Source organism: Cervus elaphus, chromosome 25 (assembly GCF_910594005.1).
Source record: "Cervus elaphus chromosome 25, mCerEla1.1, whole genome shotgun sequence".
In the NCBI taxonomy this organism is placed as follows: Eukaryota; Metazoa; Chordata; class Mammalia; order Artiodactyla; family Cervidae; genus Cervus; species Cervus elaphus.
The window spans coordinates 29,818,781-29,890,869 of record NC_057839.1 but is presented as its reverse complement, the minus strand read 5'-3'; positions in this window follow the sequence as shown (position 1 = coordinate 29,890,869).

Here is a 72,089-nt window from a genome sequence, read left to right as displayed (position 1 = left end):
CCTTTTGCCATCAATCTTTTCCAGCATCATTGTTTTTCCCAATGAGTCGACTCTTCATATCAGGCGGCCAACGTTTTGGATCTTCAGCTTCAGCATCAATCCTTCTAATGAATATTCAGGGTTGATTTCTTTTAGGATTAACTGGTTTGGTCTTCTTGCAGTCCAAGGGATTCTCAAGAGTTTTCTCCAGCACCACAATTCAAAACCATCTATTATTCAGTGTGTGGCCTCCCTTATGGTCCAACTCTCACATCTGCACATGACTACTGGAAAAATCATAGCTTTGAGTAGAAAGACTTTTGACAACAAAATGACGTCCCTGCTTTTTAATGTGCTGTCTAGGTATGTTATAGCCTTCCAAGGAGCAACTGTCTTTTCATTTCATGGCTGCAGTTGTTGTCCGCAATGATTTTGGAGCTCGAGAAAATAAAGTTTGTCACTGTTTCCACTCTCCGGCTTCTGTTTGCCATGAATAATATGATTATATCCTATGAAATTCTTAAAAATCGATAAGTGCCTTAAAATATGCAAGAATGTTGAATATTAGATGCTTAAAGTTTAAGAGGATTTTCTATGTGCCAGTAATAATCAGTTTTTAAAATCATGAGAAAAAGAAAACTATACTTTGAAAGCAACAAAGAACAGAAATATGTGGAACCCATATGTAAAATATACAGAACAAAAATGTTATCTATGTATCTATAAATCAAGAGGTGAGATATCTTGGAGGGGTTGTACAAGGATTCTTGAGAAAATGGAAAGCAAACACAAATTTCCTACATTCAGAAGCAACTTAGTAGCTAAAACTGAAAAAAGAAACACAATTTCTTACTCTTCAGTTCAGAGGTGTTGAATGACCTGAGATAATGCTAGAGAGGCAGGTAATGGTTGTAATGAAAACTTTGTATTTTTTCCATGAGCAGCAGATTTCATTTAGAATTTAAAGGAGGAGCAACATGGATCGATTTTTAATTTTTAAAAGGATCACTGCCTGCTGAATAAAGAATTCATTGAGAGGCAGAGTGGTCAATTAGGATACTCCTCCAATTGTTAAAGAGAAAAATGATAGGAATTTGGACCAGAGATCAGCCATGAAAAATGAGAAAAGAAAGTATTTAGAACGTACTTAGATAGTAGAACATATAGAAATTGGCGGTTGCTTAGTGAGAAATAGGGAATTGATGGGAATGTCTCCCATTATTCTGGCTTAAGCATTTGGGAGTATATGTCTCTGATGAAACAAGAAACACTGAAATGGAAAATTTGAGGGAGAAAAAAAAATCGATTCAATTTTAGATGCACTGTGTTTGGAATGTTTGTGAAGTGTTAGGGGAAAAATTGAGTAAGAAATTAGATATATTTATTTTGGTAATCCGACCTAAAATATAGATTCCAGACTTGATAGCAACAGACAATATTTGAATTTTACTTATAATTACAATGAAGAAAAGTTTACCAATTATCCAATTCTGAGCTGCTCTATTTGGAAGATAGTAAAATAAGCCAGAAAGAGAGCCCCAGAATGGAGAACCAATGAGGAAGTAGGAAAACCAAAAATACATTGTTAGCCTCACAGAAGCTAAGAGTTGAAAATACTTCAGAAAGAAGAAAGGGATCGATTATGAAGGATATTGCTGAATTATCAAGTATAGTAAAATTATGAAATAAAACAGTACATTTCATATAGTCAGCTGGAAATCATTGATATAGTTATTGAAAAGAACAGCTTTGGTGGAATCCTAGGAATAAAAATCAAATTTAAGTGGTTTGAGGTAGAAGTAGGTTGTAAGAAAATTAATAGACAACTCTTGAGAAAATAAAGAAGGATCATTTTTACATAGTAGAATTTAAGAGATGTGGTGAGCCAACATTTTTGAAAAAAGAAGATGTTAAAGAGTGTTTATGATTGTAATAGTAGTAGCATCTGGAGTCCCCAAAGAGAAAGTCTTAGCTATGATGACTATCATGAGAAAAATTTATAATATATTGAAACACAGTATGAAATTATAACGAAAGTTGTGTGATGCAGAGATTCCTGTTAGATTTTCTTGAAAAATCTTTTCTTGAAAAATACCCTAGTACCCTACTACATAAAATAATTTAAAACATGCTAAAAGAAACAATACGTACCAATGAAAAAGTGCACGTGTCATACTTTCAGGAAATATTGATTTACCTCCTACTGTGTGCTAGGCAGCCTTATAAGAGCTGAGAATATAGTAGTTAGCCAACCTGGGAATGCACTAGTGTAGCTTATACTCTAGTTCAGGGAGATAGCTTTATCAACAGGATTCATAAGTAAAGTATATCATTTGTTATGATATGGAGAAAAATAAAGCAAAAAAAAAAAAAAAAAAAGATGAGAATTGGAGGAGGGCAGATTTTGAAGAAAAATGGCCAGTGAAAGCCTTTAAAACAAAGGTGAAATTTGAGAAACAATTAAAAGGATTCCGAGAAATGAGCCATGAACGTATCTGAAAATGATCAAAAAAACAAAAGCAAAAAGCCACTCTTCCTAATATACAACCATCTCTGGAGTGTGTGAAGAAAATAAGACCAGTGTATCTGGAATGGGGCTTCCCAGGTGGTGCTAGTCATAAAGAATCCACCTGCCAATGCAGGAGATGTAAAAGACACGGCTTCAATCCCTGGGTCAGGAAAACCCCCGGGGTAGGAAATGGCAACCTTCTCCAGTATTCTTGCCTTGAAAATTCCATGGGCAGAGGAGCCTGGTGGGCTACCGTCCAAGGAGCTGCAGAGAGTTGGACATGCCTTAGCAACTAAGTACAACAACAACATCTGCCATAGAATGAGCAAGGGGAGAGGGTCGGTGTTGAGGTCAGAGGAAACGAGAGCAAGCGGGTTAGGTGTATGGAGATTATGCAGGGCTACCTTAGACCATTGTAATTACCTCAACTGTCCCCAGTAACAGGGAACGTGTGAGAAAGTGATCAGATTCTGAGTATACGTACAAATTTCAAAGTGGAGCTAGCAGGATTTGCTGAGTGATTTCATTAAAGAGTTAGGGACTTCCCTGGTGGCTCAGAATGTAAAGAATCTGCCTGCAATGCAGGAGACCTGGATTCAATCCCTTTGCCAGGAAGATTCCCCTGGAGAAGGGAATGGCAACCTACTCCAGTCTTTTTGCCTGGAGAATTCCATGGAGAGAGGATCCTGGTGGGCTACAATCCATGGGCTCGTAAAGAGTCAGACATGATTGAGTGACTAACACCTCACCTCACCGTCACCTAAAGGGTTAGGATGAGTGAAAGAGGATTCCCAGTTTCGAGGCCAGAAAGCATGAGTGTGGCATGGGGCCGTGGTTAAGATCATAGTCTCAGGAGGCAGACTGTCAGGATATGTAATTCTTGCTCAAGCATTGTTATGGCCTTGGATGTAGGTTATTTATCTCTTACCTCCTCAATTACTTCACATGTGAAATTGGGGCATAATCGTACTTATCTCAAAGAATTGTTATGAAGCTTAAGTGGATTCATAGTTTCCAAATACTTACATCAGAGTGTGACCCACAATAACAACTTGGGCAAGACTCTGGAAAAAGTATTTTGGGGGTTGATTAGAAGGTAAGTTCTGGGTTCTTTACATTAGACTTACTAGGTATATACATGGAGATGTCAAGGTAGTTAGATGTGTAAGTATACAGATTTGGAGTACAAAAGAAATATCCAAACTAGAAAATTTGTGAGGCATCAGTATAGAGATGGAATTTAAGTCACAATTTGGAGAAAGAAAAAATGCATCAACAGACAGAGACCTTAATATTCACAGGACTGGAAGATGAGAAAGAAATGGGAAAATGGCACAATCAAGCACAAAGAACATCCAGAAGTGTAGAGTGCCCTGAGTTATCAGCAGAATTAAATGTTCCTGATGATCAAGTAAAACAAGAACAAAAAAATTATATGCATTGGGTTTAGCAATGCATTCATCATTAATGTTCTAGTTAAAAGCTGCCAAAATATCATGGTGGAAACAAAACAAGATTGGAGTAGCCTTAAAGAAGAATAGGAGTGGAGAAACTGAAGATACTCTAATGAATATAGGCTTTTAAAAAATATTTCCTGTAAAGAGAAGGCAAATACAGGCAGTAACTAGAGAATGTCACAAGACAGTGTCTTTTGGTTTTTGTTTTTAGAATGAGGTCTATAACAGCAACTTTGTGGGTTTGTAGGAAGTTTTTTCCATAAAAAGGAAAAAAAAATGGATTATGCAAGAAAGAGAAGAGACATTTTCTAGAGCAAGGTCCTTAAGAAGAAAGAAGGGATGAGATTTAATGGCAGGTTTGGCTTTCCTTAGGCTCATGGATAATTCATCCTTGATAATAGGAAAGAAGATAGAAGCAAGTGAGTAGGTAGATAATACTAGAAGCATGTGGAAAATAACTTCTAATTGATTCAATTTCCCAAGTGAATTGAGAAACAAGGAAAGAGCATGAGAAAGAAGGAGAAGGCAGAAAGATTGAAGATAGAAGCTATAAAGGTGGATGCTGATAACGGCAGGGTAGAAGATTTAAAATTGAGATTATATGGGATTTACAGTTACTGGCAATTAATTCTAGAAATGTATTATGGGAATAAGTGGGTGAAGTAGAATTGAGAACAAAAATTATGGACAAGTGACAGACTTTATTTTAGTGGGCTCCAAAGCCATTGCAGATGGTGATGGCAACCATGATATTAATAGATGCTTGCTCCTTGGAAGAAAAGCTATGACCAACCTAGATGGCATATTAAAAAGCAGAAGCATTATGTTGCTGATAAAGGTCCATGTAGTCAAAGCTATGGTTTTTCTAGTAGTCATCAAATGGACCATAAGGAAAGCTGAGCACCAAAGAATTGCTGCTTTTGAACTGTGGTGTTGGAGAAGACTCTTGAGATCAAACCAGTCTATCCTAAAGGAAATCAGTCCTGCATGTTCATTGGAAGGACTGGTACTGAAGCTGAAACTTCAATACTTCGGCCACCTGATGTGAAGAGCTGACTCATTGGAAAAGACCCTGATGCTGGGAAAGATTGAAGGCAGGAGGAGAAGGGAACGACAGAGGATGAGATGGTAGGGTGGATGAGATTGTAGGACTCAATGAACGTGAGTTTGAGCAACATCCGGGAGATGATGAAGAACAGGGAAGCCTAGCATGCTGCAGTCCATGGGGTTGCAAAGATTCAGACTCAACAGTAACAAGAGACCAAGAAACTGAAAGGCCATGGTATTAGAAGCATCATCTATATGGGTGGTAGAATTAGCAAGAATTAAGACAGAAGTAGAGTTGGAGAGAATGATAGTGAAACAAGTGTTAAATCTTCAGATGATAAAGGGAAGTGATCAGAATTCTGTAGGGATTTGCAGAAGAGAGGGCTATGGGTGAAGTACAGTGATGACATAAGGTTCAGGTTGGATGTTTTTATGGAGGGAGGAAGAGAATTATTTGAAAACAGCATTAAGGATCAAGATTGCCCATGTTACCTGAGATGTTTGAGAAATAAACATTTACCACTGGATAGGTTTCAGAAGAAACTGTGTCTCCAGGGGGCTAATACATTGCTTTTAGAGAAAAATGGTCAAAGGCCTTTTATAAAAGAGGCTGAGTGGCTATTTAATTAAAAGTTAGGAAACTTTAATAGTTTAAAAAAATGGTTAAATATCTGCTTTTACCATACAGGTAAGTCAACTCCACAAAAATAAAATCTTTGGCTGAAAAATCCAATATTTGGATGAATATTCAAGACATTTTTAAATGAGTAAGATCTTTTCTAGCACAAAAGCAGTGAAAATTACCACATAGAAAAGATTCATAGTATAATTCCCTAGAAAAACTGGAACTAATATTTACCATAGATACAACAATAGCTTTATAGCCTTAATAAATATGACTCTTTAAAATTATTAAGAAAAAAAGCTGTAATGGAAAATTATATGCATAAAGTTCAAAGAATTTTCCACAGATGACTGTATCTTTCTGTTTTGTTTGGTTTTCTGTTTTGTTTTACTGTTGTTGTCATGCGTTCTGGGAAACAAACTCACTCAGAAGGACAATGCAGAAAGTGGAGTGCAGTTTATTACACCGGCGGGCCCAAGGCAGAGTCTCCTCTTAGCCAAGGACCCTGACCAGTTTTTCTGAAAACCTTATATATCCTAAGTGTACATGCCCAAACCCACCTCCCCAGATTCCCTGAAACTAGTCTGAACAAAGGAAAAGAAAGATACAATCAAAGTTAACCCGTGATTCATATGCCTTAAGCCTAGGTAGTTAACAGTGGACAATTATCAATAGGCCTGTGGTCATACCCCAATAAGCATAATAGAATTTATGATTCTATTCAGTTACACAGATAATTAGGGTATTCTTTTAGGCAATAGAGAGTCTAGGTATGAGCCCTGGGGCTCTTCCATCCAGGGGGTCTGGTTTTCCAGTTGGTATGTCGTTTCCATAGATACTGGGCATATAGATCAAAGGCCACAGTCCAACCCAAGATGGAGTCCTGCTTTCAAGATGGAGCCTGTTCTGTCTGTTTCCTCCTTCAGCACCATGATGGTATGGCGGTTAAGAGCTTAGTTTTAGAATCAAAACAGTTGTGGGAACAAGTTCCAATTCTGCCATTTATCTGCTGAGTGACCTTGGGCAACTCTTATAACTTCTTTAAACTCTAACTTGCAGAAAAAGGAATGGCTACCCCACTCAAGGATTCTGGAGAATTCCATGAAGAGAGAGCCTGGCAGACTATAGTCCAAAGGATCACAAACTGTTGGACAAGGCTGAGCAACTAACACTTTCCCTTTTCAAGCTACAACTACTTCATTGTAAAAAAAAAAATAAATAAATAATACTATACTACTTGCTTCATTTGAATGGGCTATGTTTAAATAAGCTAAAGGCACAGTGCTTAACACAAAGAAAGCATTTATTAAGTATTAATTATGGTTCTTACAATAGTGGTTGCTATTATTAAAAGTAGCATTGATATTAGATATCTATGTATCCTACTCATCTTCTGTCCTTATAAAATGCTTTACAAATGTAGTCAACCAGTAAGGTTTTGCTAATTGAATAAGTTGGTACTCAATCCAGTCACCAAGTACATATATTAAACATCATCATTATCAAATTCTATTCATTGCTTACTCAGAGATTGATGGGCTTTAACCTAGTTTTGTGTCATTGTACCTGATGTGCTGTGGAATGAAGGTTTCTGATGGGTTCAACCTAAAATTGACAGTGTAAGCCATACAAAGTGAAGCCAATAGAACAATTATACACTAACCACATTGTAGTCATACAAAATAGAAATCAATTAGAAACATAACATCTTGGATGTCTGTTAGTTAAATTTCCCACAAAACACAGAAATTTTCCAGAATTACTTCTACAAAAATCTTTAAGAAAGGATGACTTATGAATGTGAAAAGAATTAGGGAGACAAGAGGTCCCAGATTGGCAATGGAAAGAAGCCACCCTCAGTCTCATTACTGAGGGAACAAGGAAGGAAAATGGTGACCTCAGAGCCCGGTGAAAGGTGAGCCCTAGAGGAGTACCATCAAACAGGAGATGTGGTCACTGGTGGACCACGGGCAGAGTCACAGCACTGGGACAGGCAAGCAGTGAGGAAGAAAGACCCGAACCCCTTTCTCCTCCAGCTCCCCACTGTTTGTCAGTACTTCCCACTGGCTGAACTTAAATGGAGGTCAGCCTTCAAGGTTAGTCTCCCTGGGCACAGGATAGGATGGCAACAGACAAAGAATGGATTTGGGAGTATGAACGTGTGGGGTTTTAACACAGTGTGGAAAGAAGCATAGCAGACACGCAATGCCTAGTAAATACTGTTTCTCTACAGTTCTCCATTTTTCCTCATAATTTTTATTTGTACAACTGCCACAGGGTATGGTTAGCATTTTGTTATTCTGAAATTGTGAAGACTGTTGAGCTGAAATATCAGTAAATCGTGACATTGGCCACAATGAGTGGAACTTATACAAAGTTCTCATTTATTTCACATTTGAAGAGACTGGACTTTTATTGACCTTGTTTTTTAGGCTCTCGAATAGTAATTTTGAATCCAGTCATGGTCAATAATAATATATTCCTGTCTGACATGGAAAACTCTTTCTGTCAGCCGTATCACTTCAGTTTCTAATCATCTCAAATGCATCTAAAGTGTTAGCATTCATAGAAAACAAACATCAGACTCAATAACCTTTATACTTAGACATATTCTAAGCAAATTATAGAGAAGTTTTTTCTGCCTCTAATTTCCTAGAGTAGGCAATAAAGACTGGACACGGAGTCTGAGTATTTCTACCAGTACTTTATTCTCTTGGAATATATGTAGGTAAATCAACTCAGAATGATAAAGATTCTGGGTCTGTCTGAAAGAGAACAAGTGAGCACTGTGTGTGTTTTTAAATGTTTTCTATTTTATATTCTTAGCTATATTCAAGGATATTTTATATTCTTGACTAAAGTGGGTAATGACTATACAATCCACACACCACTGTCTAATATATGTTTAATTAATATTGCATAAAAGGCTTGCTGTGGCTTTTTATGCAAATAGGACTATAAGTATATCTGTAGGTTTTCTTTTCTTTCCTACTTCTCTCTTTTAGAGTTTTGCTCTCCTGAGGTACAAAACTGAGCAACAAAATTACCTTAAAGAGGGTTTATGAATCACAAAGGAGAATTCTTTATGTACCTTGTTTCCATATGAAAGTGGCAACATTTGTGCATAAATGGCTTGCATCATTTTTTTATGAATTGGGCCTTAAGTGCTCATGATTGTCCTTGGTATTCAGTTTTTAGTCATTAAGTAGCGCTGAAACAACAGGAGAAGAAAAAAGGAAACATTTTGTACCTGTGGTACACACTTGGACAACACAGCTTTAGTAAAATAGCTACACTCTTATCCTTTTATATGTATAAATTATGCAGGGACAAAGACAAGTGTGAATTGATGAAAAGGCAAATAATATATTTCTGAAGCATTAATAGTTGAAGCCTTACTCAGGATAGAAAAAACTGCATTGATTTTCTTATTTGATTCGTGCGCACTTTCATATTTTGCCAATCTGTATGGCTCCGTTGACAGAATTAAGTTGCTCTGGATGAAGAAAGGAGTAAATCTTTTCCTAACTGTAGGGTAATATGTCACTTCTCTTATCACATTATCTAATAGTCACCCCCAATGTCTGCGGAAGAGGGGCGTGACATATACATTAAAAAAAATATTTTAGTGCTTTTTTATCTTATATTGCAAAGGTGAGAGGTTTGTGGCAAGAAAAATCTTTCTTTAGGACATCTGAAAAATACATAAGAAAAGAATCTCAAGATTTCTCTGTTTCTCTATGTGTTATGTGCTGAACTGTATTCCCCCTCACCCCACCAAACACATACTGCTCGAATCCCTAGTACTTTAGAATGTGATTGTGTTTGGAGACAAAGCCTTTAAAGAGGTAATTAAAATTAAGTGAGAGCATATGGGTGGGCCCTAATCCAAAGCAGTTGGTATTCTCTTAAGCAGAGATTAGGGCATACATAGAAGGAAGATGAGCTCAGAAGAAACCAACTCTGCCAACATCTTGTCCTCAGATTTCTAGTTACTGGAATTTTGAGACAACTAATTTCTACTGTTTAAGCTACCCAGTCTCTGGTATTTGCTATGTCAACCCTACCAAACTAATATGGTCTCCAATTCCAGATTATAAGGATGCTAGATATAGATGAGAATAACTTTTGCTCTCCATTGAGGTGATGGAGGGGAATGAACTGTCATTGTTGGAGCGGAAATTTCTACCACTAGTATCTATCTAAGACTAAACACAATTCTTTCTAACACTTCCTGAACTTTCAGCTCAAACATTGTAGATTCATGAAGCACTTTCTTGTTTTTCGAACTATTATCACTAATAATCTTATTTAGATTTATTGTGTAAGATAGGCTTTATTTCTATTTTTAGGTGGTAAAGCAAAGATGCAAATATACTATCTGGCTACTGAATTTTAATAAGAATGTGATTAAAATTCAATAAGACTCATCAGAAAAGGGTGAATTTTCACCTTTTCAGAGATTTTGGAATTTCAAGGCTTGAGAAATAAAAAACAATGAAAGTAAGACAATAACTTGGATGTAGCAAAAATTGTTTACTCAAAGATGGCAGTTAAGATTCCACAACACATCTTTTCTACATGTCTAAGTAATAGCTCATGTGTGGGCACTGAGTTTTAGTGATCTTTTATGAAATAATCAGAAATAATGTTTCGGCTTTAGCTTACAACTGATATCAATTATATAATATTTTCATTATCTTTATTTTGCAATCACAATCTGGTTTTGTTGAATGCTAAATTGAATATCAATTTCTCACACTAATTTTATACTTTCAGTGGGATCTGAGTCCAGAGCAATAATAATAGTGGCAATCACAAAAAGAATAAAAACAGAAAACAGTAATAGCTTACCTGAACAGAGAATTTACCATGGGGCTAGGGCTACACCAACCCCTCTGAATGCATTATCTCTTTTCACTGTCCTAAATTCTGTTATTATCTTACTTTATGTATGAGCATAACTAAGGATTATATAAGAATTTCTCAGAGTTACACAACCAATTAGAAGCAGAACCATGATTTGAACTACACTATTTAACTCCAGATATAATGCATTCTCTCATTTCATAAAATGAGGCAATAGAAAGGTTTGGAGAACAGCAGTATGTGGCAAAAGCATTAGCTTATAAAATTAATGAAATAAAATAGTCATAACATTGATAACAATACTAGTGAATGGATCCAAATGCTCTGTGTAATTAGCTGATGAAGACTGAGGGCCTCTGCTGAATTTCCCACACCTCATGTTACTATCGAATTCAGTTCCATTTTGCTCTTTTAAGTTGACAACAAATAGATCTGCTGCACTTCAAACAATAATTGTTTTAGGAAGAGTCTTTTTTCATAGATAATTTTAATTGATATGCTTTCTATTAAAATGTCAATTAAACTTGATTTTTATCCTTTATTATTTAAAATAGGTACTGAATAAATTTTGTGGCAGATACAGAACTGCAAACCTTTAATGAGGTAAATTGCTTATGGAGTTCCTGCTTAATTAGTTCAGTCACTATCCGTCACTCCTAATTTGATAACTAAATTTCCTGCATTTGTAAAATATTGCATCTGGTATGAATTTAACACAGTCACTAGTTTAATATCTCATGGCTACATTTGTGAATTCACTTATGAAAACTTGGCTCTGTAAATATTAATTTCACCCACATTTTAACTTCCATATGTACCACATTACCATTTTTCTGTCAATTTACAGTTTATTCAAAAATTACCTTTTGATATTTAATTTTTAGCTAAATAAAGTTACTGATTTTATTATTCAGTTTGCTATTTTGATCTTTATCTTGCAGTCCAAAATCTTACAAAAACCTCTTATACTTTTTTTCTGGAAACTGTCTGAGATGTTCACAACATCCTTGCTAAGCCCAACCTATTCTGATTTCTATTCAACATGACCTCACGCATTCTTCATGTTTTCATAAGCTAGATTCAAATCTAAGCCTATAGACTCTTTTATTACACTAACTCAATTCCTTTCTCTAGTTCAGTTTAGCTTTGCTGTTTAATGGGGCAACAAGCTTACACTCTAGGTCTAAAATGTAGAAGACCTACATTAGGTTAAAAGCAATCCATATTAAGAAATGTAGAATTATTATCTCATGGTTTTTTTCTTTGGGAATTTCATTGTCAGTATAGGGAATAAATAAAAAGCAGAGACATTACTTTGCCAACAAAGGTCTGTCTAGTCAAGGCTATGGTTTTCCCAGTGGTCATGTATGGATGTGAGAGTTGGACTGTGGTGAAAGCTGAGTGCCGAAAAATTGATGCTTTTGAACTGTGATGTTGGATAAGACTCTTGAGAGTCCCTTGGACTGCAAGGAGATCCAACCAGTCCACCCCAAAGGAGATCAGTCCTGGGTGTTCATTGGAAGGACTGATGCTGAAGCTGAAACTCCAATACTTTGGCCACCTGATGCAAAGAGCTGACTCATTGGAAAAGACCCTGATGCTGGGAGGGATTGGCGGCAGGAGGAGAAGGGGACGACAGAGGGTGAGATGGCTGGATGGCATCACCGACTAGATGGATATGAGTTTGAGTAAACTCTGGGAGTTGGTGATGGACAGGGAGGCTTGGCGTGCATGGGGTCACAAAGAGTCAGACATGAATGAGCAACTGAAATGAACTGAACTGAACTGATAGGGAATAAAAAGATTATTTTTCAAATTTTAAAGTGAGTTTGTTCTTTTTGAAAAGTCAAATAAGAGCTTAAGGGTAATACCTTGACTTTTTAAAGACATAATTAAAAGTTCTAAAGGCATTCTCTTTAACAAAAACCAAATATAATTCTATTATTCATCCTCCTTCTCAAAAAAGAATTAGAATCATGTAATACATATTTGAAATTTGAGTAATTAAATTATTACTTAAAGAGAAAGTTCTTGGATAATATTACTTGTGGCAAAGAATGTGGATTTGAATGGAACATATTATAATGGGATAGATTCTTAATTAGAATTAAAATTGCCAAAAGATGTTACAATGGTCCATATAGAATAAAAATACTGAAATCTAAATAAACTGGCACGTACCATACTGTCTTGATGACTGTGGCTTTGTAGTAGAGTCTGTAGTCAGGCAGGTTGATTCCTCCAGTTCCATTCTTCTTTCTCAAGATTACTTTGGCTATTCGAGGTTTTTTGTATTTCCATACAAATTGTGAAATTCTTTGGTCTAGTTCTGTGAAAAATACCGTTGGTAGCTTGATAGGGATTGCATTGAATCTATAGACTGCTTTGGGTAGAATAGCCATTTTGACAATATTGATTCTTCCAATCCATGAACACGGTATGTTTCTCCATCTGTTTGTGTCCTCTTTGATTTCTTTCATCAGTGTTTTATAGTTTTCTATGTATAGGTCTTTTGTTTCTTTAGGTAGATATACTCCTAAGTATTTTATTCTTTTTGTTGCAATGGTGAATGGTATTGTTTCCTTAATTTCTCTTTCTGTTTTTTCATTGTTAGTATATAGGAATGCAAGGGATTTCTGTGTGTTAATTTTATATCCTGCAACTTTACTATATTCATTGATTAGCTCTAGTAATTTTCTGGTAGAGGGTGGGATATTTCAAAAGAACAGCATGTATACTATCTATGGTGAAACAGATCACCAGCCCAGGTGGGATGCATGAGACAAGTGCTCCGGCCTGGTGCACTGGGAAGACCCAGAGGAATCGGGTGGAGAGGGAGGTGGGAGGGGGGATCGGGATTGGGAATACATGTAAATCCATGGCTGAATCATATCAATGTATGACAAACCCACTGGAAAAAAAAAATAATAAATAAATAAATAAACTGGCACAATTATATTTATTTATAGCTTCCTAAAGGTGCATAGGTTGGGCAACTTCATGATACTGAAGTATATGTTGAGTAACATTCAAAGGTTATAGACAAAAGAAATGATCAGGACTATAGTTTTGGCAGATTCTGGAAGTGCTCACCAGCATCTACTTTTCCTCTGGGTATGTGACCAGACTACATTTCCCATTTGCCCTGGAGTTTAAGAGAAGCCAAATGGCTACTCCATGTTAACGGGATAAGGGTAGTGATGGATATCATTTCAGGTTATGTGGTTAAGATTCTTATTCTCTCTCCTCATCTAAGGGTCTGAAGCACAAGTCTCAGTAAATATCCATGACATTTTTTAGAGGATGGCAGAGGCACCACAAAAGATTGTTTCTGCCCAACTGTATAATGCAAAAAATGAACTCCCTCCCAACCCAACCCCCACCCACCCCCACTTCTAGTGATCTGCCTTGATTGTGCTATGAGTGAGAAAAAGTTTGTGAAAGTTATTTGTTGTAGCATTTAGCTTACAGTGGCAAAATTCTCTCAAGAGGATTTCAAAGACCAGTCAGTGACAAACAGACCATAAAAAGTGAGTATGAAAAAAAAACAAAAAACCCACAGCTGAGATTAAAGGAAGCAACTATATAGAAATGCAAAAAGCAAAACAAAAGATGAAAATAGATACCACAGACTATGGAAATACAAAGACATTACCAGTGTAACCAATGTATGCTGTCACTGGAAAAACATTTGCAGACAGTAACATGGAGCTAATGCTAAAAGCTAAAGTCAGTTATATTATAAATACGCTCTAAAATTTACTGTAAAAATTGCATGTTTAAGGAGCTAACATAAAAGCGAATATAGAAATTCTATGTATTTTTCTTTTCTTTTCCCAATAATTTTGTATATAAACACTTCAGAGCTTCAAGAAACTGAGAACACTTAAGTTTAGATTACAGTAAAAAATAGTTTTTATTGCTACTCGCCTACCTGCCGCCTCTCCTTTCCTTCATCCACTTCCCAGATAAAGAAAAAAAGTTTGTGGTTAAAAACTTAAGATATTGTAAGAAAAACAGAGCTGTAACAATATAGGAAAAAGTGTTTTTAAGCAATAGTTTCACATTCAGAAAAATAAAAGAAGATCACACTTTAAGTATTGCCACCAGCATATTTGCAAAACTGAGTTTAGGACTAATCAGTGTGTGACGGTTTTCACTTACCTTTCTCTTCAGGTTCTTCCTCTCCACAGTCCAAAGAGATCCTGTGAATGTGTTTGCCTTGTTTTGTTACCACTGTTAGGGGGGGATATTCACTCGTTTTTCTGCTTTTTTTAAAAAAAATATTTTTTTAATTTCTGTTCTATTCTCTGTAAAGATGATCAATGCCCTTCTAATTATTGGACACTTGCTTGCAACCTGCTTGTCTTGATTACCATTTCCCACTAGGGCCCAAGAACACAGTGTAACTTAAATGTTTGAGATGGAGTGAGAGAATCAGGCACCATTGTTGGTAGTTTTCATTACTAAACCCCATTCCATCAAACCCAGGGTTTAACTTAGTCTATATAACTGTGTGCTTCCCTTCCTTCTTATAGAGTACCTTAAAACAGAGATTGAAAGCCCAGACTTTCTTTTCTCCATCTTCCATTAAGTATTCCAAGGATATTTGCTTTGCTTAATGTTTCTCTTAACTTCTAGACTTAAGCTCTTGATTCTTAATCCTCATAATTTTTAAAATGAAAAATTTAAGACTGATTGAAGAATGAAACATATATGGGAATGAGTTCCAATGTGCTAGCATATACAGTGTCAAAACTGGAAATAATCATAGACTAGGAAATCAACAATGAATGTTCATTGCAAGGACTGATGTTGAAGCTGAAGCTCCAATACATTTACCACCTGATGCAAAGAGCTGAGTCATTGGAATAGATGCTGACTCTGGGAAAGTCTGAGGGCAGGAGAAGAAGGGAGCAACAGAGGATGAGACAGTTGGATGATATCACCAACTCAATGAACATGAGTTTGAGTGAACTCCATGAGATGGTAAAAGATAAGGAAGCCTGATGTGCTGCTGTCCATGGGGTAGCAAAGAGTCAGACACGACTTTGTAACTGAACAACAAGTCAGTGTTTATTCTAAAGACATGCTGGATTAGTGTATGAATGCTTTTTATTATTTTTTGGATGTTTTTAAATTACAGAAATAGTTTGTTATAATTTAAGACAAATCATATGTCATTAAGGAAGACTCTTCTTATAAAAATTATGAACAATTAATAAAATGCTATTTAGTTTGATATTTTGCTCATGCCCTGTGTGTTAGGATTCACCTACAAAATGTGGATATACCTTTAAAATTGAAGCAGAAAATTTGTACCTAGAAAATTTGGTTCAAAATTATATTTACAACTGGCAGTCAAAGCTATAGGAATAATATATGGTAGAATACTTTATTTGACCAATTTGAACAAAGACAAAATTGAAATAATTGGATTCATCATAGTTGTGAAATAGCTAGTTGATGTACAAAAACAAAACACAAAGAGACTATTCTTTCTGGCCATCATCTGACCTGTCTTGGAAATGCTATTCCTATTCACTCTAACATTAAAAGAAATGCAGGGTATAATTACTTAATTTTCCATTTTGATTATATGTCAATTATCTATCCACAAAAACAAAAGTATGCTCATCTCACATTGGTATAGAGGTATAACGGAGAATGGACAATATTTGCAACATGGGTTGTCATGACTATTTTATAAGTTATATAGTAAATTTTATTTAATTATGGTAAATGAGCCTTTCACGTTCAGATTGCACAGTATCCTTACCTAATCTGTTTGAGAGAAGAGCATAGTAATGTTTTCTTTCAGGGTTAGGGGTGAAGTTTCCAGAGGAAGAAATCTTATATAGTCTTATATTTCACACTCTCTAATATCATAATAACTAAAATCCATGTGTAACTATTATTACACCAAACTAAGAAAAAGGAGGAAGAAAATATAATACAAATCCTGATTAGGTAATTAAATATTCAGACAATTAAAGCAAAGATGTCTTTCCTCCTGAAAGAGTTTAGTTGCTTATTTACTTCACCTTTCACTTGCCTTTTAAAGTAAATACTGAAATAGTTCTAATATAATATAAATTTGTGTCATTTATTTTTCTCAGTCTAATTCCACACTGAGGGGAATTTTCAAAACTACTTGGCATGCACTGTTTGTAAAGAAGATGCAGAACATCAAAACCAGAATTCAACTCTGATTTTTCTTATAAAGCAGTCTTTCACAATCTTTGCATATTGCATTTGTTCCTGACTACTTCATTCTTAACAATCAATCCTTCCGTGATAATGTCTTCCTTCTGCAATCACATCAAGGTGACCACCCTCTACTACCTCTGAAATGCCTTTAGACTCAGAAAGATAGATTGTGCCAGGAAATATATTCACCATGCTCATGTCAATCATTAGTGAAAGAGAAAAGACTAGCATCTCTAACTTATAAACATCATAAAATCATGAAGGTAAATGTAAAAATTTTACATCATAAAATCAATGCATGTATCTAGGTATTCAGTTATAAATCTCCCCAAAATATTAAATAATAAAAATCGGGATTATTATTAAGCATACAAGTAGAGATATTAATTATATTATCAAACTGACTATTTCATGGACAACATTGCCACCATGTCATAGTAATAGAAAAAAAGGAAAATACTATAAATGTGATTAAAGGAAAGAGATTTTGATTACATCCTTAACAGTATTTGCCTTAGGAGAAGAGTTTAAGATTTAAAAGAAATAATGAAAACATGACTAACAATTCTTAGCCTTTCACATATTATCTTTGTGGTAACATTTACTTTGAAAGTTATGTGTGAAGCAACCACAATTTGGTATGACCACTGTTTGTCAGAATCTGTTCCAAGATCAGCCAATAATACTTGGTTTTCATAAGAGAAAAACAGACTCATTTTGGGTATTTCTTCCTGCAAGTATTGTGTTTCTTTTTCTGAGGGATATATCTCCTCAGTCAGAAGGCTGATTTTATTGAAACAATGAGTATTCAATGGACCTCATATTTTAATGCAAATATTAGAAACACAAAATGTACATTACAAAGATTTAAAACCATCTAATGATGATTTTAAAGTCAAATTTCTTTGAGAACTAAACAAAGACCTAGAATTTTTTTAAAGTAATTATCACAATTATAAATTCTTCACATTTCTGTATGATTATTTTCTCAAGAAAGCTCCCAGATTTATGAAATCTATGTGCAAAAGCAATAGCACCAGGCTATGTGATTTACATAAAAACACCTACACAATTTACACCAAAATACTTAAGGTATTTTTTTAAGTTAATTCTAGTGTAAACAATTGTTAGCTTAATACACAAAATGAACAAAATTAAGTCATAATATACTAGTATCAGATGTTTGGTTAAGTTCTCAACTGGATGAATATTATCAACATGCTTCCAACCTCCAAAGGCCATATAGAATTAAAGTGCTACAAATATAGCATAGAGTTCAGTTCAGTTCAGTCTCTCAGTCGTGTCCAACTCTTTGAGAGCCCATGGACTGCAGCACATCAGGCTTCCCTGTCCGTCACCAACTCCTGAAGCTTGCTCAAACTCATGCCCATCAAGTCAATAATGCCATCCAACCATCTCACCTCTGTCGTCGCCTTCTCCTCCTGCTTTCAATCTTTGCTAGCGTCAGGGTCTTTTCCAATGAATCAGTCCTTTGCATCAGGTGGCCAAAGTATTGGAGTTTCAAGCTTTCGCATCAGTCCTTTTTTCCTATAGGATGGACAGATTGGATCTCCTTGCAGTCCAAGGGACTCTCAAGACTCTTCTCCAACACCACAGTTCAAAAGCATCAATTCTTTGGTGCTCAGCTTTCTTTATGGTCCAATTCTCATATCCATACATGACTACTGGAAAAATCATAGCTTTGACTAGACAGACCTTTGTTGGCAAAGTAATGTCTCTGCTTTTTAATATGCTATCTAAGTTGGTCATAGCTTTTCTTCCAAGGAGCAACCGTCTTTTAATTTCATAACATAGAGTAGCCTATGCAATTTAAAATTTCACTCTTTAATTTATTTCTTAAATTTTGACTTTTTTTCTAAAACTACAGTATAATTGAAATTTTCACATTTTAAAAGAATTATTTTCTTTATTAGTAATAACAAATTGGTTAGTTAGAATCTATCAGGATTTAAATATTTTTGGACATAGGTTGTTGGCAAGTTTTTGTGAAAAACAAAAAGGCTTTCAGTTGAGTAATGAATATTCATAGCAATTTATGAGCTGTTTTCCCTACTTACAATTTTTTAAAAGAACAGTTTACATCTGACCATGTTAAAATATCTGTGTGTGTTTATTAACATTTAAAACAACTTTCATATATATGCATAATATATATTATGTGTTAAATATTTTGTCTATTTATTTAAATGAGAAAAATGTGCACTGTGATTTTTAAGAAGAAATTTTATGCAAAAACAAAGTATGGAAAGATATACAATGTTATGTTAAGAACTTATTTTGGGCATACGTGATTATGGGTAATACTTGTTTTCTTATTTGCTTCTTTGTACTCCACCCTCAGTGTTTGTCACATCTTGGGGACATATCTTCAGGAGAAACACTGGAAAGAACAGCATATCAAGATGCCAAATGGATGTTTAAAAAGATAGTGGAGAATTGACAACATATGAATTAAGACCAAGTGACCTTTCGGGGGCTATCAGGCCTCTTTTGCCAGGAATTGCAGAATTCAAGTTGTGCTGCAAAGCTGAAGAAAAGATGGAATCAGGAAATGCTTGAAGTGTAAAAGCAGAGTGGGGAAATGGGGTCCATGAGCGAAACTATAAGGGTTCACTTGAATGAGTTTGTATCACGGAGTTTGAGCTAAAAGGCTATGAATATGCCAGAGTGAAAATGTTTAATAACATTACACTTTCACATCAGGAGGCTATAGCTGGAGGACTTTGTTGTGGTGGTAATGGTGATTGTTTTGCCTTGTCTTAGTGATTTTATTTCTTTTTCCCCATATGTGATAAAAAGCCTGTAAAGGAATATATCACACTTGAACCTATACATGTTCTCAGTGGAGTCAGAAGCAGCAGAGAGAGAAGGGCAAGGTGAGAGCCAGTATTTAATTTCTTAAATTATTTAAGCAACTGTACAAATATTTGATAGATCAATTCAACAAATTTACAACTGGGATTACAGATGTTTCTTTATTTCAACAAAAATTTTGTACAGACTTACTACAAAATAAAAATTTGAAGATAATGTTAGAAGTAATGACTTGTATTTAATAGTGCATTTTGTTTTCCATATGAAAAAATCTATCCTAACATTTTAATAATAATAATAAATAGTTTTTAAAATGAACTTAGTGTCTTGGTGAACACCTTTCAGCATTTATTTTAGAGGAAGAATTGAAAAAATTAGTACAAAAGGACTTTAAAATATGCATATACTATGTATATTTAAAATATTGTCAGCCATGTGTAAGCTACTTCAACATACAATGACCATGACAAGACTTAAGGTAAATTGCTGGAATAGAGGAAAGGCTATTTTGAGTTCTGCAAATATGTACCGTGTGTCTGAGCTCAACTTTTGATCTAGTTTTTCTATACAAGTTGTATTTAACATCTTTGATCTCCAAGTTAGTGATCTAATCTGCTGTATAACTGAGCTTTTATTGATCTGTTCTCATGCTAAGCAAATCAAGTCTCACTTTTATGGGCTAGATTGAAAAAGATAGTAAAACTGCCTCTGAGACAGCAGTTTAAATCTGTGCAATAACAGTGAAAGCAAGAGATAAGACTTTTATTACACTGCCAAACTTCACATGAACTCAAAGTGTCATTAAATAGGTATGTGTCATTTGCCACAGATATTTATTTTACTAGAGAGCATGGTTACCACCCATTTGGAAGCAATGTAATGTATTTTCTACTATCATAGAATATATTGCTTGCCCAGGTACCTGCAATTATGGTAATATTTGGTGCAAAGCATAGCATCCTTTTTGAATAAACTGTTTATTCTGATTGAGCACTGTCTGCATCTCCTTGTTTCCTTCCTTTCAGCATAGTACCAAGAGCAAAAGAGAGGAAGTTTATACGGGGTTGCCTTTGTAATGCTTGATTTTTAAAGCCATATTCATGGAATAAAAAGCCAATAATATGATTTGACTATTTTCATTTGTCCCCATGGCAGTATTCCTGCTGTTGAAAGTGATTTTTTTTTTCATGAAAGTGGAAGAAGATGATGCAAAAATTGAAGCTCAACTAATATTGACAGATTGTCACTTGCACTTTCCAGTTCAGTTCAGTTCAGTTCAGTTGCTCAGTTGTGTCTGACTCTTTGCGACTACATGGACTGCAGCACGCCAGGCCTCCTTATCCATCACCAACTCCCGGAGTTAACTCAAACTCACGTCCGTTGAGTCAGTGATGCCATCCAATCATCTCATCCTTTGTCATTGCCTTTTCCTCTTGCTTTCAATCTTTCCCAGCATCAGGGTCTTTCCCAATGAGTCAGTTCTTCACATCAGGTGGCCAAAGTATTGGAGTTTCAGCTTCAGCATCAGTCCTTCCAATGAATCTTCAGGACTGATATCCTTTAGGGTGGACAGGTTGGATCTCCCTGCAGTCCAAGGGACTCTCAAGAGTTTTCTCCAGTACTACAGTTCAAAAGTATCAGTTCTTCAGCGCTCAGCTTTCTTTATAGTCCAACTCTCACATCCATACATGACAACTGGAAAAACCATAACCTTGACGAGATGGACCTTTGTTGGTAAAGTAATGTCTCTGCTTTTTAATATGCTGTCTAGGTTGGTCATAAAGTACACTTTATTTTTGAGTTGGAATTTAAGAATTCAGAAAACAGGGGTGCAGAAATGGTGGTAGCTTGAAGACATGATGGACTGTAATAGTAGAACCAATAACATATTTAAATAACATCTCACGTCTTTATGAATGTACTCAAAATTTTTTAATGCAATATTAACAAGCAAAAAAAAAAACGCATCCTCATAAAGCAGTTACTCTTTGCATGGTATACAGTATATCTGGAAAATTTCTGAAAAGGAAATAATTTTTACCATAATTCCAAAATTCAGAGAAAATCACCATTAGACATTTAATGTTTAAATATTGAATGTTAAATATTATTTTCTACATTTTTTAAAAATTACATGATCAGATTGATAATAATATTAAATATTTATCTTATTTTTCTGGTTTAATGTTTATTTCTTTAAATTTACAGGTTTTTAAAACTTTCCAATATCCTATCATATGGACACTATATTAATAATTTCTATTAGCATTCACTCAGGGTTGACCACCACATATTTTTCATGTTAAATGCTACTACAGTAAGCATTGTTGTGTCAGAATCTTTAACCACACTCCAAGTTTTTAACCTTGGCTTAGATTTTTGGAGGGCTTCCCTGATAGCTCATTTGGTAAAGAATCCGCCTGCAATGCAGGTGATTCCTGGGTCGGGAAGATCCCCTGGAGAAGGGATAGGTTACCCACTCCAGCACTCTTGGGCTTCCACTGTAGCTCAGCTGGTAAAAAAAATCCGCCTGCAGTGCAGGAGACCTGGGTTCGATCCTTGGGTTGGGAAGGTCCCCTGGAGAAGGGAAAGGCTACCTACTCCAGTATTCTGGCCTAGAGACTTCCATGGACTGTATAGTCCATGGGGTCACAAAGAGTCAGACAAGATTGAGGCACTTTCACTTTCACTTTTTAGATTTTCAGAAATGAAGTTACTGGACAGAAGAGTATAAACGTTTTTCTATATTTTGCCAAATTGCTTTTCAGAAAAGTGATGTCACTTGTTAGTATTGTCAGTCTCTTGTGAGATCCAATCTGACTCTGCCTTCCCTGTAGCACACTTAATTGGTTAAATCTTTCCTGATTTGATAAACAGAGGGAAGTATTTCATTTTAAGATTTTCCCCCTTACTATCAAGCTTAATATATTTCATATGTTCATTAACTATTTTTATTTCATTTTGTGAATTATTTTGATGTTTGCTGGAATCTCGGTGTCTTTGTATCAATTTTTAGTACGCAAAAAATTTTATCGTATTATCCCATTTTTCTTCTATTGTCATGTTTGCTATTAATTTTAGTCATGCTTTCAGTTGATAATTAGGAGTTTAAATATCTATTAGTTTTAATAAACAATATATTTCCCTTTGTTTCAACATATTCAAGCTTGGCAAGTATTTTTCCATCCCCAAAGCAGTGCATATTATGCTGTATTTTTCTAGTTTTTATGCCCTATTTTTTCCTCATTAAGTTATCTGATGTAATTTCAGTTCCTTTTTTATACTGTATAAGGCTTGGATTAAAATTATTCTGGATATTCAAAGAGCTGATGAATTCCTTGGTGCTACTTATTAAATAAGAATGTTAACAGTAGCTTAATTATATTGATATCATAGCTATAACTGTAGTCAACATATCATTTGTATACCACTTTTCCATTTCCAATGAAAATTCCAGAAAATTTTCATTGCATTAGGCTCTTCAAAACCATCATTTTTAAAGTTTATAAGGTATCCCTTATAAATTTAGAGGCTGTATAACAATTTAACAGACCTACACATTTGAACTTTTACATTGCTTTTCATTTCTTAGTGTTATAAAGATGTTTGTTAACAACTTTCTAAATGTACTTCTTCCTAATTTGATATTAGATTCATACACTATCTTCTCAGAGGTGGTATGACAAAAATAAAGCACATAAACATTTTTAGTATTTTAAACATACTGTCAAATGTCCTTGCAAAATGTTATAAATATTAAAAATGCCATCAACTAAGTAAGAAAGTAACAGTTGGTATTCTCCCTTGTTATTTTTATGTTGATTGATTGATGAAACCTCATGATTCCTTTTATTGTCTTCCCTCAATTACTAATAAAGTTTATATTTTTGGGGGGGTCATTTTTGCTAGTTACATTTTTCATGTGTAAAATGTATATCATTCATTTACTGATTTTAGGTCTTTTAAAATTATATATTTAATCATTTATATAATTTAGCTGTTAACTCAGTATTGTAATACTGGTTGTATATATCTCCCCCATTTGTTCAGATTAATTCATATAGATGTATATATTTTTGCATTACTAAATATGTTCACCATTATTTTAAACAGACTATATCTTCCAAAAATATTTGATACATATTCACTTCTATTTTCACTTGTGTTTCATAGCTTGACCTTTTAATTATTATCTTAATTTTTTTAATGTTGCTAAAAATAAAGGTGAGTGGTTAAACACATTTTTGACTTGACTAAAATTCAAAAATTTCCAAAGTTCTTTGATTAAAAAAATAGTCATTTTATTTGATCTTTGTTACTAGATGGCAATAAGTGCTGATAACTTTAATGCAAAAATACAATGGTTTTAGTGCAAAACTATTTTGTATACAAATCAATGTACCTTAAAATTAAAAAAAAAATTGTAGCTCACCTAACTAGAAAGTTTAAAGGGATGAACTTGTGTCTGTAGCTGGATCTAGCATTTACATAAGGTTATTCTCTAGCTCTTATGTGACTTCTGAGTTCTGAATTTCTCCTGTTGTATACCCAGGCCATGAAAACACCCTAGACTAACGACCGTGTCCTAGAGAAACACTATAAGGACAAGCATGAGCAGAAGTCCTTATCCCTGTGATAGAGAAGGAAGACCAAATGATGGGACAGTTCTGAGAAGGAGAACCCACAAAATAAAGGATGTCTACTTTCTCCCAACACAAGTCAAGCATCAGTGCATTTCTCTGAGTTAAATCTGTATGTTTACTTCTTTGTCTCAGGCTGGTAACAAAATCACTGGCAAATTCTACCACACTGGCATGTAATAGGAAATTGACTTCAAATTCGAGGTTCAGTTTTAAGGTTGTTTGAGTAAATGCAGTCTTCAAAATAATTTTGTGATGTTTCTACTTATGTGACATTTCTGTTGTCCACTAAATTGATAATGCTTTTGTTGTTCCATCTTTACTATGTCAGCAATACTGTACACTACCTTTAAAGTTCAAGAAAAGAAGATTTGCCAACCTAGCTTGTAGTTCATCAGTGGTGTCTATAATGTCAAGTATAAGGAATTGAAATGGGTCTCACTTGTATAGTCAGAAACATCTGCCAAATAAACCAACCTAAGTAAATTCTACCTCAAGCGAAGAGTTGACTCATTGGAAAAGACCCTGATGCCGGGAGGGATTGGGGGCAGGAGGAGAAGGGGACGACAGAGGATGAGATGGCTGGATGGCATCACCGACTCGATGGGCATGAGTTTGAGTAGACTCCGGGAGTTGGTGACGGACAGGGAGGCCTGGCGTGCTGTGATTCATGGGGTCGCAAAGAGTTGGACACGACTGAGTGACTGAACTGAACTAAACTGAAGTAAATTCTTTCCTATTGAAGAATGACTTCTTTGTTCTCAAAAAAAAAAAAAAAAACCTTCAAATTTAAAGTAGTTTCAGACTTATTTTTGTTAAGAAAATAACATGCTAATATGAAATAATACTGAACTGAACTTTTATTTTTTTAATTTTTTTGAATTAACTTTTAATTTGATTGGCCTCATGTGTATATGGGCTTCCCTGGTGGCTCAGATGGTAAGGAATCTGTCTGCAGTGCAGGAGACGCTTGTTAGATCCCTGCTATGAGAAGATCCCCTGGGGAAGGAAAAGGCAACCCACTCCAGTATTCCTGCCTGGAGAATTCCATGGACAGAGGAGCCTGGCAAGTGTATATACAACCAAAGAAAATGAAGAGCTAAACAAACGAGCAAATAGCAATTACTATAAATAATGAAATTGCTATCAATTAATCCATAAAACTTCAAAATATCAAAAAATGCCAGAAATGCTGAAGTAGAGGGCATCATTTGACAGAGGTATTGTCTTGGTATTATCACTCATTGTAAAAGTATCTATATTTCTCCCCATCTCCCATAAAGAAACAAATCTACCTTCCCACCCTCTGAATCTGGATAAGCCATGAAACTTGTTTGGGCCAAGGGGATTAGTCAAGCAAACAGAGATTTGAAAAGCACTCACCCATTGGGGCCTTTGCTTTTGCTCTTCAAACTCTGCTGCTAAGTGAGTAAGTTCTGACTAGCTTGTTGGATAATGAGACATCCATGGTCTCTACTTGGGTCGCCCCAGACAGTAGCTGGACTGCTGCCAGACCCACGGATCTTAGACTGCCTCGGGGCTGACCAAGCCCTAGCTAAGCTGCCAGCCAACGGGAAGCATGAGGAAGACCAGTTGAGATGCCACTGAGTCCAGCTGGGACTTAGCAGAACCACCTAGTTGTCCTGGTAGATTCATGAGATTATAAATCAGAGGTTTTAACCCCCTGCATTTTGTATTATCTGTTCTGTACAGAGATAAATGATAGAACTTGCTCTGTTCTAAGTAGCAAACCAGAGAGATTATTTCAAGGGGACCTGATATAACTCTTCAGCCCAAAGGTACTTCTTTTACTCAATTTGTGAATAAGTAACCTTGCACAAAACTCCAGAATAAGATGAATAGAATAAACAAAATTCAGCCTTTATTAATGAAGTCTTATTTTCCATAAAAATAATCCACATTTTCCCATGGATAGAGCTAAATTTATTTTTCTATTGGACTTCCAATTTTTACTTGTCTTACAAGCAGTAGTGAAAATTTGGTTTCCTTTAGGTTGATGTAAAGTACTCGCCTGCCAACGCAGGAGACACCTGGAGGAGGGCATGGCAACCCACTCCAGTGTTCTTGCCTGGAGAATCCCATGGACAGAGGAGCCTGGTGGGCTACAGTCCATAGGGTCACAAAGAGTCAGATATGACTGAAGTGACTTCACACACTATGTTAAGTAATGCAAGTTAAGGATGGACAAATTTAGCTTTATCTTTTTCTCTGACATCTTCCAACTTAAGTTATCCCATTCTATTAATAAAGATATACACAAGGTCAATAATTATTACAGGGTATGTTTTCTTTCATTCTTATAACAGGAAAGTACTTAAATATCAAAACCAAGATACACTGGTTGTGCAATATCTATTTGCTATATGCTTTGTAGTTTTATGCTATCTCATATTTCTTTGGAAGGTAGCAGTAATACTTTACTTGTATAATGTGACATGGATTATTTTTAAAAGACAATTTTCTAAGTAACAAGAAGTGTATGTAAAGGAAAAGAATTTCTTTTTCTTCTTTTATTTGTCAACAGTCAGTTCACAGATGCCATAACATTCAGCCAGGGGCCACAGGTAATAAAACTATACTAGATGTTTACTATTAAATAGAACGTTAAAAATAAGCTATACTTTCTATCACAAGAAAATTAGGGATATTTGAATGTATTATCAATTGTTCTTGTATACTGATCCCACCTATTATATTTTTTAAATTCTATTGTCCCAGCAGCAAATCATCTTTGAAAATCTAGGATTTCCTGACTCATAGTAAATTACTTTTTTAAAAGTCCATATTCTATTTATTAGTATAATAATTATTATTGTCCTATATTATGATTTTAAATAGAGACACAAAAACATGCAGATATGCATGCATATACATACATATATACACATACAATATATCATATGTATATATACATACAAAATACATTACATGATAATATGTGTATTGTATAATATTTAAGTTTCCTCCTCCTCATCTTCTTGCTCCACCTTTTTTTTTTTTAAAGATGTGTCTATTTTCTTTAGAATTTACTTGTTCTTTTTCTAACAATTTGAGTTCAATATTTTCTTTCTTTCCTACTAGTGAAAACATTGTTGCCTATAAATTTATCTCTTTAGAGCAGGAGAGTATATTTTAATCAATCCATCTGCTAGAAAGAAATATTTTAATCAGCCTATCTGCAATATGAGAACATATTTTTCTCCCTTTCTTGTCAGGATTATCATTAAGCTTTTGATTTTCAACTGCAGTGTTTGTTGTTGATTTTCAAATTTTTAAAAATCTTTTGCCTAGTTGCTTATACTCAATAGCTGGGTCATTCCTCAACTTTGGGATACATTCTGCATTATTTCCTATTGACAATAGTACAAATGCATGAGCTAGAAACAATGGCAACACTATTGTACACTATCATCTTTGGCTTATATTATTAGGTAACTTAAGAACTACTATCTCACCAGTAGACAGTGGAACACTAAAAGAATGGAGAAGAAGAGACATAAATTTTGAAAGGGTGAGATAAACGTTTACAAAATATGAATATTTCATAAAGACACAATACACATCTATGAATTACACAGAGGCAAGAGGCAACTGTACCTAAGAGGAGGAAAACAAAAAAGAGGAAAGTGAGATTGGTACCAATGATGAGTTCATCTGCTTTAGAATTTTCCGTAGCCAATAAACCTCTATCCTAAGATATGCTGTGGGCTTCCAAGGTGGCACTAGAGGTAATGAATCTGCCTGCCAGCGTAGGAGACGCAAGAGATGTGGGTCGATCCCTGGGTTAGGAAGATCCCCTGGAGTAGGAAATGGCAACCCGCTCTAGTATACTTGCCTGGAAGTTTCCATGGACAGAGGAGCCTGGCCAGCTAGAGTCCTTAGGGTCACAGAGAGTCAGACATGACTAAGCACAGCACAAAGGTTATGGAGTAAAGGAGCTGTGGTATGAAATGATCTCTCAACCTGAGAATATCCTGCAGGAGTCTGGCTCTATGAAGGCATAAATAAAATTATGTTAATATAGTAAAAATCAATAAAATTAATAATTTATTTTACGCATTTACTCTTTTATATATTCTCACATTGAAATGCATACATTTAAAATAGTCAAAAAATTTTCTCTTTCAAGTCAAGACCTCTGAAAGTGACTTTTCTGATGTCCAAAGTGCTAAGGAAAATCTTTTCAACTGTTTTCTGTACAAATTACACCTTGTTCCTACCTGCTGCTGTTGGGTAGCCAATAATGGAAACACTAAATCTAGTTAGTTTTATTAATCAATCATAAAGCACTTTCAGTGCTTCTGAAACTTGACAAAGCACTTATAGGTTACAAACCTAATTGGCTTTTTCATGCTTTTTAAAGCAAATATTATGTTGTGTATCTTAAACCCCTATAAGAAGTCCATCTTCTGTAACTATAAAATCATAGTGCATAGTTGTGGCATAATAGGCAGCACAATTTAAGAGAACAATGAAAATAAATTTATTTGATGGTGGAATGGAATTTCAAATTTACAAAGACTAAGGGAAGTGGCAGATTTAAAAGTTTATAATAATTCTGTAGTTAGAGCAATATAGTAATTTTAATTTAAGGACACTTTAAGGTACTTATAATTTTTTTTTTTTTTTGTAATTTGAAAAGCATTCCTATAAAGGATAGAAGTTTCATCTCTGATTCAAAGGTGGTGATAGAGTACAATTATTTCTGAATAAGATTGTGGAATTTTCCCAAAATTCAGCACTTTTTTTTTCTCTACAAAATTACTTAGTGGTAATTTTGCACCATCTTTAGCAAAGTGGTATATTAAGAATTATGTGAGACTTCCCTGGTGGTCTAGGGGTTAAGAATTCACCTTTCAATGCAGGGGGTGTGGGATCGATCCCTGGTCTGGAAACTAAGATCCCACATGACGGGATGTTAAGTCTGAGTGCAGCAACTACTGAGCCAGCCAACACTTGAGAGCCTGAGTGCCACAACCAGAGAGAAGCCCTGGCGTTGCAACAGAACATCCTGCGTGTCACAAATAAAACCTGACGCGGCCAAATATATATAAATTTTTTTTCAGAGGCATCAATAATCTGTACCGAAAGCACTGATAAACCAGAGAAGCAATGATTATATGAATTCATCCATTCAATCATCCATCCATACACTTGTCTGTCCACCCATATAATATCAAGATTTGAATTTAGGATTAACAGCCTACAGGTTAGATTAACAAATGTCAAGGAAATTTTTAACAAATACTAAGGCAATATTTTCATCATTTGCCTGATTTGTGGGTAAAGTGCTAGTATTTCCTGTTGAGAGCTTTCATTCTGATAAGCCAATCTGTATTCTTCATCCCAAGTGCTACAGACCTCTTCCCTGAATTGGATAGCCATTCTGCTCTTCCCCATCACTCCCTGATATATCATCTTCTCCTTCCTTTAAGCACTTGCAGCTCAACTCATCTTCCTAAAACCAATCATGCCGCTTTCCAGTTAAAATACCTGTGTGATAAATACCTTAGTTTAGCCTTGAAGTCAAGTCATCATCTGGCCATATACATTATGGTATGTTGGATTTTCCTATATACTTCAATAGTCTCATTCTAATAGCTTTTTTAAGATGAATTAAAAGTTGAAAAAGTAAAATGCACAGATCTATACTATTCAGGCTTTCACTAGTGTACCCATTTGGATAATCAACACCTGAATCTATATATAAAAAATGCACTTGACACAGAAATCTTTTAGGTCCCCTTTCCATACACCCTGTTATTATTTCTATCACCATTGTTAGTTTTGCATATTCTTGAAATTCGTATAAATGAAATCAAATAGTGTGCACTGTTTGGAATTTGTCTCCTTTCAATAACCATAAATATTGCTGCACAAATCTTTTTCTTGACATGTGTTTTTATATTTCTTTGGTAAACAAATAGGAGTGAATTGCTGGGCCATTAATTTTTTAAATTTTATAAGAAACTGACAAAAATATTTTTCAAAGTACCATTTTAAATGACCACAAGCAGTGCACAAGATTTTCAGTTCCACATACTTAACACCTTTTAGTGTTGGCAATCTTGTTTAATCTTTAAATTTTAGTCATTTATTTGCTGCACACTATCTCACTGTGGTTTGAATTTTTCATCTATTTGAAATCTAATATGTTGAATATCTTTTCAAAACTTCAAAAATATTCTTAGTTTGTGAGTCATGCAAAAACAGTTTTCACACCATATTTGGTCTGTGGGCCTTAGTTTTCTGACACATGGTCTAATCTTCGGTTCATTTTTATTGAGCTGTCTTTTTATTATTAATTTGAGTTCTTTTATGTAGTCTAAATATTAGTCTTTGTATGTATAGGCTTCCCAAGTGGCAATAATGGTGAAAAACCTGCCTGCCAATGCAGGAGAGAGGTGAGACACCTGGGTTTAATCCCTGAGTCAGGAAGATGCTCTGGAGGAGGGCATGGCAATCCACTCCAGTATTCTTACCTCGGACATCCCATGGGCAGAGGAGCCTGGCAGGCTACAGTTCACGGGGCTGCAAAAAGTCAGATACAACTGAGCAAGAACATTCCATTCCATATATATGCTATGCTAAGTCACTTCAGTCGTGTCCGACCGTGTGCAACCCCATCCCTGGAATTCTCCAGGCGAGAACACTGGAGTGGGTTGCCATTTCGTTCTCCAATGCATAAAAGTGAAAAGTGAAAGTGAAGTCGCTCAGTCATGTCCGACTCTTCCCGACCCCATAGACTGCAGCCTACCAGGCTCCTCCGTCCGTGGGATTTTCCAGGCAAGAGTACTGGAGTGGGGTGCCATTGCCTTCTTCTCCATATATGTACACATATACATTTATGTATATATATATATGAGTTTCAGACATAGGTGAATTGAGAAAGATGTCAGATTTTCACAATTTATTGCAACTTTGTTCATGATCTGTCATATGCTCTTAGCAATTACATTTGTGCTTAAAAAGAAAGTGTATCCTGTATTTAGGGGTATAATATTTAAAAACAGTAGCTGTGTTAGGTTGGTTGACACTGTTTTTAAAATTCCTATATTCTTGGTTTTTTTTGTTGTTGTTGTTTAAAAAAGTTCTATGAATTACTAAGGGAGGGATGTGAAAATCTTAATCCATGATTATAAATTTATTTTTTCCTTTAGTTCTGTCAACCTGTGTTTCATTATTTGAAGCTTTACCATTAGGTACAAATGCATTTATGATTATTATGCTTTCCAAAAGAAATGACTCTTTATTAAGAGGTCATTTATTAAGAAATATTCCTAATACTACTTTTTATTAAGAAATACTCCTCCTTGTCTCTAGTAGTTCATAGTCTCTTGATGTCTACTTTGTGTGATATGAATGCAGCTATACTAGTTCTCTACAGCTCATATGTGATATATTTTAAATTTTAATATTTTTACTTTCAACATGCATGTGTGTTAAGTCACTCAGTCATTACATTTAAAATATATCTCTTGAGTCTTGTTTTCATATTCTGTTTGACAATCTCTGACTTTTAATTATAATATGTAACTACATACATTTCTTATAATATGTAGCTTAGGTTTAGTTAAGTGTAAATTTTCCAACCTTTTTTTTTTTCTTCTTCTTCTTTTCACTGCTTTTATTTGTTTGTTTGTTTTTCTCTTCCTCCTTTCAAGGCTTTCTTTTTTTTTTTTTCCTTTTTGGTAGTTCTGTAGTGATTAAGAGATTATCACCTGAGTCCCTAACACAACCTATCAAGTATGCTGCTGCTGGTGCTAAGTCGCTTCAGTCGTGTCTGACTCTGTGCAACTGTGACCCCATAGACGGCAGCCCACCAGGCTCTGCCGTCCCTGGGGTTCTCCAGCAAGAACACTGGAGTGGGGTGCCATTTCTTTCTCCAACGCATGAAAGTGAAAAGTGAAAGTGAAGTCGCTCAGTCGTGTCCGACTCTTTGCAACCTCATGGACTGCAGCCTACCAGGCTCCTCTGTCCATGGGATTCTCCAGGCAAGAGTACTGGAGTGGGGAACCTATCAAGTATCAGTTCAGTTCAGTTCAGTCTCTCAGTCGTGTCCGACTCTTTGCAACCCCATCAATCGCAGCACACCAGGCCTCCCTGTCCATCACCAACTCCCGGAGTTTACTCAAACTCATGCCCATCGAGTTGGTGATGCCATTCAGCCATCTCATCCTCTGTCGTCCCCTTCTCCTCCTGCCCCCAATCCCTCCCAGCATCAAGTATAGTTAGAACTAAATTAATTTAAAAAGGCTTCCATTTATTCTACCATACATTGTGTCACTGTTGTCACATATTTTAATTCTCAATACATTATAGATTTCATAACACAGTTGTTATTATTTGCCTTAAGCATTCAGTTGTCTTTTACAAATTTTTAAAATTTTTAATTGGAGATATTTGCTTTATAATACTGTGTTGGTTTCTGTCATACATCAACATGAATCAGCCATCGGTATACATATGTCCCCTCCCTCCTAACCTTCCCTCAGCCCCACCCCACCCCACCACTCTAGGTTGTCACAAAGCGCTGGGTTGAGCTCCCTGTGTCATAGTGGTTTAGTTGCCAAGTCGTGTCCGACTCCTGTGACCCCATGGACTGTAGCCCGGCAGGCTCCTTTGTCCATGGGATTCTCCAGGCAAGAAAACTGAAGTGGGTTGCCATTTCCTTCTCCAGGGGATCTTCTTGACCCAAGCATCAAACCCAGGTCTCCTGCATTGCAGCTTACTTATCCACTGAGCTATGATGGAAGCCATATAGTCATAAAGCAAATTAAAGAAATTAAGGAAAGACACAACCAAGTTTCATATTTACTGATGTATTTACTATTCAAGTGCTCTTTTTTTCTCCATATCAATCCTAGTTTTTATCTATTATTGTTTTATCTTTATTCTATTGACTTCAGCATTTTTCATAGTTCCAAGTCTGCTACTGACAGATTCCCATAGCTGTGATTTATTCTGAAGGATATTCCTGTTTGATCTCTATTCTGAGTTAATGGTTTATTAATTTGTATACTTGTTCATGTGTTTTCTATAATAAAAACTTCAAAGAAACTGAGCATTGTTTTGGGGTTTTCATTGCTTCAAATGAGTCAGCTATCATTTTAGTTGTTGTCCCAAGTATATAATGTATACTCTTCTTTTATTACTTTTAGGAAATCTCTTTATTTCACTTTTTATCAATTTGATATAATATGCCCAGGTAGGGTTTTCTTTTTATTTGTATTTCTTTAGGTTCAGTCAGTTTCTTAAATCTATATCTCGAGATATTTTAGCAATTATTTGTTCAAATACTGTTTTCTGCACCATTCTCTTTTTTCCTTCTTGGACTTCAAATATACCCCATTTATATACAAATTATGTATGTTACAACTGTTAATATTGTATATTAGTCCTAATCATCTGTTGTTACTGTTCAATCATTTATCATTCTTTCATTTATGAATTTATCTTCAATCTGTCTTCAAGATCACTGAATCTTTCTTCTGCAAGATTTAATTTGTGGTTAACAGATCTGAAAGAGACACGTGCACCCCAGTGTCCATCACAGCACTGTTTATAATAGCCAGGACATGGAAGCAACCTAGATGCCCGTCAGCAGACGAATGGATAAGGAAACTATGGTACATATGCACAATGGAATATTACTCAGCCCTTAAAAAGAATTCATTTGAATCAGTTATAATGAGATGAATGAAATTGGAGCCCATTATATAGAGTGAAGTAAGCCAGAAAGATAAAGACCATTACAGTATACTAATGCATATATATGGAATTTAACAAGACAGTAACAATAACCCTATATGCAAAACAGAAAAAGAGACACAGATGTACAGAACAGACTCTGGGACTCTGTGGGAGAAGGCGAGGGTGGGATGATCTGAGAGAATAGCATTGAAACAAGTATACTGTCAAGGGTGAAACAGATCACCAGCCCAGGTTGGATGCATGAGACAAGTGCTCAGGGCTGGTACACTGGGAAGATCCAGAGGGATGGGATGGGGAGGGAGGTGGGAGGGGGGTTCAGGATGGGGAACACATGTAAATCCATGGCTGATTCATGTCAATGTATGGCAAAAACCACTACAATATTGTAAAGTAATTAGCCTCCTACTAACAAAATTAAATGGAAAAAAAAATTTGTGGTTAAACCTATCCAGTGAACTTTTCAGGTAAGTTATTATATTTTTCAGTTATAGAATGTTTTTGCTATTTCTCTGACAAGATTCCTCAATGCTTTATCCTCATTATGTTTTCCTTTAAGTCTTGAATACATGGATCCTATTGGAGTTTTGTTTACACTGGCTACTCTTTTTTTTTCCTTGACATGGCCAGTTTTCTTGTTTTCTAATGTCTAGAAATCTTTTCTTATACAGATGAGAAAGTGGATTCAATGGTATAGAATTATATTGATTATGTTCAGTTCAGTTCGGTCGCTCAGTCATGTCTGACTCTGCAACCCTGTGGACTGCAGAACTCCAGGCTTCCCTGTCCATCACCAACTCCTGGAGCTTGCTCAAACTCATGTCCATAGAGTTGGTGATGCCATCCAATCATCTCATCCTCTGTCATCCCCTTCTCCTCCTGCCTTCAATATTTCCCAACATAAGGATCTTTTTCAGTGAGTCAATTCTTCACATCTGGTGGCCATAGTATTGAAGTTTCAGCTTCAGCATCAGTCCTTCCAATGAATATTCAGGACTGATTTCCTTTAGGATGGACTGGTTGGATATCCTTGCAGTCCAAGTGACTCTCAAAAGCATCAGTTCTTCAGCACTCAGCTTTCTTTATTGTCCAACTCTTACATCCATATATGACAACTGAAAAAACCATAGCTTTGACTAGATGGACATTTGTTGGCAAAGTAATGTCTCTGCTTTTAATATGCTGTCTAGGTTGGTCATAGCTTCTCTTTCAAGGAGCAAGGGTCTTTTAATTTCATGGTTGCACTCATCATCTGCAGTGATTTTGGAGTCCCCAAAAATAAAGTCTCTCACTGTTTCCATTTTTTCCTGTCTATTTGCCATGAAGTGATGGGACCAGATGCCTTGATCTTAGTTTTTTGAATGTTGTGTTTTAAGTCAACTTTTTCACTCTCCTCTTTCACTTTCATCAAGAGACTGTTTAGTTTTTCTTCACTTTCTGCCATAAGTGTGGTGTCATCTGCATATATGAAGTTTTTGATATTTCTCCCGGCAATCTTGATTCCAGCTTGTGCTTTATCCAGTGTGGCATTTTGCATGATGTACTCTGGATATAAGTTAAATAAGCAGGGTGATAATATACAGCCTTGATGTACTCCTTTCCTGATTTGGAACCAGTCTGTTGTTTCATGTCCAGTTCTAACTGTTGTTTCTTGATCTGCATAGAGATTTCTCAGGAAGCAGGTCAGATGGTCTGGTATTTCCATCTCTTTAAGAATTTTCCAGAGTTTGTTGTGATCCACACAGTCACAAGCTTTGGCATAGTCAGTAAAGCAGAAATAAATGTTTTTCTGAAATTCTCTTGCTTTTTCGATGATCCAACAGATGTTGACAATTTGAATTCTGGTTATTATGTTTGATTATATTATCTTCCTTTAAAAAGCATGTTCCTTTGTTCAGGCTTGGTTTATTCTTTGTTAGCTTTATTTTGTTTTCCCCACTTTATCTTAGGTCTTGGCCCTTACTTGAGAACATGTCTTACCATGATGATATGGTTTTCCTGTGGTCTCACTTGAATGGCTGAAGTGCCTAACAGGTTTCCATACTATATGTAGTCAGGATATCTAACGTCTCCCAGCCCTTTTTCTGTATTAATATTTAAAAGGAAGAATTGTTTATTCCTTAACTACGTTTGATTAACTTCCAGATCATGAAAGTAACATGTGTTATTTGTGTGTGTATGAATGAAACTCCTGAGTCACTTTAATAAAAGTTATTTTCAGTTAAACAGGTCAAGGAAAATTTATAATACACTGCTTCCCAGAAATGACCCTGATTTAACTGAATGTCCTCTTGAAAGCAACATATATTGTTCAAACACTAAAGAGAAAAAAACTAAAAAAGAAAAAATGGGCCCTAAATACAGATACCATGTGAAAGAAAAAAAAAATTATCATATTTAATACGTAGGTGTATTTATTTCATCACTATCTAGGAGAAGGAAATGGCAACCCACTTAAGTATTCTTGCCTGGAGAATCCCAGGAACAGAGGAGCCTGGTGGGCTGCCCTCTATGCGGTCACACAGAGTTGGACACGACTGACATGACTTAGCAGCAGCAACAGATCAAGGTTAGCATTTATAGGAAGGGATCACATGTTTTTCAAAGTTTTTTCAGTCTAATTCACATGAATCAGTGAGAAATTAACATTAGGGCATAAAAAAGCAGCCTGAAACAGAATTAAAATTACTAAAGGCTACTTTGGGTTTTATCACCATACTCCTATTTGATGATTTTTATCTGGACCATAGAAATGAGAATTTTTCTTTTCTTTTTGTTTTTAGAAATGAGAATCTTTGAAAGGACTTTTAAAGTTACTTAGCTTTACTCTTAAAATATTTTGAAAATGAAATTAATGATGCTCAAAAACTGTTGTGACATGTCCCAAACCAGGCAACTAGTTAGAATCTTCTGATTTTATTCAACTCTTCCATTTTATTACATTATATCATGAGGGGGGCTTCCCTGGTGGTCTAGTGGTTAAGAATCCACTCTCCAATGCAAAGAATGGATTCCCAGGTGCCAAGGGGCAATTAAGCCTGCAAGGTGCAACTAGAGAGCTTATGAGCCACAACTACTGGGCCCATGTCCTCTAGAGGCTGTGTTCACCAACTAGAGAAGCTGTTGCACTGCAAGTAGAGAAAGCCTGATGCCACAATGAAGACCCAACATAGCTTAAAATAAATAAAGTTTAAAAAATTACATCATGAAATATATTCTGAAGTTCAAATATTGTTTAAAAATAAATAATGAACAGGCTATTAAACATTAACTTCAGAGTCAGACATGACTTAGTGACTAAACAATAGCAACAAATATTATACATGATAAAGATAGAATATGAAGTGGATTTACTGATGAATGTAAAGTATAAATAAAATGCTTTGAAAAATTTTTTTCTCTAGTTAAATTGATAAACTTCTCATTTTAATTATAATAACCTTAGCAAGTACAAAGCAATTAGCAATCTCTATAGGAATAAACTCTTCATTTCTCGCTCTTTCTCTCTCTTTCTCTTTTTCATTCACCTACAGTCTAAATCCCCCTGGAGATTGAGTTTGGAAATGGATTTATTCATGTGGAGAGTGAGGATTACTTAAGGTAAGAGATTATACCTCTAGTGAGAGCATAACAGGATGGCACACCCCAGTTGTCTACTTTCGAGTGACATGTAAAGGCAAGTTTCAGGGTTTTAGAGAGGTTGTTCATAACTATATTTACTTCAAAGATGCCATGAAAAGTTGGCTGAGAAAATTTTGTTCAGGCTCTTAAAGAAAGCACTATATAAAGACCATCAAGCTGGGGAGGTGACATGCCCTCCACCCTCTAAGAGAAACAATGTGTTCTTTGTGGAACAATGTGATAAGGCTCTCTTACAAATTTTGATAAACTAGTAACCAAGAGCCGATTACCGGTTTGAGTTTCTGATTTTGCTGAGTCAGGATTCTTATTATCTTTTAACAGGACTTTCAAGGATGTTATATATAGAAATTTATCATGATTTTCTAGTATCAGCATAGAGAGATTATTTACTCTCTTCATCATTATATAGTATTTGATTTAAAAGTGTGCCATGCCAGGAAGTTTTTCAAGTGCCTCCAAAATCATGGAAGTAAAACCTCAGATTTTTTAAAAAATTTATGTATTGATTTATGGCTGTGCTGGGTCTTTACTGCTGCGTGCAGGCTTTCTCTAGTTGCAGTGCATGGGCTTCTCATTGCAGTGGCTTCTCTTGTTGTGGAGTACAGACTCGAGGCATGTGGGCTTCAGAGCTGTGGCTTGTCGGCTCAGTAGTTTGGCTCATGGGCTCTAGAGCACTGGCTCAGTAGTTGTGGCACCTGGGCTTAGTTTTCCTAAGCCATGTGGTATCTTCCTGTACCAGGGATTGAACTCATGTTCCCTGCATTGGCAGGCAGATTTTTCATCACTGAGCCATCAGGGAGACCCCAAAACTGAGATTTTGTTTAAGAATAAAACTATTGTGAGTAATAGTTCAAGATAAATAAATCTCATCAGTTCCTTCATACACATCAAATGTAGCCTGTCAGGCTCTTCTGTCCATAGGGATCTCCAGGCAAGAATACTGGGCTGGGTTGCCATGCTCTCCTCCAGGGGATCTTCCCAACCCAGGGATCGAACCCAGGTCTCCTACATTGCAGGCGGATTCTTTGCTATCTGACACACCAAGGAAGCCCAATGAATACACAGTACACAGTTTAACTATAGGTTTTGTGGGAAGTGCTACAAAACATCTAAGACACAATCTCTAAGGACATACTATCTAGTTTAGACAAGGTTTATGCAATCCCAATAATGATGTATACACAATAGACTAAAATATATTAACATGTGGTCTCCAGCCAAATGATTTGCTAGTGAGACATGTGGAACTTCAGTCAGAGAGAAGTAGGCTAATGGTATTTCACTTCTATTCTCCAAGGCTGAAGACACATTTATCAATGACAACCAGTTGACAGGATGTTCCAAACTTCTATACAAGAAACAACCCTGCTTCTTGCTGGACGGATTAGAGTTCTACATAAAGCTCTGCTTTACCTGGTTAAAGGGGCTCTTCCTCTTCTTCTTCTTCTTTTTTCTGTTAAATATTGTGTGGATTCCAGGGGTGAAATTAAAAGGGGAAAGGTCAAAGTGGAATTGGAATTTAGGAGACAGGGTCATTTCAAACAGTTAAGATAATCTTGATCTTTAGAAGCACTAAAATACTTTGGGAAAGATGAGTAGTGGGGGAGGAAGCAAGACTTTTGGAATAACATCCTGAAAAGTAGATCTAAACACAGTACGATCCTTTTTCTAATATTCCAAAATTGATTTTAAGAAGCAAACTATTTTGACCAGCAAAGACATATCAATAGAGAAATCTGAGTTGTTAATGAGTTTAGCCCAATCAAAGTTTGAGATAAATTAAGAAAAGTAATATTTCCCGAAAGCATTTTAGCTCTTTTTAACTCCTTGTTTATAAGTCAGCAAGTCCATCCTTTTTTCTTTTTTCTTTTTTTTTTTTTTTTTTTGCCTGTAAGATCATATCTCTGTACTCTGAATCTGGTAAACAGTTCCTGAAATACTAGTTAAAATACCCTTGATCCTTCTCTGAGACAGCCCTGAAAACTTAAATGAATGGTGTTTGGTGATCTCAGCTCTGTCCCCAGTAAATGTCCACATCACAAAACCACAACAGTTAATTTTAGGTGATTGATTATATCTGCTTAGCTTAAACTCAGGCTTGAGTCAGCCAGAGGACTTTATTACCCTCCATTCCTGTGAGGGTGGTCCAGCCAGGTCAAAGTCGAGGTCAATAATAGGGCAGGAAGGTACTGGCTTTGCCAGTAAGCAGGCCTACTCTCCACCAGAACAAAGAACTTCACTCCTCAGAGATGCTGTTTTTGCAAACAGATGTAGTTGTCACTAACACTAAAAGGCTACACTGAACCCAAGTAGCACTTTTGATCAAGTAAAAATCTCATTAGCCGGGATTTGTTTATATTTTAATCTATAAATAAAATATTAAAATGATTAACTTATTAGATGCTTTAAAAATTACACTAATTGATTCATCAATTAAAATGATCTATTCAAATATTAGAACTGAATATACAATTTTAAAAACAACTTTTAATAGAAAAATACTTTAAAGTATAAACTTAACAAAAAATTTTCTCAGGCTCTCAAATTTAAACTTGTACAGTGATATGATACTCTAAAACACTTATAAATAGGTTCCATTTTCCAAAAAGGAATGTTATGTTTATAGTTAAAAATGTGAAAAAAAAAGACTATGTATATATTTTCATTTTAACAGTCACATTTTAAATTAGAACAAAATATTCCTCAGGGTAGAGGATTTCAGATTTTAAAACTGCAAAAAAAATAAGATTACCCAGTTGCGCTGAATATTTGTATTTGTTTTATGTAATTTTAATGGAAAATAATGACAACAGAAATGTTGATTTTAAAGGCAATATTAAAAATAAGACACTAAAAGGTGCTATTCAAAAAAATTATCCAGAAATGTTGATTTGATCCTTGAATACAATTAGAAATTTTCATATGAATTAGCTCATTAATTTATGAAGAATAAATGTCTTAGTATAATTTTTAGCTCAAAGTTATATTTTAAATAAAATGAATTACACTGAATTAGATGAAATGAAGATAATAATAAATTAATAGGAAAGCCTACATAATAAAGTTTTAGTGGGCAGTTCAATAGATCTCTGCTTAAACACCATTAATATCTCTTAGACTAGTCAAAAGTCAAAGCTTTTCACTAGTCTAGTCAGAGCTAGGTTTTTCCAGTAGTCATGTATGCTTGTGAGAGTTGGACCATAAAGAAAGCTGAGCACCAAAGAATTGATGCTTTTGAAGTGTGGTGTTGGAGAAGACTCTTGAGAATCCCTTGGATTGCAAGGAAATCAAACCAGTCCATCCTAAAGGAAATCAGACTTGAATATTCATTGGAATGACTGATGATGAAGCTGAAGCTCCAATACTTTGGCCACCTGATGCAAAGAGCTGACCCATTTGAAAAGACCCTGATGCTGGGAAAGAGCGAGGGCAGGAGGAAAAGACAATGACAGAGGATGAGATGGTTGGATGGCATCACCAACTCAATGGACATGAGTTTGAGTAAGCTCCGGGAGTTGGTGATGGACAGGGAAGCCTGGCGTGCTGCAGTCCATGGGGTCTCTAAGAGTCAGACAAGACTGAGTGACCAAACTGAACTGAACTGACTAGACTATAACTTTGGAGAAGTTATACAATCTTTAAACATTCTGATGAGGTATTAATTTAGAGTAGGGGATATATAGGAAATAATTTCTACCATATAGGTTTGTTGCAAAAACCAAATTATTTAATATAGATAAAACATACTTAAAAAATATTAGGGTTTTTTTTTTTTTTTTTGGTCTAAAACGCTCATTAAAAAAAAAGCCAAAGACTATAAATCAAAACTCAGTGACTATTTTCAAAGTTTCACAATCTCATTTGTTTTGCAATAATATATCTTGTGGGTAAAATCTAATTGAGTAAACATAATCTGAACTTTGTGTCATTCACCAATTACAAAATTAGCTCAAATAATTTAGAGGGGTGGAAGGTAAAAGAAAATCCCTCCTGTTGCCATATGAGGAAGTGTGATCCTGTTTGTGTGCTAAGTCACTTCAGTCTTCTCCAACTCTTTGCGACCTTATGGATCATAGCCGGCCTGGCTCCTCTGTCCATGGGCTTCTCCAGTCAAGAATACTGAAGTGAGTTGCCATGCCCTCCTGAAGGGGATCTTCCAAACCTAAGGATTCAACCTGGGTCTCCTATGTCTTCTGCATTGGCAGGCAGGCTCTTTACCTCTAGCACCAACTGAGGTAGTGTGGTCCTGCCCATGCATATAGTATGAATGATCCCCTGACAGTCCATACAGTTCATCTCAGCAAGTTAACAGTTGGTGTAGACCACTGCAAGTGCATTTCAACAATGCCAGCCAATACATAACACTAGGATAACAAAAATAGATAAACCACATCTTGATGGTCTTACCTACAAAGATACAGAATTTCTAAAAATTTTATTTGTTTTAAAGAAAAATAAAATGTTACTTCCTATGAGGGTTTTCCAAATTCCATTTGATATGTAATTTCATTGGATATAAATTTGCTTTTGTAATTCATTTTGTAATTTCATTTGCTTTTTGTCTAGCTTTGCATTTTTTAAACATTAAAGCGATACAACTTGTAGTAAAAGTTAATAAAGAAATGGGAAAGGTGCAGGAAAAAAGTAGGAATTGTATAAATTCTAATCCTACTCTCCTGGGAAAAACATTAAATGGTATCTATTCAGTTGATCCGTTAGGAGATTTTGTGTACATATAAAAATATATATCCTTGTGTATTTTAAACAAAATTAGGATCATGAAGTGAAGTGAAGTCGCTCAGTCGTGTCTGACTCTTTGTGACCCATGGACTGTAACCTACCAGTCTCCTCTGTCCATGGGATTCTCGAGGCAAGAATACTGGAGTGGGTTGCTGTTTCCTTCTCCAGGGGATCTTCCCAATCCAGGGATCGAACCTTGGTCACCCACATTGCAGGCAGACGCTTTACCATCTGAGGCATGAAGGAAGTGTATATATGTATATATCTCAGTGTGTGTTGGTGTGTGTCTATTTTATGAATGCATGTCAGTTCAGTTCAGTATCTCAGTCATGTCCGACTCTTTGTGACCCCATGGACTGCAGCATGCCAGGCTTCCCTGTCCACCACCAACTCCTGGAGCTTGCTCAAACTCATGTCCATCGAGAAAACGATGCCATCCAACCATCTCATCCTCTGTCGTCCTCTTTTCCTCCTGTCTTCAATATTTCCCAGCATCATAGTCTTTTCAAATGAGTCAGCTCTTTGCATCAGGTGGCCAAGGTATTGGAGTTTCAGCTTCAGCATCAGTCCTTCCAATTAATATTCAGGACTGATTTCCTTTAGGATTAAATGGTTGGAACTCCTTGTAGTCCAAGGGACTCTCAAGAGTCTTCTCCAATGCTACAGATCAAAAGCATCAATTCTTTAGTGCTCAGCTTTCTTTATGGTCCAACTCTCACATCCATACATGACTACTGGAAAAAGCATAGCCTTGACTAGACAGACCTTTGTTGGCAAAGTAATGACTCTGCTTTTTAATATGCTGTCTAGGTGGGTCATAGCTTTTCTTCCAAGGAACAAGCAGCTTTCAATTTCATGGCTGCAGTCACCATCTGAAGTGATTTTGAAACCCCCCAACATAAAGTCTCTCATTCTTTCCATTGTTTTCCCATCTGTTTGCCATGAGGTGATGAGACTGGATGCCACGATTTTAGTTTTCTGAATGCTGAGGATTTTTAAGTCAACTTCTTCACTCTCCTCTTTCACTTTCATCAGCAGGCTCTTTAGTTCCTCTTCGCTTTCTGCCGTAAGGGTGGTGTCATCTGCATATCTGAGGTTATTGATATTTCTCCCAGCAATCTTGATTCCAGCTTGCGCTTCATCCAGCCTGGCATTTCGTGTGATGTACTCTGCATGTAAGTTAAATAAGCAGGCTTGACTTACTCCTTTCCTGATTTGGAATCTGTCTGTTGTTCCATGTCCACTTCTAACTGTTCTTCTTGACCTGCATACAGATTTCTCAGGAAGCAGGTCAGGTGGCCTGGTATTCCCAGTTCTTTAAGAATTTCCCACAGTTTGTTGTGGTCCACACCATCAAAGGCTTTGGTGTAGTCAATAAAGCAGATGTTTTCTGGAACTCTCTTGCTTTTTTGATGATCCAATGGATGTTGGCATTTGATCTCTGGTTCCTCTGCCTTTTCCATATCCAGCTTGAACATCTAGTAGTTCATGGTTCACATACTGTTGAAGGCCAGCTTGGAGAATTTTGAGCATTACTTTGCTAGCATGTGGGATGAGTGCAATTTTGCAGTAGTTTGAACATTCTTTGGCCTTGCCCTTCTTTGGGTCTGGAATGAAAACTGACCTTTTCCAGTCCTGTGACCACTGCTGAGTTTTCCAAATTTGCTGGTGTATTGAGTGCGGCACTTTCACAGCATCATCTTTTAGGATTTGAAATGTAATGTATGTATGTATGTATGTATGTATACATACATATGAATGTATAGAAATGAATATGTGTATGCATGTATGTATTACTATTATGTGTATGTGTATATAAATATATACACATGCACATATATGTTTATAAATAAAACTCTATACAACATGTTATAAACTTGAGCATTCTTGGTTAGTTTAGTACAGATTAAGAGCTTGAATTGAAATTGAAGTTCTTTTTGTGACTTTGTGTAAGTTACCTTTACCTCTCTATGTCTCAGTTTATACAATAGTGATAATTATTCTAAGATAGTTTAAAAATTTCTAACCTGTTATATATGGTTAGTAATGTTAGCAATTATTATTATTTATCAATATATATCATTTTATCACTTTTAAGCTATATAGTATTGAAAAGACATACTATATTTATTTGACCTATTTCTTGATGAACTTCTATATCATCATTTATTTATTATAAATTAAGTGCTAATAAACTAACGAGGTTAATTCTTTGTATACTACAGTAAATATGTCTACAAGATAATTTTGTAGAATTAGAATTGCTAGACCAAGCAATGTACACATTTACAGTTTTGGTAGATATTGTTTAATAAGCATATTATGCCATTATTCAAAAGTCATTGCACCTCAAAAAGTCTATAAGTAATAGATGTTGGAGAGGTTGTGGAGGAAAGAGAACCATTCTACACTGTTGGTGGGAATGTAAATTGGTGCAGCCTCTAGGGAAAACACTATGAAGATTCCTTTAAAAAGCTAAAAATGGAGTTACCATATGAGCCAGTAATCCCACTCCTGGGCATATGTCCAGAAAAGATGAAAGCTCTAATTTGAAAAGACACATGCATTCCAATGTTCATAGTGTAACTATTTACAATAGACAACACATGAAGCAACCTAAGTGTCCATCAGCAAATGAATGGATAAAGATTTAGTACATATATAAATGGATATTACCCAGCCATTAAAAAGAATGAAATAATGCCGTTTGCAGTAAGGATGGACCTATAGATTGTCATACTAAGTAAGTCAGGCAGAGAAAGACAAATATCATATGATATCACTTATGCACTGTGCTCAATTGCTCAGTTGTGTTCAACTCTGTAATCCTTCGGACTGTAGCCCACCAGGCTCCTCTGTCCATGGGATTTTTCAGGCAAGAGTACTGGAGTGGGTTGCCATTTCCTCCTCCAGAGGATCTTTCCAACCCAGGAATCTCCTTCATCTCCTGCATTGCAGGTGACTCTCTACCACTGAGCCATTGGGAGAAGTCATGACTTAAATGTGGAAGCCATGACTTAAATGTGGAATCTTAAAAAATACACAATGAACTTTTATTTATACAAATGAACTTTTATTTATAAAACAGAAACAGACTCACAAATATAGAAAATAAATTTATGGTTACAAAAGGAAAGAGAGGGAGGGACAAATTGGGAGTATGGAATTAAAGATGTATACCACCATATATAAAACAGATGAAAACCAGGGATTTACTGTATAGCACAGGGAACTATATTCAACATATTATTATAAACTGTAATTGAAAATAATTTTTAAATAATATATATGTACATATATATGCACACATATTAAGCTAAATCATTTGAAAATAACACAATATTGTAAATCAACTATACTTCAATTTAAAAAAAGATTGCCATGAACTGTGTAGGATAGCCATTTTCTCATACTATCCATGACAGTAGTTATTATTAATAATTTTAATTTCATAACTTTGATTAAATGGAATAAGGGATAATTAGTCCAATAGCTCTTTATTTTATTATTAATTATAAGATAGCTGTTCCTGAACTTACTAGACATTTGCCTTATTTTTTCATGTTATTCATTCAAATCTCGGCCCTCCCCTCAAGGTTTTCATTTCTATGTTCTTCCTCATTTGTGAAAGATTTTGATATATTGAAAATATTAACATTATTTATATCAGAAAATGAGAGCAATCTTGGCAATATTCTCAGTCATTGCTTTCCTTTAACTATATTTCTATGTACAAAGCTAGTGGAGGTGATGGAATTCCAACTGAACTATTTGAAATTCTGAAAGATAATACCGTTAAAATGTTGCACTCTATGTCAGCAAATTTGGATAACTCAGCAGTGGTCACAGGACTGGAAAATGTCAGTTTTCATTCCAATTCCAAAGAAAGGCAATGCCAAAGAATGTTCAAACTACCAACTACCACACAGTTACACTTATTTCACATCCTAGCAGGGTAATGCTCAAAATCCTTCGAGCTGGGCTTCAACAGTATATGAATCGAGAATTTCCAGACGTGCAAGCTTTATTTAGAAAGGGCAGAGGAATCAGGGATCAAATTGCCAACATCTGCTGGATCATAGGAAAAACAAGAGAATTCCAGAAAAACATCTACTTCTGCTTCATTGACTACGCTAAAGCCTTTGATGGTGTGGACCACAGCAAAATGTGGAAAATTCTTAAAGAGATGGGAATACTAGATCATCTTACCTGCCTCCTGAGAAACCTGTATGAATAGTTATAACCGGACATGGAATAATGGACTGGTTCCAAATTGTGAAAAGAGTACATCAAGGTTGTATATAGTCACTGTGTTTATTTAACTTATATGCAGATTACATCATGTGAAATGCCTAGCTGGATGAAGCACAAGCTGGAATCAAGATTTCAGGGAGAAATATCAATAACCACAGATATGCAGATGACACCACTCTAATGGCAGAAAGTGAAGAGGAACTAAACAGCCTCTTGATGAAGGTGAAAGAGGAGAGTGAAAAAGCTGGCTTAAAACAACATTCAAAAAATGAAGATCATGGCATCCAGTCCCATCATTTCATGGCAAATAGATGGGGGAAAAAATGGAAACAGTAATAGATTTTATTTTCTTTGGTTCCAAAATCACTGCAGACAGTGACTTTAGTGATGAAATTAAAAGATGCTTGCTCCTTGGAAGAAAAGTTATGACAAGCCTAGACAGCATATTAAAAAGCAGAGACATCACTTTGCCAACAAAAGTCCATCTAGTCAAAGCTATGGTTTTTCCTGTAGTCATGTATGGATGTGAGAGTTGAACCATAAAGAAGGCTGAGTTGTGAAGAATTGATGCTTTTGAAATGTGATGTTGGAGAAGACTCTTGAGAGTCCCTTGGACTGCAAGGAAATCAAACTAGTCAATCCTATAAGAAATCAACCCTGAATATTCATAGGAAGGACTAATGCTAAAGCTGAAGCTCCAATACTTTGGCTGTCTAATGGAAGAGCTGACTTATTGGACGCTGGGAAAAATAGAAGGCAGAAGGAGAATGGGGCAGCAGCAGATGCAATGGTTAGATAGCATCACCAACTCAATGGACATGAATTTGAGCACACTCTGATAGACAAAGGATGATTGACGGCATGCTGCAGTCTATGTAGTCACAGAGAGTCAGATAAGATTTAGTGACTGTGCAAACACATCAAACTATATTTTATCATACAGAGACATTTGAGACCACTAATTTTCAAACAGTCCATGTATGTATATTTGCACTTAATATGGTTGCTTGTTCTAAATTTTTTCCCTAGAAATAATCTAATATTTACTTGATCAATTTTATAAAAATGCAGCTGTTGTGATTGTTTTGTAAAAACTAAAACTCTCTTGTACATTATGAAAGATTTAAGGATCTGAACCCTCTAATTTATATAGAGTACACTTTTTATATAAGCTTACTGAATTTCTTCAATGGATTCAACAAAAGGGATAATATTTTAAACACATGATTTCTCTCTGCTTTAAGAGAAAACTTTCATACTGTAGTCAGTGTCATGTTTTTAAAGCAAAAATATATTCATGTTTAAAATTCTTCTAATAGCTTTTATTTGCAATTGTTTGAGACAGCTTACAGCAGAGCTACTATAAAAAGTGTTGTAAGCAGAGGGCAGTATCCACATCTCCTGGGGCCTTATTAGAAATGTGTATTCCAGGGCCCGGCCACAGCCTTACTGAATCAGAAGTGATGCTGAAATCGAGAAGCAGTAAACTGTATCCGTAGTACACAGGATGTCTAATCTTTATGCTTTTGTTTTGTCCTGTTCCTTATTAATCACTGTGCTTGATACTGATTCCTAAATCCACCAGTCTGGATCCTTCACTAACTGCTAATCATAAGACACTGTGATTCACCCTTGAAACCTCATATCCTATCACAGTGCTTAACACATGCTGAGCCTGAAGTATTACTTGAAAGAATGAATAAATATATGAATGAATAAACATATCCTCCCAGACGTATTTACTCACTAATTTGGGAGTCAGATCTAAACTCCAGGGTCCTTTCCTGGATGAAGCTTCCTCTAGTTTCCTCTGCTTCTTCAGGAAGTCAGGTGCTTCTCTTTCCATGACCTTTGCTTTCCCTGTTCTGACATCATCTCTTTTCTCCCCTCCTCTCTTATTTTCTCCTTGGTGCCTGAAGCACAGCAGACCTCAATGAAAGCTTTGTAAATTAAATTAAATACATTTTAAACCAATCACTGCAACAAGCTTGTGCCAAGTCCTAGGACCAGTTAATCTCCCCATGTCTCAATTTGCTCACTTATAATATGAAAGCAAGTTGAATGAACTTTGTGAAGGAAGATTTCTAAATTTCAATAGTGGTGGGAGCTTGTACCCAAAGGTACAAGCTGGACAATATTCATCAAACTGTGTCCTTAATGTAGGGGAATTTTATTTATGTAAATTGCAGCTCAATGACACTAGAGGGAAAATGAAGGCATGTGACAAAATTATGAACTAGTGGTCCAGTAAGATATTTTGGCTTGTACTTAGAGTGGATTTTTATTTTTTAATTTATTTTAAATGAATCTGGACACCTTTAAACTCAGGACTCACTTCCACCTCCCACAGACCTCTCTCTATGATTACTTTAAACCGGACCTGAGTCTCTCATTTTTATTCATCTCCCACACAAGATGCTCATTTCCCAAGTCTCTTTCAGGACTAAGTTTTCATTATTCTGCCCACAAACATTGGATCATAATCAAGGGTCATTTCTGAATATAATACTCATCTGAGGATAATGTAAATTCTTAATTATATAATTAAGCGGCTTTAATTATCTATGTCCCCACTCAATGATTTGCTTATGTTTACTCACTATGGTTCTCCCGCACACTGAAACAAATTTATTTTACAATTTAGTTGCATCTTCACATTTATTTTCTATATTAGGAAAGAGCCTCAAGATTTTTTTCCTGTGGTGATTAAAGCATATTATCAGGTCAGGACAAGAGTATCTAAGAGAGTAATATATATGATAACATATAGCATTCTATCATATATGCGTGATACACACACACACACACACACATATATCAGTCAGTTCAGTTGCTCAGTCATGTCTGACTCTTTGTGACACCCCATGGTGTCACAAGCCAGGGTTCCCTATCCATCACCAACTCCAACATATATGTATATATATATATATATATAACATCCTATTATATAACCTCTTGTATATATGTTACATACACACATATAGCACTCAATACCATTTAGTGTTTATTTTTAGTGAATATTAATCTTTCACCATTAATATAAGAAGTTGTTTCATGTCTAATGTCTTATTAGAAAAGTGCCATTAGTCAGAACCCCAGAGACACCTGTCTGGCTTTGTGGGTGGGTTATTTTTAATTTTATTATGCCAGGAAATTGTTTTTCCTCTCCATGTGTTTGTCTTCTTATCACTCATCCCATCTCACACGTCCAAATCCATCCTGACTCTAATAGGCTAGATAATTAATCACCCTAGAAGCTGACATGTATAACACAGAGCAATAAAGAAAAAAGGCAACAAAGGGAGTCTGAGTACTGTACAGCTCCCCGTGATAAAATGGACACCTCACTTTTTAAGTTGCAAAAGAACTTTGTTGTAATCTTATAAAAAATATTTTCACCTTTATTTTATTTTTTTTAAACCACACTCCACACCTTCTGGGAATACAAGAATAAAGCATATATTGCATTATTATATATTTGAAAAATTAAAATATAAATAATTGACTAAAATCCTCAACACAAGAAAAAATTAATTTCATTAGCTATGTATGCTGATGAATGTTAACTAGATCTATTGTGATGATCATTTTACAATACACACAATAGAAAAATCATGTTGTACACCTGAAACCAATATATGTCAATTGTACTTCACAAAACCTGTGAAAATTACAAATACGTTACGTGCATATGAAAATTCTCAGTGGTGAGGCCAAAAAATCCATCCTTTGCCTTTAGGGAGTATTCAGTCTTTTTTTTTTTTTTTGACATATGAAATACTTTTTGTTACATGAACAAATACTAAAGACTATAACATTTTATAAAATACATAAATTATTGAATAATTCTTTGGTTCATAATATAGAACATTCATTTCATGTGAGAAAATAGGGCTTTTTTTTTTTTTTTTTCAGTTTTTTGTGGGGGATCTTAGTTCCCCAACCAGGAGTCAAGCCTGTGCCCCCCTGCAGTGGAAGCTCAGAGTCTAAACCACCGGGCCACCAGTGAAGTCCTATTTTTTCAGTTTTGATAAAAAAAAATACATAAGATGAACTTATCTCATAAAACTTCATGAAATATTTTCTGACTTAGCATATTAATGTTAACTTTAACCAAAAATAAAGGGGCATCTCCTGCCTGCATGTAAGACATTAAAGTTACTCTAGTCTAGTCGATAAGTAATTTTACCTCTGAGCTTTAGGTTACTTATCTGAGAGAATGAAAGTACTGTTTCCATTATCTCCATGATTACGTTATTAACTTCTTACTCTCATTTTGAAACAAGATAGATGCTGAGGCCTTGGAAGTGATTTCAAAACTTGCTGTGAGCTGGAATCAGCTGGAAAGCTTAAGAAGAATATGAATTTCTGGGTCTCCTCCAGGCTCATAGAGTCTGCATTTCACTGGAATAATAGCTTTTAACAAGCCCAGTAGGTGATAGTGATATATCTTGGCCTCACACTGGAACTTAGGACTTGCATTTTGGGGATACTTCAACTCTCAAATTTAGGGGTAGTGGAGGAAAGGGAAAAAAATATGTAGAAAGAGAAAAAAGTAGTACCCACTCAAAATTTAAATAATTTTGAAAGAAATAACAGGACATTTCCTGATCCAGCTGGCTGTTTCCATACAGTGACAATAATCTGTAAATGAGGTGGGCATAAATGAAACATACTGAAAGCTACAGAATTCATCCCTGCTCCATAACGAATCACAAATTTGTTCTCTCCTCTTTTTAACGATTTCATAAAAAGAAAGGGAAACAAAAGAAGAGATGGCATAGAAACAGTTCTTGAATGTACAGGAAAAAACCACAGTGGGAATGATCCAAATACTTAAAAGGAAAAAAAAATGCCACCCAGGGGGTGAGGGGGTGAGTGGATGCAGAGGTTGAGGGTGTGAATGCAGGAGAGGTGGCATGCCAGGAGTATGTGAGTCTGTATTGAGAGTTGAGTGAGTAAACCAAGAATCATGAGAGAAGTGAGGACAAGTGAAAAAGAGATGAGGAAACAAAAAGCAAAGTGGGAAAGGCAAAGGTGCTATAGCACTGAGAAAATGTATAGAAAAGGAGGAGTCTGTAGATAAAGGGGACATCTAGCGAGTAAGAGAAATCTGAAGACAGAGGTTTTCAAGTTTCATTTCGTGATGGTGGCAGGGGTATTGTCGGTTCTCTGTGTCTCCCTGGCCCTCACTGATCCGCAGGAAACTAACACATGTCTTCTTTGGGGCACATGTAAGACAAATTGTGTTAACAACTGTGTGTCGGTTAAATTGGTTTAAAAATTTTAGCAGAGAAATAGTTCCTGTGCAAATCTATCATAGCAAATATGCTTACTATGTTACTAAAACTAAATTCGATGCTAACACTTGCCAACTTCCAGGCTGACAGATTTTGGCAGTTCAAGTAATTCTAGGTTTAAGCAAAATAAGGAAAAGTTTAAGCAAAAGTACTATCTTTTAAAAATATTGTTTAGTGTGTGTTAATACTGTTGTCTCAAACAAAATGAAACCTCAATTATATTTCAAATATCTCACACATTTAGCTTTCATTTTAAAAAATAAATGTAAAATATGTATCTTTTTTTCAGTTGGCCATTACTATCATCTTTATAAATCTTAAATAAGAGATCATTTCTAATCTTTGAATATAGAAAAACTTCCCTCTTGCTAAGCAACTGTAGATCTCAGTCTGAAGAAACAAGATAAAATTGAAAATAATTTTTACTATCCTTACGTCAATTCCAGTTTATGTCAGTTATCTTGCTGAATCAGCTTATACAGTTATTAATCAAAATAGCAAACATTACTATAAATAAAGTTTTTATAAGACAGTTGATCCACAACAATGATTTATGGTACATTCAGCCCCCAAGGTCCTAAAGATAAAATTTTGAGTGGTGTTAATGTTACAATTCTCTTTACAAGGAATTCTCCAGGCAAGAATACTGGAGTGGGTTGCCATTCCTTTCTCCAGCAGATCTTCCCAACCCAGGGATTGAAACTGTGTCTCTTCCATTGCAGGCGACTCTTTACCATCTGAACAACCAGGGAAGCCCAATGCTACAAACTTTGATTCAAATCATAAATCCAGCAAGCATACAAGATTCAAGTAACAGAGGCTAATCTTTATCCAAGTCTTTAGTAATATATTTCATTCACAACTGAGAAGGCTCTATAGTATTATGAGTGTCTTCTTTAGATTTGTTAATTTGTTCTTTAGTAGAGTTTCTTCAAAATTGTTCTAACTGTAAGTAACATAGCAGAACTTGTAGATTGCGTTTTTACATTTCAAAATTGATATGAAATTTGCATAAAATTACATGTTCAGCAATTTTTCTTTTCTTAGTTTTCAACATTGGATTGAAGGATATGACTTTGATTCTAGTTTTCCTATAAAGACTCAGCTAACCCTAGGCTTTAGTAGTGGGGTTTAATTTAATAAATATTGGGTCTCCATGTTAGAGGACACAAATTCTCTCTTTGCTATATTCAGTTCGAAAAGATAGATTTCAGTAGTTTGCTACTAGACACACAAAACATATGTCAGAATGAGTGTTAAGTTTCCTAAAGGAAAGCTTTATGATTTTTTGTTTTCTGTCTCTTTTTGACCATGCTGTATAGCATGTGGGATCTTATTTCCTCAATCAGGGATCAAATGTGTGCCCAGTCTTAATCACTGGACCGACAGAGAAGTCCAAGAAATGTTTTAAAAATAGAGATTTTTAAATTAGACAGCTTAAAATTCATTGTCTCAGCTATTTACTGGTAAAATATATATCTAAAATAATCTACACCGGGAGGACAACAATATTTCTTTCTGGTAATTTGTAGTAGCATGCCTAGTGACAGAATGGGGAGAGGGCTGAGCTGAAATGTGATGATCAGGGAAGATCATCTGAAAGATGATGATCTGAAAAAGGTGACACTTGACAGAGGGTGAGAGAACAAATCACAAGCCAGAGTTAAGTTCTAATACAGCAAACTGTTTCAACAATTTTAAATTTAATAGTAGAGACCACGAAGGTCACAAGAAAGTAAAGCTCATACCTTTCTTTCTTTACAGGGACCCATACAATTTCATAAAATTAAAATAAAAAACATTTATAAGTATTTCACATTTGTACTTTCTATATAAATTACAGTTCAATATTAATAGCCATGTACATAAAAATGTTTACTAAAGATTAAGCTAATACAGCTCCATTTCTAAAACACAAAGCAAAAAGGATTCAAATATTTATTTTCAAATAGTTTGATGAGAAAACACTCACTTTGATTTTCACTCTTATTTATTCTTCTTGAAATTTTTAAAATGTAGTAGAGGATAGATGAGTGTCATAGTCTTAACCTATTGAGGAAAATATGAGAAAAATATAATCTTTCTCAAGCCATGAGCCTAGAGTTATAGACTGTGTCATCATTCAGACCTGGGACAGCATGTAAACATTTGTACATTTGTTCGACCTAAGAAATCTAGCCTTGTGTGTCTAATGATTTAAGACTTCTTTTTAACCCTGTGACTCTTAATAGCATCTGAAAGTCCTCTGTAAACCAAGAATCTACTATAAAAAAAGGATTACATTGGGCTTTCAAACAACAAATGAAAGAAAGAGGATGAGTGGTAAAAAGGAAAGGAAGATCAAATAGTCTGGTTTTCATTCTAAACTATAGTCTCTGTTTGAAAATTTTTTTTGCTATTTGGCAATTTTAAAGTCTGGGAAGTCTGTCCAACACTTCTTTGAATAAAAGCAAATATGGGCATCTTTAAGATGTTAAATTCTTGGGAGAGGCTGTTTTCATTGTATTCTCAAAAAAGAAAACTAAATTTCTAAGAATTAAAACAATTGATGAAAAGGGGAACATAGAAGGTCAAAGCTATTATATTTCCACTTGTTTACATTGCTTAGAGTTGGCTTGATCTTCTTTTCTAAAGGCGTTTTTAGATGAGTGACAATCTGACAAGTAGAGTCCCTGTGTTCACGTTTCCTTTTTCTCTTAGGATGGAGTACGCTGGAGTGAGCATCTCCTCCAAACAAACCACACACATGAAACTGTAAAATGACTAAAAGGTCTCCAACAAAGTATGATAAGGTTATTATATTAAGTATTAAAATCATCATATAAAATATTAGTTTAAATTTAACATTAATATTTCAGGAATTATAAGCTTATTACCCAAGGACTTAATCTGTTATATGGGGAACTTTCTCTGGATGATTTCTACCCCTAATATTTCCTAAATATAGAAACCTAAGGGAATCAAGTGATGCACTTAGAGCTTCTAAATTTTACAGAACTTTTAAACATGTACTAACGAATGTATTATACATAGGAAGGGCCATAGAGAAGGCAAAGCCCTCATTTTTACTGAGCTCTTGGTAATTTCATGTTTGCACAGACTGTGAAAAATTCTTAAAGAGACAGGAATAGCAGACCACTGACCTGCCTCCTGAGAAATCTGTATACAGATGAAGAAGCAACAGTTAGAACTGGACATGGAGTAGCAGACTGGTTCCAAATCAGGAAAGGAGTGCGCCAAGGCTATATATTGTCACCCCGCTTATTTAACTTACATGAACAGTACATCATGTGAAATGCCAGGCTGGATGAAGCACAAGCTGGAATCAAGATTGCCGGGATAAATATTAATAACCTCAGATAAGCAGATGATACCACTCTCATGGCAGAAAGCGAAGAGGAACTGAAGAGCCTTTTGATGAAAGTGAAAGAGGAGAGTGAAACAGTTGGCTTAAAAATCCTCAGCATTCAGAAAACAAAGATCATGGCATCAGGTCCCATCACTTCATGGCAAATAGATGGGGAAACAATGAAAACAGTGAGAGACTTTATTTTGAGAGGCTCCAAAATCACTGCAGATAGTGACTGCAGCCACGAAATTAAAAGACACTTGTTCCTTGGAAGAAAATCTATGACCAACCTAGACAGAATATTAAAAAGCAGAGACATTACTTTGCCAACAAAGGTCTGTCTAGTCAAAGCTATGATTTTTCCAGTAGTCATGTATGGATATGAGAATTGGACCATAAAGAAAGCTGAGCACCAAAGAATTGATGCTTTTGATCTGTAGCGTTGGAGAAGACTCTTGAGAGTCCCTTGGACTGCAAGGAGATCAAACCAGTCCATCCTAAAGGAAATCAATCCTGGGTGTTCATTGGAAGCACTGATATTGAAGCTGAAACTCCAGTATTTTTGCCACCTGATTGGAAGAACTGACTTATTTGAAAAGACCCTGACACTGGGAAAAATTAAAGGCAGGAGGAGAAGGGGACGATAGAGGATAAGAGTTTTGGATGGCATTGCTGACTCAATGGACGTGAGTTTGAGCAAGCTCCAGGTGTTGGTGATGGACAGGGAAGTCTGGTGTACTGCAGTCCTTGGGGTCACAAAGAGTTGGACATGACTGAGTGACCGAATTGGACTGAACTTGGTAATTTCACACACATTTTTCATTTCATTTTTCTTAGTAACACAGTGAAGTTAGTTATTCTTCTTTTTTTTTGTGAATAAGAAAATTGCCAGCTCAGAAAGGTTAGTAACTTGCTATATTAGTTTGCTACAGCTGCAATAAGGAAGGACCACCATCTGAATGGATTAGATAAATTTATTGTCTCACTTCTGGAGCCTGGAAAAATGAAATGAAGTTGTTGGCAGGGTTTGTTCCTTCTGAGGGTTGCAAAGAAAGATCTATTCCAGACCTTTTTCTTGTCTTATAGGTGTCCTCACATTGTCTTCCCTCGATCCCTATCTGTTTCTGAATTTTCTCTTATAAGGATGTGTGTGTATGTGTGAGTGCTAATTTAGTAAGTAATTTACTTCAATCCTGTCCAACTCTTTGCAACCCTATGGACTGGAGCCCACCAGGTTCCTCAGTCCATGGCATTCTCCAGGCAAGAATACTGGAATGAGTTGCCAAACCCTCCTCCAGGGGATCTTTCCAACCCAGGGATTGAACTGCTTCTCTTAGCCTCCTGCATTGCAGGCAGCTTCTTCATCACTAGCGCCACTTGGGAAGCCCTCTTATAAGGCATCAGCTGTATTAGATCAGGTCTCCTCATGACTCCATTTAACTTGATTATGTCTGTACAGACTCTACCTCTTCATTTGCTTTCTTTTAAGAGGTAGTGTTTTATGCCCACAACTTATTTTTAGGCCCCAAATCCTGTTACAGACTGCAGGTTTTCCCAATTCTTCTTTTCATCGATGGATGAAAACTTACAGTGTCTGAGAATAAGGATGGCTTCAAAGCCTTAGAGTTTAGGTAAGGGCTCAGTTGTAACTTCTCCAATATTCACAACTGTGGCCATTTCCTCATTTTATATGGTCATTAGAATTTGAGAACTTAGCCCCAGACATTGGGGCTTTATCTTGCCCAGGCTAAATGGGCTGCAGAAGTTTTCAGCCTTCTCTTTTTCACTCTGGCTTTGGTTTTTCTCTTTCATTTTTAAGATTTGTATTTTTTTTCATTTATTATTAGAACTTAGCAAGGTATTGCTTTTTATTATATTCAATCCAACATTTCTATGTGCCTGTCTCTCTCTGTCTCTGTGTGAGAGTGTGTGTATATAGGGAAAGGGGCTTCGATAGCAGATATTCTTTAGCTTATTCCACTATAATGAAGGCAACCATTTCAGACACTTATTAAAGTTTGAGATGACCTTAGAAGATAAGTGGAGTATAGATCCACAGAGGATATGATATAGCATCTTATATTTCATGTTATTTCCCACCTCTACCACACACATATAAAAATAGTGTTCTTTTAGTTAGAAGGACTTATGTCAGGAGGTACTCAATAAATTGCTCTTTAATGACTGAGTGTATGAATGAAGAATATCTAGGATATACTATAATGATGTGCATTGTGGCCTTCAATAATTTCTCAATTTTTGTTTATAGTGGGCAATTACTTCCTAATTTCTTATTATTATTTATCTTTAAGTAAGTAATTACGTACCTAATTACTTACTATTACTTATCTAACAATTACTTACAATTACTTATCTAACAAGCAAATGTATTAAATTCTATTTGGCAAACTTTCAAAAGTTTATAGTTTATTGCAATGTCTATGTATATATTTGTTGACTAATAATTCCATGAATATAATCCATGTTAAAACCCAGGGAGATAGCCATCATTATGGAATCATAGAGGAAAAATGATCACTGCCTTGTCAGAGAACAATAATGAAGGCTGACCATGAGCAACTGCATTGAAATTGAGACAATAGATAAATTAGACAAATTGAAGGGAATGGAAGGGAATGAGGCAGAGACACAAGGGTGACAGGCAACAGGGGAAAACCATTTTTGGCTAAGTGAACAATAGCATATGTAACACAAAAAGATTTGAATAAGGAAAGATGAATTAATGTGATTGGAGAACTGAGTACTTACTTGTTTCGGAGTGGCAGAATAGTTAAGGAGGCATTGTGGGAGGGAAATTTAGAAACATTGGCAAAGTCAGACCAAGAAAGCGATGTCAGATCTTCCTAAGAAGTTCGGATTTTATAGTGTAGGAGACCTTGTGTCATTAAAGGATTTTTAGATGGAAATGATATTATCAGATTAGGGATTTATAAGGCAAGATCTTAGAGCACTGTGGAGATAATTTAGAAGTGAAAGAGACTATGTTAAGTGCCAGGCAAGAAATTGCAAGTCCCTTACATAAGGTAGTGGAGGGGAGCAGCATGGAGGAAAGAGATTAGAGAAATAACTAAGTAATCACATCCCCTGAGCTTGGTAAAACCTACATGCAATATGTGAATAAACTGAAAATACAATTTAGTCAACAGAAAGTACTCTGCTCATGTAAACTAATTTGACTGAATTGTATCTAAAAGTTGGAATTGATTCTCTAATGAGTAGGATCAAAATTATTTGCTCTGACCCTAAGAAACTCTTCAGATCCACAGCTGATCATCTCTAAAGTGTCTCTAAATTATATGAAAATAGTCATGCTTGGCTGTCTCTGATATTAAAAAAAAAAAAAAAAAAGTCTACATAGCTAAGTTTGTCCTTAGCCAAGATAATTTCCTCCACGTATACTTTCAGAATTGCAGCCCGAATGTGAATTGTGAACATATTTGCTTTCACCAAATTCAGTCAACCTCATTTACAGTAGCATCATCTGCAGACAATGTTTAATTGCTACTTCTTTTCAATACAACTGAAAACTACCCAGTGTAACTTTTTTGAAAAAAGGAGTCAAAAGCAAGGCACAGAATTCTTAAGTGCAGCTTTTGTAGTAACATTTTGAACAATTTCTAGAAGTTTAAAAATGCTGATTGGTCGCCTAGAGGGTTATGCTAAGGAAAACAAGGCAGAAATCCAAGCTGTAGAATTCATGAAAACCTTTGTCATGGCAAACAATAGTGAAACCCAACATTGCCTGGAAGGGGAAATTTGAGTCTGCAATCTGTTAGACTTTATGCGCTGATAAGCGATAAGATTCTGTGCTGCATTTTGAAAGGAACACAGTAAACACAATTCTAGACAGATCTGCCTCAGGCTTAACATGACACTCAAGTGCTCTGTGAGCGAAAAGGAAAGGCAATTCTGGATACATTGCAAACTGCTTTTATTTTCTAGCATTAAAACTAAGATGTCATGTAATCTTTATTAACAGGAAAAAAGGTCCCTTTGACTGTGTTTCATCCAGTCTATATAAACTTTGATGTGGAGGGAAAAGATAATTGTAATTTTAAGTAATAATCCATGTGAACGTTTGAAAATTCTATCTTAGAGGCACTCTGGATGTTTAATTATGGAGTATTTTTCTAGGTTTTGAAAATCTTATCACTCCCCCCAAAACTAAATGCAGTTGTAATAGAAAAAGTTAGTACTTACAAGTAAATCTGAATTGAAATTCACTTTAGGCAATGGAAAAATACTAACGACGATGTCATTTTTAACTTTGGCAATTACACATCTTTAACATATAGCTTCTCTGTAGGAACCCCCAACCCAGGAGGGGAGAAAGAGCAACAACATAACAACAATACCTTTGTTTATACTGGAACAGGCATTTGATGTTTTAAGATAGAAATTATCTGGATTTCCAAAAGTAAAGCATTTGACCAGTGCCTTGAAACTAGTGAAAACCGTGAAACTGTAGATCTTTAATTATTCAGAAATTACAAAAAAATGAAATGATTATGGACATCTATTAAAGAATAATATTGTTCACTGTCCGAGCATTTTAATTTCCTTGCAGTGAAATATGATACAAAAGTTGTACGGCATTGTTTTAAAGTTATGGAGAGATTTTTTTGATTGGAGAGCAAAATTCATCTTCTACAGTTTGACTCTGAGATAAATTTTCTTCTCTGCTAATAATTGTAACTAAGTGGAATTATCCATATAGTTTTTGATTACATATAAACAGTATAAATAAGATGAACAAGGGTTAGGTGGGGCTTCCCTGGTAGCTCAAAGGGTAAAGAATCTGCCTGCACTGTAGGAGATCTGGGTTTGATTCCTGGGCTGGGAAGATCCCCTGGAGAAGAAAATGGCAACCCACTCCAGTATTCTTGCCTGGAGAAGCCAGTGGACAGAGAAGCCTGGTGGGCCATAGTCCACAGGGTCGCAAGAAGTCAGACATGACCGGATGACTAAGCACACGTAGCCCAGGGTTAGGCAACTATATGGGTTGAGTGGAAAAAAATATAGAATTATAGTTTCTTATGATCTTGAATCATCTAACTTTTGCTCATATTTTCTGCACTGTTTTGACTATAAAGACACATTTTCCCAACTATTTAGGAACTCGCATTTATTCTTTGACATCCTTAAATTGACTAACAAATTTGTAATAAAACCTTTATGATAATATATTAAATATTATTATTGGAGTTTCTTTTTCAGTTCAAAACACTCTGATGTAATTTCCAAGTTATACTAAGTAAATTGATCAAATAATTTATTATCAAGATGTTATTTATATCATTTTCCTGAAAGCAAAGCTAGAATCAAAAGTCCCACTTAGTTTATGGAAGCTTAGGGCGGCAACTTTTCTTACGCTATTCTAGAGAAACTTGTGTAGTATTTGAAAGAGCAACAGAGTTGAGATTGAATCTTAGTTCTATTACCATAGCTTTTTGACTCTGGAAAAATTCATTAATATTTAATGAATGAAACATTTAATTGCTGTTTCCTTAAATGTGAAATGTAAGTAACAATAAGAATAGCAACAACTTTGGAAGATTCCTTTAAGATTTAGAGATAATGTGTATAAAATAATTAGCAAGGCTCTTAGCATATGGTAGGTTTTCAAAAAATAGCAAATGTCATGGGGTAGAAACATAGTTGTTGGTAATGGTGTGTTATTGCCACCCCTAGGAATGAGTGTAAAATAATTATATTTAAAACTGTAAGTTAATAGAGTTGTTTAAAAGATTTATTAACCCAGGTCTCCCACATTACAGGTAGGTTCTTTACCAGCTGAGCCACCAGGAAAACCCAAGAATACTAGAGTGAGTACCCTATCCCTTCTCCAGCAGATCTTCCTGGCTCAGGAATCAAACTGGGGTCTCCTGCACTGCAGGCAGATTCTTTACTAGCTGAGCTAACAAAGAAGCCCATTTTATAAGCAAGTATCTTTAAAATTACATTCTTAACTCCATTTTGACAAGATTTTTATTCTTGATAGTTTATCCTTATTGAAAATAATGTTATGCCCAGTGTATTCATATTTAAGACACTGTCAGACATGTATAAAGTAATAGAGATACAAAAGTGAAAACAGTCTTTCCTATAAGAAAACTGGTCTATCTGAAGAATAAATATTCATATAAATAATTATTGGAGTATAGAAAATATTGGAAGTCAGGAACTACTAGGGATATCTGTCAAGTATAGGATTCACTATTTGGGAAGCTGGATCTTCATAGAGGAGGTAATAAAGAGAATAAAGTTAAAAGAAGAGTAGAAGGTAACTGGGAATATAGCTAAGTATTGAGTGTCCAAAGATCTCCATGACCCAGATAATCATGATGGTGTGATAACTCACCTAGAGCTAGACATCCTGGAATGCAAAGTCAAGTGGGCCTTAGGAAGCATCACTAAGAACAAATCTAGTGGGGGTGATTGAATTCCAGTTGATCTATTTCAAATCCTAAAAATGATGCTGCTAAAGTGCTGCACTCAATATGCCAGCAAATTTGGAAAACTCAGCAGTGGCCACAGGGCTAGAAAAGGTTAGTTTTCATTCCAATCCCAAAGAAAGGTAATACCAAAGATAGAATGTTCAAACTATCACACAACTGAACTCATCTCACACACTAGCAAAATAATGATAAAATTTCTCCAAGCCAGGCTTCAATAATACATGAACTGTGAACTTGCAGATGTTCAAGTTGAATTTAGAAAAGGCAGAAGAACCAGAGATCAAATTACCAACATCTGTTGATCATTGAAAAAACAAGAGAATTCCAGAAAAACATCTACTTCTGCTTTATTGACTATGCCAAAGCTTTTGACTATGTGGATCCCAACAAATTGTGGAATATTCTTAAAGAGATGGGAATAGCAGACAACCTTACCTGCCTCCTGAGAAATCTGTATGCAGTTCAAGAAGCAACAGTTAGAACTGGACATAGAACAACAGACTGGTTCCAAATTGGGAAAGGAGTATGTCAAGGCTGTATATTGTCACCCTGCTTATTTAACTTATATGCAGAGTACATCATGATTAACACTGGGCTGGATGAAGCACAAGTGAAATCAAGATTGCCGGGAGAAATATCAATACCCTCAAATACAAATATCAATAACCTCAAATACTCAGCTGACACCACCCTTATGGCAGAAAGCAAAGAACTAAAGCACCTCTTGATGAAAGTGAAAGAGGAGAGTGAAAACGTTGACTTAAAAACTCAGCATTCAGGAAACGAAGATCATGCCATCTGGTCCTATCGCTTCATGGCAAATATATGGGGGAGCAATAGAAATACTGGCAGACTTTATTTTCTTGGACTCCAAAATCACTGCAGATGGTGATGGCAGCCATGAAATTAAAAGACACGTGCTCCTTGGAAGAAAAGCTATGACCAACCTAGACAGCATATTAAAAAGCAGAGACATTACTTTGCTAACAAAGGCCTATCTAGTCAAAGCTAAGGTTTTGCTAGTAGTCACATATGGATGTGAGAGTTGGACTATAAAGAAAGCTGAGTACTGAAGAGTTGATGCTTTTGGACTGTAAAGAGATCAAACCAGTCCATCCTAAAGGAAATCAGTCCTGAATATTTATGGGAAAGACTGATGCTGGAGCTGAAACCAATATTTTGGCCACCTGATGCAACAAACTGACTCACTTGAAAAGACCCTGATGCTGAGAAAGATTGAAGGCAGGAGGAGAAGGGAATGATGGAGAATGAGATAGTTGGGTGGCATCACCAGCTTGATGGACATGAGCTTGAGCAAGCTCTGGGAGTCGGTGATGGACAGGGAAGCCTGGCATGCTGCAATCCATGGGGTCACAAAGAGTCGAACATGACTGAGTGACTGTACTGAACAGATTGAGTTGCCTGGTGACTCAGTGGTAAAGAATCTGCCTGCAATGCAGGAGAGGTAGGTTTGGTCCCTAAGAAAGATCCCCAAGAGAAGGAAATGGCAACTGACTCCATTATTCTTGCTGAGAAATCCCATGGACAGAGGAGCCTGGCGGGCTACAGTCCATGGGGTCACAAACAGTTGGACAGGACTGTGACTGAAAAACAATAAGTAGCTAGGTATTAGAGCTAAGAGTAAGAAGGTTTTTTTGTATCAAATTCCAATGAAATTATCTGGCATTTTGAGAAAGTGCCCCTAATGTGATAGTATAATATTTGATAAGAATAAAGATACAGATGTGGTTGAGAAGAAGGATAAGGCTAGATTTGCCATGCTGAGTCAGATTTTTTTTCCCCTTGAAGATGATGAATATTCAGTGATGAATTCTGGCTAAGGAATGGCATGATCAAATATTCATCTAGAAAAATAAAAATAAAAAAGAAAAGAAAACTGTTTCAGAGGCTGAAAGACAAAAGATAAGGACAATTGTAGAACAAAAGCTAGAGGTCTATAATTACTTAAGGGGCAGTAAAGATACCTTTAAAGGTTGCGAAGTGAAGTAAAGCAGGAGAGAAAGGTATTTCCTCTCAACTTGCCAATATATGTATTAAAAATCATGATTCTTATTGCTACTCATAGCATTGCTTCACAATTAGAAAAATAAAAGTAATATCAATGTTTGAAACAACCTATAATATTTCAGTTTTAGCAGTCAAATTGTAAGTACTTGAGATAATTTTCTTAGCTAACCATTACTTAGCAGACAACGTTTTAATTGACTTAAATGTTTCTGATTATAAAATAAAATTACTAGGGAATATGTGAGTGTTAATTTAAGTAAAAGGAAAAAAAGAAATCCTCAGTAATCAAATCATAGAGAAATAATGACTGTTTCTAATTTGGTGTATTTCCGCATATATTGGTTTTGAGCTGCTAGGAAACATTAGGTTACTGCACCTTAAAGTATTTAACCAGTTCCTAATTGTTGAATGCTGAGATTCATTTTGATATTTTGACACTATTCACAATAATATGGTATGCAATATGGAGACATTTCTGGTGATGTCTTTAGAATTTCTTTAGAATACATTCTGCATCAATTTATAAAGAAAATTTTAAGTCTCTTGGTTCACATGTGGTTGCAGTAAGGAAAGGCTCAGTTCAGTTCAGTCACTCAGTGGTGTCTGACTCTTTGAGACTCCATGGACTGGACTTATTTTTATTCTTCTAATTGTGAAGCAGTGTTATGAGTAGCAATAAGAATCATGATTTTTAATATTTGTATTGGCAAGTTGAGATGAAATACCTTTCTTTCCTGCTTTACTTCACTTCACAACCTTTAAAGGTATCTTTATTGCCCCTTAAGTAATTCTAGTATGCCAATTCCATTGCCCATTTTTATCCTGTGTTAGGTATCATTATGTTTTAAATAATTTAAAATTTAATGGTGGCTTAGTTGCTAAGTTGTGTCTGACTCTTGTGACCCCATCGACTGTAGCCTGCCAGGCTCCTCTGTCCATGGGATTCTCCAGGCAAGAGAACTGGAGTGGATAGCCATTTCCTTCTCCAGAAGATCTTCCCAATCCAGGGCTCAAACCCGGGTCTCCTGCATTGCAGGAAGAAATTATTATATCATTATTATTTAAATTTTCATTTCTGTGATTACCAATGGGGTAAAAATAATTTCCCTTAGAATTTGAAGAGAGAGGAATTTTTTTTCAAAATTTGAGACTAATAAATAGGATAATTCTTTTCATTTGTACATGGATCCAAATAAACCATTACCAATATGAGTAGACAACTATAAGACACAACAGTGTTCTTCCCTGTACGAAAATCAAGCAATTTCAAATTTAGAGATACAGCTTGTTTTAAATCAAGAATTGAAACTATGAGATATATTGACTAAATTTCGTCACCATTTATTGATGCAGGAAGAATGAAGAAATCAACAGAAAAATTTTTGATTTCTTTGCTTTTCATATAATAAACAAGATTATTAGAGGGTAACTTCTGTCATAAATGAAATTTATGATAGACAAAAACACCATTTGATATACTAAAGATAGATCCAAAATTAAGGTTGATAATACCCAGCTTTAGAAGGAAAAGTGGAAAGAATTGTGGTTTATTTAATCAGGTGCCCATCCCATCAGGCGTCAAGACAAAGTTTCATGATGGAGACCACACATAGTCACATAGTGGACTTATTCCTTATGCATCTGAAAAGCAACCTGAATAGCTGGGTGTCCTGTACAGTGTCCTGTATACTTCCATGCTTATAATATTTCTATTGATTGATTGGATTCAGAGCATATATCTGGATATATGGAGTTTAAAGGGTAGAGGAGAGAACACGCTGTCATAAAAATGTAGCTAGTATTTTGACAAATATTTTTGTTTAGAAGCAAACTCATAGGGCTAAAAATAAAAATACTGCCACTAATTATAGGAGACAATATTCTTAACATTTTTCAGATTTATACATGTAAAATTTAGAATTAGAACAAAATCTACAAACTGTTCAGAATACATGAGCTGATTAAAAAATAGAATTTCAGTTTTACAAATTGTGTTTAGAAATCAATGAGATTATCTATACTTGGTCAATGAGGTTTTGAGAAATTGATCATAATGTTTTAAACCAGAGAGTAAAAGTTAAGTGCTAAGAGAAACTGACAAAATTAATGGACAAAATTACTGTCCTTATAGCTACTATCTGAAGAAAAGGTCTGAAGGTCTTATGATAACTTAAAAACATTGAGTGTGGCATTTATTAATAGCAAATAAGAATGTATCAAAGAATTACAATAGAGTTAGAGTCATTTTCACACATATAAGCCTTCTGAGCTCTTCACTTAATTTGTATTTATCAGCAGAACAAAAGAGTAGTATTCTCCTTCCTTTATGGTTCCCATTAAACTGATGGAATTAAAGAAAAATTTTTGATAATTTTTGCTGCTGAGTAAGGCTAGCTGTTAACAGACTGTCTTTCATTTAATTGCTGTTCAGAAAATGTTCCTTGATCTGAACTGAATTTAAAGGCTTATTATATTTTGTTCTGCAAGTCTAAGCTTGCATTTTCTGCTGTGCAACAAGGGAAATTCAGGGCTGATTTGGTACATATTTCCAACATTTAGATTAACTCCTAGGGTATCCCATTAGTATTACAGAGATTATACGATTGTTCTACTCTATTAAATTTTTATATAAAATATAACTTTTAGAAAATTAAATCTAACAATAATTGCCACCATCTTATATGTTAACCTTAATAGAAATATTAAAAAATGAATTACCTATCTAATTAACGAGCAAACTTTATAAAATGCTTATTTTAACTCAACCTTAATATAGTTCCTAGTCTCACAAAAGAACATAGAAGCTTTAGGGAATTTTAAAGCTGTCCTGGTTATCAGCTTATCCTTGTAAGCTTTGGCTTATCTTATCAAAGTAAGGCATCACTTTTGCTTCCTTCTGCTAATAAGGTCTGGAACAGAGCTTTCCTCTAGCAGTGCAATAATTCCTTTTGCAGACAGAAGTGTTCAGTCTGTTGTCTCTCCCCTCACTTATCTCTCTCCACAGTTCCCCACCCCCCACCCCCAGGGCAACCAGAGATCCAAATCCATTCTCCATTAATGCTGGAACTTTAAGATTCTAAACAATAAGAAGTACCTTTTTATCCTCAAAACTTCAATACTAAGTATATTTGGTTTTCTGGATGCCTAGGTGGTTGTGCAGGAATATAGAGTCTGGGGTAAATTATAAATCATGGTTGAATCATGCCTGAATCAAGCATTAGCATGCTTCTGGCCTTTTGTCCAAGACAATAGTAAAACTATTTAACTCTCAGTACCTTTATTTTCCTTTCTGTAACCTGGTGATGAAAACTAGTAACTCACAAGGTCATTGCAAAGATAACTGATTAAATATGAACACTATAAAATTGCATATTTTAAAAATACTACTATTGATATTACTTTTAAGTGAGATAATCTATATTAAATGTCTGGTACAATAATTTTTTTGTTATTTTAAATTAGTCCGTTATCCCAGTTAATAAGTGACTAACAATGACTTAAAAATGGCAGCTTTGGAAGACAGATTTCAAATTCAATATTACTTTAGTAAACATAAAAAACAGATATAAATTGATTATAGCTTCATTGAGACAAATTTTATTGAGAACAGATGAAGAAGATGGAAGTGAAAAAGGAAGAAGAAAGGGTGGGAGGAGGGATGAATTAGAACTTTGGGATTAACATATGCACACTACTATACGGGCTTCCCTGGTGGCTTAATTGGAGAGCTGGGTTCAATCTCCGGGTTGGGAAGATCCCCTTGAGAAGGAAATGGCAACCCACTCCAGTATTCTTGCCTGGAGAATTCCATAGACAGAGGAGCCTGGTGGGTTACAGTACATGGGGTCACAAAGAGTCAGACAGGACTGAGTGACTAACACCCACTACCATATACAAAGTAGATAATCAACAAGTACCTACTGTTTGGCACAGGAAACTATAGTCAATATTTTGCAACAACCTATAAGGGAAAAGAATCTGAAAACGAATATACATATAACATACATATATGAAGCATTTTGCTGTGTACCTAAAACTAACATAAACTGTAAATCAACTATACTTCAATAAAAACAAACAAAAAGATTTAACTGATTAAATTTGGGAACAATGGGAAAAAATAGGGTATGAAGAAGAAACTGACACAATCAGCAGTATAAACATCACAGTTGGAAAGGCAAAATTAATGCTATGTTACAAAATGAAGGACAAAATAGTGTGTAAGAACTATGAGGTAATCTTCTTAATGAATGGACAACTTGTCAAACCCTTCCTGGAATTCTGCAGCCTGTAGAAGACTCCCAATCTTAAAAGGAATGTGAAAACTTGGAGAGGGTTCAGAGGACAGCCACAAAGATAATGAATTGGTTGTAAAGTAAGACCTACAAGAAAAGGTTAAAAGATCTGGAATTATTCAACTTGGAGGCAAGAACTTCGAAGTTATTTAAATCCTCAAGTTAAAAATATACAGTGCCCGTCTCAAGCCTCTCCATGAATTAAAAGGAGGAAATCAGTTTAAATCTCTGGATGAAAAATTTATGGAATTTTAACAATAATTTAGAAAACAGATTCATTACACATCATTAAGAGCTCCTGAGAATGGTTTACAAAATGTACATGCTCCTTTAGGTTGTATAATTTATTTACATATTTATTTTAGTTAGCTGTGAAGGTGCAGTCTTTGATGAAGAAGAGAAATGGCCTAGATGACCTACTAGGGTTCTTTACAGCCTTAAATTTCACTGAAATCCAGAGTTAAGTATTAATAGTCCACTAAATCATTGCCACATTTCTAGCCTTGTCTCTCACTCATTTGTTTTAGGACCGTGGGAGTGAGAAGGAAATTGTGATTTGTTCCAAGGTGAGTCTGGGAGAAGGGGATGGAATGAGGGATGTGGAGAGGAGGGAAGTAGGACTAGTTGGGAGAAGGGCATTCAGGCAGAGAGAACTGCAGTTTAAAGGCACAGAAGTGAGAAAGTATGGCATGTTATAATTTGGGTGTGGTTGACACAGTGTACATGGGGAGAGCGGTAGGAAGTGGAGGATACTGGAAAATTTGGTTGATGTGAGACCACATGGGTGTTTTATTTTCATGATCTTCATTTCTTAGGTGTAAAAATTTAAAGGCTATTTAAGAGAGGCATGCTGTAATCAGATTACTATTTTGGGAAAATCATACTGCAGTAATGTGAATGAATGATGGATTTTAGAGGAGAGACTGGAAGCAGGAAGCGCTGATAGGTCTCTATTCCGTTAGTCCATCTGAAAGATAATAAGTATCCAAACTAAGTCATGGTGTGGATGAGGAAGGAAAACAAAGATGAGGGATGTGTAGGGGGTAAGATGAGCTTAAGAGTACACGTAGGTATTAAGTATGGGAGTGAAAGAGGGCTAGGTCTGGATTAGTTAGATACTTCTAACATCTAGAAGAAAAATTATATTTTATAAAATAGGATATTCCGTGATACAGAGCTTTGACTGAATCATTGCTTATCAATTTATCAAAAGATGAGTGGTTATTGTGGATTAGGCACTATATTAGGCAATGAGGATACCAAGATTCTTATCAGCAAGTATATAGCCTGGTTTGCTTGAGACAGTCCTAGTTGACTGCCTATACTCATCCACTGACAGATGAATAGATAAAATGTGGTATATACGTACACTGGAATATTATTTAGCCTTAAAAAGAGAGAGAAATCTGATGCATTTATAACATGGATGAAATGAGGACATTATGCTAAGTGAAATAAGCCAGTCACAAAAAAGACAAATGCTGTTCGACTCCACTTATAAAAGCTAGTCAAACTCATAAAGACAAAAAGCAGAATGGTTACTGGCAGGGGCTGGGAAAGAAAAAAATGGGGAGTTGTTGTTTAATGGATATAGAAATACAGTTTTGTAAAAAAATGAAAAAGTTCTGGAGACTGACTGCACAACAATGTGAATATACTTAAGACTAGTGAATTATATACTTTCAAATGGTTAAGATGGTAAATTGTATGTTATGTGTATTCATCACAACTGAAAAAAGTTTAAGACTAAAGGACTAATGCCTTTAGTCACAACTTGAAATTTTCTTTGAATTTTTTGAGATAAAAAATAACAAATGAAAGATCTTACATATGCTGTGAAAAGTGAGTGAAAAGTGAAAGTGAAGTTGCTCAGTCGTGTCTGACTCTTTGCGACCCCATGGACTGTAGCCTACCAGGCTCCTCCGTCCATGGGATTTTCCAGGCAAGAGTACTGGAGTGGGTTGCCATTTCCTTCTCCAGGATATCTTCCCGACCCAGGGATTGAACCCAGGTCCCCCACATTGTAGGCAGACGCTTTACCATCTGAGCCACCAGGGAAGCCTAGGGTTTATCAATTCCTTGAATTTTTCCTACAGCGTTTCATTTGTGGTTAACAATACCCAGTAATTTTCCTTTGGGAAATGAATTAACTGTCTGGTGAGGTTCAACACTAATTTTATGTTGGTTCCATTTTCGCAATAGCTACTCAAACCTGTTAATGATAAGCTTGGATATAGTACATCAAAGTGAAAGAAAGTGAAAGTGAAAGTCATTCAGTAGAGTCCGACTCTTTGCGATGCCATGGACTATACAGTCCATGGAATTCTCCAGGCCAGAATACTGGAGTGGGTAGCCTTTCCCTTCTCCAGGGGATCTTCCCAACCCAGGGATCAAACTGGGGTCTCCTGAATTGCAGACAGATTCTTCACCAATTGAACTACAATATTTGGTCAGATCAGCCTTCTAGACAACTGCATCAAGGAGAGGACTTAACTCTCTAGATTTATGGGATATCTGGGCGTAATTTATGTGAAAATACTTTATGAGTTCCTATTGGATGGACCAAATGGCCATGAGAGTTACTGACAAAGCCTTTGGCTTGTTACTGACAAAATTTTGTCAGTTTCAGTATTGACATACCATTCATTCATTCTGTTTTATCTGAGGACTGAGGATGGTAAGAAAGTGATACCTACTGTTATAGCGTTTCTTATTTACTCTCAGAGTGAAATTGACACTCCTATTGCTAGACATATAAGAGGTCTTTCCTTAGAAGGAAAACATAAGGTCTAAAATTTCTGTGCTTCTGTGAGGAAAAGTGTTTTTTTATTATTAAAAAATCTGGAAAAGGACAGAAGGAGCATGAAGAGGCATCTAGCCAATCAGAAAACAAACAGATAATATGAAGAGCATTTTCATAACAATTTGAGGCAGGGGCTAGAATAAACTTTATTTGTAGATACTCAAACAGGCCTAAAGTTTGAGCCTATATTCTTATGTCACTTTTAAATTGTTTTAGGAGTTTGAGTTTGAATAGTTATGAAAAAGAAAGAAAGAAAAAAGACATCTGGGCAATCTCATTGAAGTTTCACCAATGAAGTCCATTTAGGATGATAGGTTTTCCTATCCTAGTATGTCTATAACATACTACATTTTTCATAGACTTTACTTCAGCCTATTTGAGCAGATATTCTTAATGCCACCAGAGAGACACTCTGAATAGAACAAAGAATAAAATCTTTACCAAAGTTTCTCCCCACCCACCTCAGGATTCAGTGATGAAAACTAGCATTGAATCAAGACCTAAAGGCATCAGTCAGGATTTAGTTTTGGCTTTGATTTTTGAACTTGTTGGATAGTCTAGATGTATTTTAAATCAGCTCATCTAGCACTATAATTCACTAAAAAATTGCAATTCTGTGTTGAATCTGTTTTTTAGTATGTGCTTCAATCTTAGTTATAACTAATTCCTTTGGATGAAGCAAAACATTGAATTGGGTTTTGATATGGTTGCCATCTTTAATTGTAACAGTGCCTCCTTCTTGCTTCCAAAGCACCAAAATCATTATGGTCAAAAAGATAACTGCTATCCTTATAGAAATTTCTTCTTCTGTCTGTAGCTACTTGACAGAGCTCAGTAATCCCAACATGAACTAGAAATGAAATATTTTCTTCTTAACATTGTATGAGAATTTCTCCCTATTTCGTTAAGGGAAACTGGTCAAACAGGAGGCATCATTCATCAGTAGATCAGACAAAGTTTGTTCTTTATCTTTTAAGATAAGGAAGGGTAATTGTTTATTCAATGCCTCCTGTTCTTCCTATATTGACAGGAGGGGTTGGAGGGGTTTGTTGTTGTTGTTGATTTGTTTTGTTTTATTTTCCAAGAGTAGTCCCGGAGATGTCCTTGTTTTTAGGTTTATCTAATTGCTTAACTTGAAGAGTGATTTTTTTAGTTTATATATATATATATATATATATATATATATATATGTATGTATGTATGTGTATATTTAAAGTATCTTCAAAATGCTCAGTGAGGTCTTGTAGGTCAGAGATGAGGAAGTCTACTACCTTATTTTTTGCATTTTTCTTTCTA